The sequence below is a fragment of the Ovis aries genome, chromosome Y (genome assembly GCF_016772045.2).
Source record: "Ovis aries strain OAR_USU_Benz2616 breed Rambouillet chromosome Y, ARS-UI_Ramb_v3.0, whole genome shotgun sequence".
NCBI lineage: Eukaryota > Metazoa > Chordata > Mammalia > Artiodactyla > Bovidae > Ovis > Ovis aries.
In genome coordinates this window covers 16,129,249-16,201,337 of record NC_082741.1, presented here as the reverse complement: position 1 = coordinate 16,201,337, position 72,089 = coordinate 16,129,249, and the positions used below count along the sequence as shown (strand labels likewise).

Sequence of the window (72,089 nt, the reverse complement as noted above, 5' to 3'; positions counted from 1 at the left end):
GCTTCCAAACTCATTCTATGAGGCCACCATCACCCTAGTACCAAAACCTGACAAAGATACTACAAAAAAGAAAACTACAGGCCAATATCACTGATGAACATAGATGCAAAAATCCTCAACAAAATTCTAGCAATCAGAATCCAACAACACATTAAAAAGATCATACACCATGACCGAGTGGGCTTTATCCCAGGGATGCAAGGATTCTTCAATATCCGCAAATCAATCAGTGTAATTCACCACATTAACAAATTGAAAAATAAAAACCATATGATTATCTCAATAGATGCAGAGAAGGCCTTTGACAAAATTCAACATCCATTAATGATAAAAACTCTCCAGAAAGCAGGAATAGAAGGATCATACCTCAACATAATAAAAGCTATATATGACAAACCGGCAGCAAACATTATCCTCAATGGTGAAAAATTGAAAGCATTTCCCCTAAAGTCAGGAACAAGACAAGGCTTCCCACTTTCACTGGTACTATTCAACATAGTTTTGGAAGTTTTGGCCACAGCAATCAGAGCAGAAAAAGGAACAAAAGGAATCCAAATTGGAAAAGAAAAAGTAAAACTTTCACTGTTTGTAGATGACATGTTCCTCTACATAGAAAACCCTAAACACTCCACCAGAAAATTACTAGAGCTAATCAATGAATATAGTAAAGTTGCAGGATATAAAATCAACACACAGAAATCCCTTGCATTCCTATACACTAATAATGAGAAAGTAGAAAAAGAAATTAAGGAAACAATTCCATTCACCATTGCAACGAAATGAATAAAATACTTAGGAATATATCTACTTAAAGAAACTAAAGATCTATACATAGAAAACTATAAAACACTGGTGAAAGAAATCAAAGGGGACACTATTAGATGGAGAAATATACCATGTTCATGGATTGGAAGAATCAATATAGTGAAAATGAGTATACTATCAAAAGCAATTTACAAATTCAACGCAATCCCTATTAAGCTACCAGCCATATTTTTCACAGAACTAAAACAAATAATTTCAAGATTTGTATGGAAATACAAAACACCTCGAATAGCCAAAGCAATCTTGAGAAAGAAGAATGGAACTGGAGGAATCAACTTGCCTGACTTCAGGCTCTACTACAAAGCCACAGTCATCAAGACAGTATGGTACTGGCACAAAGACAGACATATAGATCAATGGAACAAAATAGAAATCCCAGAGATAAATCCACACACATATGGACAGCTTATCTTTGACAAAGGAGGCAATAATATACAATGGAGTAAAGACAATCTCCTTAGCAAGTGGTGCTGGGAAAACTGGTCAACCACTTGTAAAAGAATGAAACTAGGTCACTTTCTAACACCGCACACAAAAATTAACTCAAAATGGATTAAAGATCTAAATGTAAGACCAGAAACTATAAAACTACTAGAGGAGAATATAGGCAACACACTCTCCGACATAAATCACAGCAGGATCCTCTATGATCCACCTCCCAGAATACTGGAAATAAAAGCAAAAATAAACAGATGGGATGTAATTAAAATTAAAAGCTTTTGCACAACAAAGGAAAATATAAGCAACGTGAAAAGACAGCCTTCTGAATGGCAGAAAATAATAGCAAATGAAGAACTGACGAACGACTAGTCTCAAATATATACAAGCAACTTATGCAGCTCAATTCCAAAATTTAAACGACCCAATCAAAAAATGGGCCAAAGAACTAAATAGACATTTCTCCATAGCAGACATATGGATGGCTAACAAACACACAAAAAGATGCTCAACATCACTCATTATTAGAGAAATGCAAATCAAGACCACAATGAGGTACCACTTCACACCAGTCAGAATGGCTGCGATCCAAAAATCTGCAAGCAATAAATGCTGGAGAGGGTGTGGAGAAAAGGGAACCCTCCTACACTGTTGGTGGGAATGCAAACTAGTACAGCCACTTTGGAGAACAGTGTGGAGATTCTTTAAAAAATTGCAAATAGAGCTACTGTATGACCCAGCAATCCCACAGCTGGGTTTACACATCGAGGAAACCAGAATTGAAAGAGACACATGTACCCCAATGTTCATCGCAGCACTGTTTATAATAGGCAGGACATGGAAACAACCTAGATGTCCATCAGCAGATGAATGGATAAGAAAGCTGTGGTACATATACACAATGGAGTATTACTCAGCCATTGAAAAGAATTCATTTGAATCAGTTCTAATGAGATGGATGAAACTGGAGCCGATTATACAGAGGGAAGTAAGCCAGACAGAAAAACACCAATACAGTATACTAACACATATATATGGAATTTAGAAAGATGGCAATGACGACCCTGTATGCAAGACAGGAAAAAAGACACAGCTGTGTATAACGGACTTTTGGACTCAGAGGGAGAGGGAGAGGATGGGATGATTTGGGAGAATGGCATTGTAACATGTATACTATCATGTAAGAATCAAATCGCCAGTCTATGTCCGACGCAGGATACAGCATGCTTGGGGCTGGTGCACGGTGATGACCCAGAGAGACGTTATGGGGTGGCAGGTGGGTGGGGGGTTCATGTTTGGGAACACATGTACACCCGTGGTTGATTCATGTCAATGTATGGCAAAACCAATACAGTATTGTAAATTAAAATAAAGGGAAAAATTATTTTAAAAAATTAAAAAAATTAAAAAAAGCATAAAAATTTAGGACATAAACAGAAAATAAATTGAATTACAGGAGGAAAAAAAAAAGAAACACAAGGTAACTTCTAATTGCAAAATCAATCTTGAGTAAGAAGAACGGAAATTGAAGAATCCACCTGCTGATTTCAGAATATACAAAGACAGTAAGACATTAGCACAAGGACAGAAATCTAAATAAATGGAAGCTTTGAAGTTTCAGCTTTAGCATCAGTCCTCCCAATGAACACCCAGAACGGATCTTCTTTAGAATGGACTGGTTGGATCCCCTTGCAGTCCAACGGACTCTCAAGAGTCTTCTCCAACACCACAGTTCAGAAACATCAACTCTTTGGTGCTCAGCTTTCTTCACAGTCCAAACCTCACATCCATACATGGCCTCTGGGAAAAGCAGTGGTCTGACTAGATGGTCCTTTGTTGGCATAGTTATGTCTGTGCTTTTGAATATACTACTTTTCTTCTAAGGAGTAAATGTCTTTTATTTTCATGGCTGCAATCACCATATTCAGTGATTTTGGAGCCCCCCAAAATGAAGTCTGATTTGTTTCCACTGTTTCCCCTTCTATTTGCCATGAAGTGATGGGCCTGGAGGCCATGACCTTAGTTTTGTAAAGCTGAACTTAAGCCAAAATTTTCACTCTCCTCATCACTTTACTCAAGAAGCTCTTAAGTTGTTCTTCACTTCCTGCCATATGGGTGATGTCATCTTCATATCTGAGGATATTGATATTCCTTCCATCAATCTTGTTTCCAGCTTGTGTTTCTTACAGCCTAGCATTTCTCAAGATGCACCGTGTGTTTAAGTTAAATAAGCAGGGTGACAATATACAACCTTGATGTACTCCTTTTCCTAATTGGAACCAAACTGCTGCTCCAAGTCCAGCTCTAACTGTTACTTCCTGATCTACATACAAGTTTCCCAGGATTCAGGTCAGGTTGTCTGGTATTCTCATTTCTTTCCACAGTTTATGGTGATCCACACAGTCAAAGGCTTTGGCATAATCAATAAAGCAGAAATATTTTTTCTGGAACTCGCTGGCTTTTTACAATGATAACAGCAGATGTTGTGGTTCACACATCGTTCAACCCTGGCTTGGAGAATTTTCAGCATTGTTCACAAGCATGTGAGGTGAGTTCAGTTTTGTGGTAGTTTGAACATTCTTTGGCATTGCGTTTCTTTGGGATTGGAATGAAACCTGACTGTTTCCTGTCCTGTAACCACTGCTGAGTTTACCAACTTTCTGCCATATTGAGCACAACACTTTCACACCATCATGTTTTAGGATTTCGAATAGATCAACTGGAATTCCAACACCTCCACTGGCATTGTTCATAGTGATGTTTCCTAAGGCCCACTTGACTTCCTATTCCTGGATGTCTGACTCTAGGTGAGGCTAAGTGATAACACCATTGTGATTATCTAGGTCCTAAAGATGTTTTTGTATAGTTTTTCTTCGTATTCTTGCCACCTCTTCTTAATATCTCCTGCTTCTGTTAGGTCCATACCATTTCTGTTAATTATTGAGCTCATCTTGCCATGAAATATTCCCTTGGTATCTCTAAATTTTGAAGAGACTCTAGTCTTTCCCATTCTATCATTCTCCTCCATTTCTTTGCATTGATTGGTGAGGAAGATTTTCTTAACTCTCCTTGATATTCTCTGGAACTCTGCATTGAAACGGGTAAATCTTTCATTTTCTCCTTTGCTTTTGTCTTGTCTTCTTTTCACAGTTCATTGTAAGGCCTTCTCAGACATCTGTTTTGCTTTTTTTGTTTTGTTTTCTTTTTCTTGAGGATAGTCTTGATTCCTGTCCCTTGTACAATGTCACAAACCTCCGTCCATAGTTCATATGTCATGTATAACTTGTTAAATGCCAGGCTTGAAGAAACACAAGGATGAATCAAGATTGAAGGGAGCAATATCAACAGTGTCAGATACTTTGATGAAATCACTCATGGCAAAACGTGAAAAAGATGTAAAGAACCTCTTGATAAAAATGAAAGAGAAGTGTGAAAACTGTAGGTTAAAATTCAACATTCAGAACAGATCATGATATCTAGTCACACCACTACTTAGCAAATGGATGGAGAAACAATGGGAAAACCAAAACACTTTATTTTGGGGGGCTCCAACATAATTGCAGATTGTGACTACAGCCATGAAATTAAAAGGCACTTACTGCTTGGAAGGAATGTTATGACCAACCTAGATAGCATATTCAAAAGCAGAGACATTTCTTTGCCAGCAAAAGTCCACCTGGCCAAACTATGTTGTTCCCAGAGGTCATGCACAGATGTGATATTTGGACTGGAAAGACAGCTCAGTATGCAGGAATTGATGCTTTTAAAATGTGGTGTTAGTGAAGACTTTTGAGAGTCTCTTGGACTGCAAGGACGCTAAAGGAAATCAGTCCTGAATATACACTGGAAGCACTGATCCTGAAGCTGAAACTCCAATAATCTGGACCCTGATCTGAAGAGTGGATTCATTGAACAAGACCCTGATGCTGGGAATCATTGAAGCCAACAGGAGAAGAGGATGATCGAGGATGAGATGGTTAGATGGCATCACCAGCTCGATCGACATGAGTTTGTGGAGGTTCAGGTAATTGGTGATGGACAGGGAGCATGACATGCTGCAGAACATGGGGTCGCAAAAGTTAAACACGACTGAGAGACTGAACTGAATTGAACTCAAATGTAGAAGTACGTACATTTTTACGTGCAAATAGAATGATTCTTGTTTGCCTCCATGATCTATCACATTTTTTCTTTCACTTTATGAAAATCAGGAAGCTGTTTTTCTTATGTGACATTCGGACTCCTCTATACCTCATATATGAATCTAGGTCATGGATGTCTACCATTAATGTGAAGTTCTGGATATTTCATATAGGACAACCTTGACACTGCTTTTTGAAGTTATAGAAAACCTGTATGCAAATGGAATTATCTCTATTCCACAAATTAAAATCTGGGCACCCCTGTTTCTTAATGAAGTAAGGAGTTTGCTGTATTTCTAATAATATATACTGAAACAAAGATTGATTCCATGAAGTGGGGAATGGTTTGTTTTTACTGTATCAAGACCTAGGTGCTAAGTCTCCATCATGGAATCTGGACTTTTCTATACTTCATATTTCAGTTCAGATTGGACATTATTGTATAAGAAAATGGATATCTCTATATTTCATATGAAGCACTGGTTCTTCAGCTACAGAAAGATCTATGTTCCCTTTTTGCTTATGTTTTCCCATGCCTTGAACATTTGTGTGTCTAACCACATGAGCTTATTGCACACGTTTGTGTGTATTTCTGTGTGGATGTATGTTCAACCACAGCTGGCAGAGATGAATGTTACAGACTATGAGATATGGAGCAAGCAGAAGTCTCACCAGGCATCCACAGAGTGTGGGAGACTGGTTCTTGCATCTCTGAGGTGGTCCTGATCAAGACAGGAATGAGGAGAGGATGGCCAGTGACAACTCAGGACAGAGTGTTCACAAACTTGGATTTACATCAAGAGACATAAAGAAGCTCACAGTTTCTGCTGTGTTGGTGTGTGTGTGTGTGTGTGTGTGTGTGTGTGTGTGTGTGTGTGTGTGTGTTTACCAGGAAGACGATGTAGAAGGCCTGAGGACTCATCCAGTGTAAATCCAGTGGGGTGGGGCTTTTGAAGCATAGCCTGTGGACCCCTCAGTCTATGAGAATTGGGCTGGCCTGTGGAAATGGTGGATATGGCTATAACTGTATCCAAGTCTGTGTAGAGGTGAATGTCCTTCAGAAAAGAGTAGAGACTGGAAGGAGGAAGAATGGAAAGATAAGCTAGTGCACTGGAGAAGTTTCCCATATTAGAGGAAGGCTCTGGGATAGTGCTGCCTTGGATCAGCCCATCAGGAAGCACACTCTATCATCATGTGAAACAAATGACATGATAAGGTAGGGTCCTTCATTGTGAAAGCACAGGCATCCTAGAAGAGAAGAGGTTACCTTGGTTGTGTCCATGGGCTTCCACCCTACCTGACAGTGCAGAAAGGTGAAGAAAGTGCAGAAGTGGGATGTAGTTATTTCCCCCTTTTGCTGGTTTGCACCTGTGAGGAAGTGAAGATGGCAAAGTAGAAGGGTGTGAACTCATCTTTTCCTGTAATAGCTTCAAAATTACAGCTTGTTGCTAAATTACCATTGACAGGAGAATATTGGGTCCCACCAAAAAAAAAAAAAAAAAGAAAAAAACAAAAGGTCCAAGCAAAGGTAAAGTCCCAACAAGACTGCAGCAGGGGTGAATTTGCATTTAGAATCAATACCTACCAGCCACACTGAGTGCTCAATAAAATATTTTGTGCACCTATACTCAGGGACTGCCCCTAAACAGAGTCAGAACTGCCTTTGAGTGGTTGAGGGTCTCCTGCAGAGGCATGGGTCAGCAATGGTCTGACAAGGAAGAGATATCTGGCTGCTACAGCCCTTGTTCATTCAGTTTGTGTCCTAAGCCCTCTCAGAGGAGGTAACCTTTCAACCGACCAAGAAGTGGCCTAGCGCACAATCCACCAATTGCAGGATAATTTTTCTAAAGAAATTCTTGTACAGGTAAGGAAGTTTTAGAACAACTACAGCTTTTTCAACGTGGGATCGGGCAAAGGGACGGAAAACCCACAGGACTGAGAACGCACAGGAAATTTGACATTGGAGGCCAGCTGGATTTGATTATAGAACTTCCACTGGACTGAAGCAGACTATTGGAAGGCACAAACAAAGCCTTGTGTTCACCAGGAGCCAAGAGTAAGAGTAGTGTTCCCACAAGAAACTGAGCCAGTGTTGCTTGTGAGTGTCCAGTAGAGACATGGTCCAAGAATGGGAAGCATCAGGGTGATGGGCACTGAATACAAGAGTGCTTGCTCAAGTCCTTTTGAAGAAGGTCCAAATTACTTTCATTACCCATACCATAGTTAGGCCTCAGTTCAAACAACAGGGCTTGAATGCAGCCAAACCCATCAAGAGCAAATTGGATTAAAGATTTACTAAATATGGCCCCATATATCAGACTAGGACTCAGATTCAGGAAGATTCTACACATGGACATCACCAGATGGTCAAGACTAAAATCAGATTGATTATATTCTTTGCAGCTAAAGATGTAGAAGCTCTGCACTGTCAACAAAAAACAAGACCAGGAGCTGACTGTGGCTCAGATCATGAACACCTTATTATGAAATTCAGACTCAAATTGAAGAAAGTAGGGAAAACTGCTAGATCATTCAGGTATGACCTAAATCAAATCCCTTATGACCATACAGTGGAAGTGAGAAATAGATTTAAGGTCCTAGATTTGATAGATAGCCTGCCTGATGAACTATGGGATGAGATTCCTAACATTGTACAGGAGACAGGGATCAAGACCAACCCCACAGAAAAGAAATGCAAAAAAGCAAAATGGCTTTCTGGGGAGGCCTTACGAATAGCTGTGAAAAGAAGAGAGATGAAAAGGAAAGGAAAAAGGAAAGATATAAACATCTCAATGCAGATCCAGACAATAGCAAGAAGAGAAAAGAAAGCCTTCCTCTGTGATGAATGCAAAGAAATAGAGGAAAACAACAGAATGGAAAAGACTAGAAATCTCTTCAAGAAAATCAGAGATACCAAGGGAATATTTCATGCCAGGATGGTCTTGATAAAGGATAGCAATGGTATGGACCTAACAGAAGCAGAAGATATTAAGAGGAGGTGGCAAGAATACACAGAAGAACTGTTCAAAAAAGATTATCAGGACCCAGATAATCATGACGGTATGATCACTCATCTAGAGCCAGACATCCTGGAACGTGAAGTCAAGTGGGCTTTGGAAAGCATCACCATGAACAAAGCCAGTGGAGGTGATGGAATTCCAGGTGAGCTGTTTCAAATCCAGAAAGATGGTGTTGTGAAAGTGCTGCACTCAATATGTCAGCAAATTTGGAAAACTCAGCAGTGGCCACAGGACTGGAAAAGATCAGTTTTCATTCCAATTCCAAAGAAAGGCAATGCCAAAGAATGCTCAAACTACCTCACAAATGTACTCATCTCACATGCTAGTAAAGTAATGCTCAAAATTCTCCAAGACAGGCTTTAGCAATACGTGAACCATGACCTTCCTGACGTTCATGCTAGTTTTAGAAAAGGCAGAGGAACCAGAGATCAAATTGCCAACATCTGGTGGATCATGGAAAAAGCAACAGAGTTCCAGAAAAAAACATATCTTGATGTTTTATTGACTATGCCAAAGCCTTTGACCGTGTGGATCACAATAAACTGTGAAAAATTCTGAAAGAGATGGGAATAGCAGAGCACCTGACCTGCCTCCTGAGAAATCTATATGCAGGTCAGGAAGCAACAGTTAGAACTGGACATGGAACAACAGACTGGTTGCAAATAGGAAAAGAAGTATGTCAAGGCTGTATATTGTCACCCTACTTATTTAACTTCTATGCAGAGAACATCATGAGAAAAGCTGGACTGGAAGAAATACAACCTGGAATCAAGATTGCCAGGAGAAATATCAATAACCTCATTTATGCAGATGACACCACCCTTATGCAGAAAGTGAAGAGGACCTAAAAAGCCTCTTGATGAAAGTGAAAGTGGAGAGTGAAAAAGTTGGCCTAAAGGTCAACATTCAGAAAACGAAGATCATGGCATCCGGTCCCATCACTTCATGGGAAATAGATGGGGAAACACTGGAAACAGTGTCAGACTTTATGTTTCTGGGCTCCAAAATCACTGCAATGTTGACTGCAGCCATGAAATTAAAAGACGCTTACTCCATGGAAGAAAAGTTATGACCAACCTAGATAGTATATTCAAAAGCAGAGACATTGCTTTGCCGACTAAGGTCCGTCTTGTAAAGGCTTTGGTTTTTCCTATGGTCATGTATGAATTGAGAGTTGGACTGTGAAGAAGGCTGAGTGCCAAAGAATTGATGCTTTTGAAATGTGGTGTTGGAGAAGACTCTTGAGAGTCCCTTGGACTGCAAGGAGATCCAAAGAGTACATTCTGAAGGAGATCAGCCCTGGTATTTCTTTTGAAGGAATGATGCTGAAGCTGAAACTCCTGTACTTTGTCCGCCTCATGCGAAGTGTTGACTCATTAGAAAAGATCCTGATGCTGGGAGGGATTGAGGGCAGGAGGAGAATGGGACGACAGAAGATGAGATGGCTGGATGGCATCACTGACTCGATGGACATGATTCTGGGTGATCACGAATTTGTGATGGACAGGGAGGCCTGGCATGCTGCAATTCTTGGGGTGGCAAAGAGGCAGGCAAAATTGAGCGACTGAACAGAGCTGAACTGAACAGTCTGTCCCATCAGGAAGTTTCCATAAGCCTCTTTTCCTTATCTATTAGATAGCAGACAAAACGAAAACCACAATCACAGAAAACAAACCAAACTGACCAAATGACCACAGCCTTGCCTATCTCAATGACACTATGAGACGTGCCATGCAGGGCCATACAGGATGGATTGGATATGGTGGAGAATTCTCACAAAATGTGGTGCATCGGAAAAGGGAAATGGAAAACCTCTTTATTATTCTTGCTAACTTCATGAACAATATGAAAAACCAAAAAAATAGAACACTGAAAGGTGACCTCTCCAAGTCGGTTGACAGCCTATATGCTTCTGGAAGTCACTATAAAGGAAAAGATGGAGCCAAAGGGAAAACAACACCTAATTGTGGATATAACTATGGATACAACTAAAGTTTGATGCTGTAAAGAACGATATTTCATATGAACCTAGAATGGTTGGTTCATGAATGAAAGTAGATTGGAAGTAGTCAAACAGAAGATGACAAATTTAAACATCAGACTTTCAGGAATCAGTGAATTAAGATTCACTGGAATGGACGAATTTAATTCCGAAGACCATTCAATGCACAGTGAAACAGACAGGCATTGAGATAAAGCCTCATGTTCCTCTTAATTATTTCAGAATAGAAAATGTGACTATGAAAGTGAACATGCAAATTTAATATTGAAAAAAGAGAAATGTAGGAATATGTTGGCAACAGCAACATAAATTTTAGTCTACATTATCCTGAATGATCAGATTACTGCTTGATAGATCAGTTGTAAGTAGTAATTATATGAAAGTAATTAAGCGTATTTATATAAAATATGGCTGATGAGTTGACCTTGAAAGAGAGATAGCAGATGCATTAGTGATTGTTTACACTGGGAACCATGCCTCCCACTTGTGGTGTAGGGAAAATATCCTCATGGGCTGACATATCACTGTATCTAACGGTCAGGTCCAAGGCTGATCATCAATCAAAATCAGGTATCTGCAAAGGAGATGAGACATGGTACGGAGAAGTAGAAATAGTCATAGTAACAAAATCCTCCCTGTGGTCGTTTGCTTGATTGCAGCTGCTCTGTGAATGCTGGTGTAAAAAGATCAACAGATTTTAAGTATCAGCTTGATCTATCACAATTTGCTCTTTCAGTCTAGCTGACATTGATGATGAAGAAACAAATCACTATGATTTGGGACACTTGTATTAGCAAATATATGGCTGGAAGAAAGCTTTCATATGAAAGACACACTTAACATTGTGGACGCTGAAAATACACACTCTCCTCTAGTTTCAGGAAAACATCCAAGAGAGATGATCATTCACATCAATCCTTCCTGTAGCATGTGTCATCTTGTAATCACGAACTAGTGAAGGTACTGGAGAGACAATTTTAGTGCCAACTCTTCTATTCATTCTCATTAAAAGTTGGGGATAGCACCACTTAACATTTGAATTATGATAGAACTTCAACTAAAACCAAAGAAGAAAAGTATTAGTGACTTTTCAAACCAAGGTAAAATAGAGAAACAAAGCCAGACTCGAAATAGTGATCCTTTTAAAACATACAAAGATAATAACTTCAAATAATACAACCCACTAATAGATTTACATACTTACCTATTCAAATTTATTTCACTCCTCATGTAACAATATATTGTATATGTACACTAAATACCCCTTTAAGTGGCTTCAGGATTTCTCTCTGGTTCCAAATTGGTAGCGAAACTGAACACTTAAATTTATTACACTTAAAATGTCTTAGTATACAGCCGTCCTCAACTTGAAAAGAATAGAAAAATATTTCAGTAGCATATTATCTCAATTTTAAAGTCAGTTTTAGTTACCTATGTTAACACAGTTAAATGGTCACTATATTAAAAAAATATGTATTTCCTGTAATAATGGAAATTTATGGAATGCCTTACTCAAAACAGGGACAGTGTTTTCTCCTGTCAGACGGTCAGCTAGTGAAGCAATCTTTGAAAAAGGTGTTGCATTTTAAAGGTGATTGGAGTGTTGGAACCCTGGTGGTGTCAGTTTTGCTGAGGAGCCAGCAATCACGCGCAGAAAAGTTAAGGCCAATGGGATCATCTTCTAGCTTGTGCTTGCAGAAGCATGGTTGGTAGTTCTGGTTAGTCTTCTATTGCCGGATTTTAGGTCTTAGCATGTAGCAAGAGGGGAAAATTCAATACTGTCCCCTCCTCACTGTGTGACTGAGCCCTAAGGTCCAGCTTCTTTGTCACTTTGGGATTTTTCAAATGCTTTCGTTTCTACACACTTTGTCATCACAGATGCATCATTCGATCTCAACAGAGCAAAAAGCAGTTCCCTCCCAGGTTGGCTTTCTAACCCCATGTTTCATCTTCCAGGCCCTATGCAAACTAATTCACCTGCATTGCAGTTTAGGGGATGCAGGACCACACCGCAGATTCTCCGTTTGATTTTCACTCTGGACAAATTAAATCTTCTTAGCTTCTTCACCTTGCTTCCTTTCAGTCAAAAGTGACTTAAGTTTAGTGAGGTGACTTACCTGAATTCTCAATGTATTCCCAGCTTCTCCATCTCCCGTCCCAGGACACAGGCTTAGTTCTCCTCCTCTCGTCCTCCTTCTCCCATTTTCCCTCCATTCTTCCCAGTTATGTCTACTTTTCATATAGTCTTCTCTGTTGAGCAAGGTCTTCTGCTAATATTCATCTTATGCTCTGGAGGAATGTTGTCTTACAGAAGGATTATTTGTGATGCCTCCATGAAAGAGATGCAGTCAACATGCTCTTTTATTTTCTGCCAAATCGGAAGTTCTGATTTTCTTTCTAGACAAACCAGGTAACTCCTTTAGACATGCCGGTGAAACAACAAACATTACTTGACATGAATTAATCTGTTTGATGGAAGGTTACATATGTACTCACACAATTGGTACATCACTGACTTGAACATGCGAATACACACACTTATTTTTCCTGAAGTTTTTGCTAATGACAAATTGTCATCAGCTTGAGGTAACACAGTTCTTTTGCAGATAAGAGATGGCACAGGAATTGGGCTCAAAATCAGTTCCTGAAAATATCTAGCTATTCATCAAACTGTCCTGACATTTTCCCGGAGCACAGATTTCTTTTTTCTGTTCTGGAACCTTGACTGTCTTAAGAGGGTGTCAAAGGTCAGAGACTGGCATGGGCATAATTTAATTCTTATACAAGAAGATGGCAGTTGACCAGGGATGCAACACTATGTAGATGATAACTTGAAAAAGGAGACTGAGGAAAAAAAATACAAAAAAATATTTTTAAAAGAACAGGCAGGTATAGTTAGCTGTACTCATGTAATCTTAATAGGTAAACCTTAATTGGAGTTTGGATAATAGAAAAAGCAAGGGGGTTTCATCAAGTCATCTACATCTACTTAATTGTCTCTGTTACTGGCTTAACACTGTGTGTGAAAATGAGGTAATTCAGTCGTGTCTGACTCTTTGCAACCCCTATGGACTGTAGCCTACCATTTCCTTCTCCTGGGGATCTTCCAGACCCAGTACCAAACTGGTCTGCACCATGGTCTGAGATGCACAAAGCATCTCAGATGCTTTATCACCTGAGCCAGCAGGGAAGCCCTTTGACTGCGAAGGTAACAACAAATTGTGGAAAAGTCTTAAAGAGATCAGAATACTAGACCACCATACCTGTTTCCAAGGAAGCATGCAGGCAGATCAAGGACATGGAAGTTGGAATTGGAAAAGGAATAGTGAACTGGTACAAAACAGGCAAGGAAATACATCAAGGTGATATATTGTCATCCAGCTTATTTGACTTCTATGCAGAGTACTTCATGGAAAGTAACTTGCTGAAAGAAATTGAATCTGGAAACAAAATCACTTTGAGAAGTAAGAATAGCCTCAGGTATAAGATGACAACACACAAATGGCTGAAAAACACTAGGAACTAAAGAGTCTTCTGAAGAAGATGAAAGGGGAAATTTAAAAAGCTAGATTAAAACTCAATACAAAAAAAAAAAAAAAAAACCAAATACGAAAAATAACCTCATGGAATGTTGCCCCATCATTTTGAGATATTTCCATGGGATAGAGTTGAATTACTGATAGGTTTCACTTTCAGGACCTCCGGTATGACTATGTGATGTGATTGCAGCCATGAAAATAAAAGGCACTTGCCCCTTGGGTGAAAAGCTGTGACCAATCTAGAAACCGTATTACAAAGCTGAGAGATTATGGAACAAGATGTGAATAGTCAAAGTTGATTTTCAAGAGTAACGTATGGAGGAGTGAGCAGGAACACAAGAACTGACTGCCTAAATATGGATGCTTTACAACAGTAGGGCTAGAGAAGACGTGTGAAGGTTCCGTGGTGAGCATGGGGTTCAAACTTGTAAACCGTGAAGGGAATCATTTCTGACGATTCTCAGAAGGACTGATGCTGCACGTGAAGAGCCAATATATCAGCCTCCTGAAGCCAAGAGCGAAATCGCTGGGAGGAAACTGATGCCTGGAAACATTGGATACAGAAGAAGGGAACAACACAGGGCGAGATGGCTCCAAAGCATCACTGACTCAAAGGTCTTGGGTTTGAATAAAACTCTTGGGATATTTGAAGGGCAGGTGAGACCAGGGTTCTTGATGTATATGGACTCACAAGAGTCTGACAAGCCTGAGTGACTGAGCAACATCAAAAAATTAGAACCGGCATGCTTGGGAGATGGTTCAGATTGTATATTAAGTCTGTCACTGGATTTGGAATGGTAAGTGAGAATCAGGATAATTAAAAGGACACAGCTCTTGTCAGTTTCCTTGTTTTCTTCTCTCATATTGCACTTCCCACAATGTATGTTTAAGGCTTCCAAGAGAAGGAGAACACCTGCGGTGTCATTCTGACATTCTGAGATAGTAACCTTATCCCACCTGTCACTTGGATCTACAATCTTAGCCTTAGGCAGAAGCAGGCATTGTCTGTAAACCTCTGCTAGAGCTGCCCAACTTCTGATGTGTTAACAGGCATGGTATGTGACCTTCAGAATGAGGTGAGAGTTAAACAATCTTATAGCTTCTCAATTAACTTCTCTAATCATGGGAGAAGCATCTTTGAGTTGTTTCCCCTAGGTGCCCTTAGGAATGTTTACAAGGGGCTCCATTACTAAGCATGAAAGTGTGTAGGTGACTGAATCCATTTTGATTTTTCCGCTTGCCTTCTTTGTGAATAGGCCATTCCTCTTCTCTTAATGTCAGCTTTTGACTTCAGATAAAGGTTGAGGATTGTGGAAATGTGTGAATGTGTGTGAAAGTCCCATAAAACAGAGGACATGGAGTAGACAGTTTTCCTCTTTGAATCAGATCTCAAGACTTTTGGCTTTATCGATGCACTATGAGTGCATCGCAAATATTCATAAAATTATTATATGATGACTGCCACACAGAGTTGAAGCCAGAAGTCCTGTATTGCCATCATCTTAGCAGTGTGGTGGGACTTGGACATTTAAGGTATTATGTAAGACGTATGTGGGCCATGTTATAACCTCCTTCTATTTTAACTTTCTGTCTGATATTCTTGGGAAAGGGGAAAATAAGGTCTACTATGTGGGAACAGAATTACAGATTCCATCCTTAGATTCTTTGATTCCTAAGAGTGTTCTTTGTTATTGGTGAGTGTGCAGCCTCCCATAGGAAGGTAGTATCCTATTATAGGAAGACCTGGTTGGAACTCCAGGGACCTACTTAGCCTTCTCTGATACTGCCATATTAGCAGGTGGGTGTTTTGTAATTGCCAGACAAAATAGACATCTAAGGTCCCACTCAATTTTTGCTGGGTGATAGAGAGAGTTCCATAGTTTGTAACAAAGTTAGGGTGGAGTAGCTTGGTTATTATCGAAATGCTTTCAATCTGTTAATCTTACCCAGTTGTTTTGCACTTCGAAAAATGAAAGCAGACATTTGAATGGGCATTTCAATTTGTGCCCCTTTATAATTTTGAATTAGCCAATTCTTCAGCCAAAATCTCTAACATAATGGTCCAAAGGAGAACCTAGACATACACTCACATTCTTACAAACACATTCTTAATCTGATGCATGCACACACACACAAGGACAGCCTCAGTCTTATATGCTCAAAACACAATTATGAAAGGAAAATAAAGCCCGGGGACTCAGAGAAGAACACCTATGAACTGCATAGAGTTCTCTGTTATTTGTTCTTAGTCTTAAGGTTGGAAGATATTTTGTAGATGAATGATTTCACTCTAGTGACCTTTTAAATCAGAATGTTTTAAAATATCTAACTGCGTTCTGCATTGCATGGGATCTTAGAATAATTTGCATGTAAGACTCTTCTATGTGGATCACAGTAAACTGTGGAGAATTCTGAAAGAGATGAAAATACCGGATCACCTGACCTGCCTCTTTAGAAATCTGTATGTAGGTCAGGAAGCAACAGTTAGAACTGGACATGGAAAAACAGACTGGTTTCAAATAGGAAAAGGAGAATGTCAGGTTGTATACTATCACCCTGCTTATTTAACTTATATGCAGAGTACACCATGACAAATGCTGGACTGGAAGAAACACAAGTGGGAATCAAGATTGGTGGGAGAAATATCAGTAACGTCAGATATGCAGATGACACCACTCTTATGGTAGAAAATGAAGTGGAAATAAAAAGTCTCTTGATGAAAGTGAAGGAGGAGAGTGAAACAGTTGGCTTAAAGCTCAACATTCAGAAAACAAAGATCATGGCTTCCGGTCCCATCACTTCATGGGAAATAGATGGGGAAACAGTGGAATCAGTGTCAGACGTCATTTATTTATTTATTTATTGGACTCCGACATCACTGCAAATGGTGACTGCAGCCATGAAATTAAAAGACACTTAGTCCTTGGAAGAAAGGTTATGATCAACCTAGTCACATATTCAAAAGCAGAGACATTACTTTGCTGACTAACGTCTGTCTAGTCAAGGCTCTGGTTTTTCCTATGGTCATGTATGGATGGGAGAGTTGGACTGTGAAGAAGGCTGAGTGCTGAAGAATTGACGCTTTTGAACTGTGGTGTTGGAGAAGACTCTTGAGTGTCCCTTGGACTGAAAGGAGATCCAACCAGTCCAACTGGAAAGAGATCAACCTTGGAATTTCTTTGGAAGGAATGATGCAGAAGCTGAATCTCCGGTACTTTGGCCACCTCATGTGAAGAGTTGACTCTTTGGAAAAGACTTTGATGCTGGGAGGGATTGGGGCAAGGGGAGAAGGGGACGACCGAGGATAAGATGGCTGGATGGCATCACTACTCGATGGACATGAGTCTGAGTGAACTCCGGAAGTTAGTGATGGGCAGGGAGGCCTGGCGTGCTGCGATTCATGGGGTCTCAAATAGTCGGACACAACTGAGCGACTGAAGAGAACTGACACCGTATTAACATTTGTTCATTTCCTCTTTCTTCTTGTGAAATTAGATTTTTTTTTTCAGCTTTTGAAGAAGGCATTAGCTTCTTCCCAGATCTGCATAGCTTTCTTTTTGTGTACTTTAAGTATATATGGGCTCTTCTGCTCTCTCTGATGACTTTCTACATTGTGTTTTCGGTTTGGATCACCTCAGAATATGTTCTCATTTCCCTGTGAGTTATTCTTCACCTCATTGAGCCCTACAGAAAGCGCTGTTTAATTTTCCACACATTTTGTTCAATTCAGTTGCTCAGTCTTGTCTGACTCTTTGGGACCCCATGAATTGCCGCACATGAGGCCTCCCTGTCCATCACCAACTCCCGGAGATCACTCAAACTCATGTCCAGAGATCGGTGATGCCATCCAGACAACTCATCCTCTGTTGTCCCGTTTTCCACCTGCCCCCAATCCCTCCTAGCATCAGAGTCTTTTCCAATGAGTCAACTTTTCTCATGAGGTGGCCAAAGTACTGGAGTGTCAGCTTTAGCATCACTCCTTCCAAAGGACACCCAGGACTGATCTCCTTAGAATGGACTGGTTGGATTTCCTTGCAGTGTATGGGACTCTCAAGTCTTCTCCAATACCACAGTTCAAAAGCATCAATTATTCAGCGCTCAGCTTTCTTCACAGTCAAACTCCCACATCCGCACATGACTGCTTGAAAAACCATAGCCTTGACTAAACTGTCCTTTGTTGGCTAAGTAATGAGTCTGCTTTTGAATATGCTATCTAGGTTGGTCATAACGTTTCTTCCAAGGGGTAAGCGTGTTTTAATTTCATGACTGCAATCACCATCAGCAGTGATTTTGGAGACACACACCCACCCCCTGCCTCCAACAACAACAACAACAACAACAACAAAAATGAAATCTGACAAAGTTTCCACTGTTTTCCCTTCTATTTCCCATGAATGAAGTAATGGCAAAAGATGCCATGACCTAAGTTTTCTGAATGTTGCCCTTTAAGCCAAATGTTCAGGTATGACCTAAATCCAATCCTTTATGATTATACAGTGGAAGTAAGAAATGGACTTAAGGGGCCAGATTTGATAAATAGAGTGAATGATGAACTGTGGACGGAGGTTTGTGACATTGTACGTGAGACAAGGATCCAGACCATGCACATGGAAAAGAAATGCAAAATAGAAAAATAGTTGACTAGGGAAGCCTTAGAAATAGCTGTAAAAGAAGAGAAGTGAAAAGGAAAGGAGAAAAGAGATGATATAAGTATCTGAATGCAGTGTTCCAAAGGCTAGCAAGAAGAAATAAGAAAGACTTCCTCAGAGATCAACGCAAAGAAATAGAGGGAAGAAAAGAATGGGAAAGAACAGAGATCCTCTCAAGAAAATTAGAGTTACTGAGGGAACACACTATGCACAGATGGGTTCAATAAATGACAGAAATATTACGACCTAAGAGACACAGGGGACGTTAAGAAGAGGTGGCAATAATACACAGTAGAACTGTGCAGAAAAGATCTTCACAACCCAGATATTCACAATGGACTGATCGCTTACCTAGAGCTGGATATCCTGAAATGTGAAGTCAAGTGGGCCTTAGAAAGCATCGCTACAAAATAAGCTAGTGGAGTTTATGGAATTCTACTTGAGCTATTTCAAATCCTGAAAGATGATGCTGTGAAAGTGCTGCACTCAATATGCCAGCAAATTGGAAAACATAGCAGTGGCCCTGGGACTGGAAAAGGTCAGTTTTCATTCCAATCCCAAAGAAATACAATGGCAAAGAATGATTGAACTACCACACAGTTACACACATCTCACATTCTAGTCAAGTAATGCTCAAAGTTCTTCAAGCCAGGCTTCAGCAATACATGAACCATAAACTTCCAGATGTTCAAACTGGTTTTAGAAAAGGCAGACAAACCAGAGATCCAAATGCCAACAATCTTGGATCATTGAAAAAGCAAGAAGGTATCCGGGGGAAAAAAAAAATTAAAAAAAAAAAAACACCACACCTATTTCTGCATTATTGACTATGTCAAAACCTTTAAATATGTGGATCACTATAAACTGTGGAAGACTCTGAAAGAGATGGAAATACCAGACCACCTGACCTGCCTCTGGAGAAACTTATATGCAGGTCAGGAAGCAACAATTAGAGCTGGACATGGAAAAACAGCTCTTTCCAAATAGAAAGATGAGGACCTCAAGGCTGTATATTGTCACCCTGCTTATGTGACTTGTATGCAGAGTACATTATGAGAAACTCTGGTCTGGGGAAAGCACAAGCTGGAGTCCATATTTCCAGGAGAAATATCAATCACTTCAGATATGCACATGACACCACGCTTATGGCAGAAAATGAAGAGGAACTGTAAAGCCTCTTGATGAAAGTGAAAGAAAAAAGTGAAAATCTGAGATTAAAGCTTAGTCTTCTGCAACAAAGATCATGACATCTGGTCCCATCATTTCATAGGAAATAGATGGGGAAATAGTCAAACCAGTGACAGGCTTTAATTTTTGGGCTCCAAATTCACTGCAGATGGTGACTGCAGCCATGAAATTAAAAGATGTTTACTCCGTGGAGGGTAAGTTATGCCCAACTTAGATAGCATATTAAAAAGCAGAGACATTATTTTGAAAACAAAAGTCCATATAGTCAAGGCTTTAGTTTTTCCAGTGGTCATGTATAGACGTGAGAGTTGGACTGTGAGAAAAGCTCAGCGCCAAAGAATTGATGCTGTTGAACTGTTGTGTTGGAGAAGACTCTTGAGCATCTCTTAGACTGCAAGAAGATCCCACCAGTCCATCCTTAAGGAGATCAGTCCTGGGTGTTCTTTGGAAGGAATGATGCTAAACCTGAAACTCCAGTACTTTGGCCACCTCATATGAAGTGCTGTCTCATAAAAATTTCTGATGATGGAGGGATTTGGATCAGGAGGAGAAGGGAACGACAGAGGGTGAGAAGGCTGGATGGCATCATCGTCTCGATGAACATATGTTTGGGTGAACTCCGGGAGTTGGTGATGGACACGGAGGTCTGGCGTGGTGCGATTCATAGGACCACAAAGTGTTGGATACGACTCTGTGACTGAAGTAAAGTGAGCAAGTGAACTGTTTTTATTTGTTGAGCATGTCATTGATAATATATAAAATGAACAAGTTGTACACTAATACACTTTACTATATACTTTATATATATGTGTGTATATATATATACACACACTTGTAATATATATATATATATACACAAATGCTTGTACATATATGCTTGTATCATATATATATATATATATATATATATATGCTTGTACTATATATATACATATACACACACACACACACACACACATATATAAACCCGTTCAAGTGACATATCATATGTTAAGTCACTGCACTCCTGTCTGACATGCTGTATCACACAGACTGTCACCATCGTGTATTCTCAATCCATGGGATTCTCAAGGTGAAAAAATTGGAATGGGTTGCCATCCTTATTTCCAGGAGATCTTCTCAACCCGTGAATCGAACCTACATATCTATGATCTCTGCATTAGAAGCCAGGTTCCCTAGTACTAGTACTACCTGGGCAACCGTTAGTTTATATATAGCTACACATATACATGCATATGTATATGTCAAAAGTTTAGGTTTATAATTTTGATGTCTAGAGGTTGCAGTACATATTTTGCAGGAGGTATATAACTGAAGGTATGTACTTTTGTAGGATCTGATGATTTGCTAAAAGTGCTTTAACTTACATTCACCTCAGAAAATTATATGATTTCCTTTGTGACTTACACTTTGAAATATTGGTTCGTTAGGAATGTCTTGTTTAATTTTTCACACATTGACATATTGGCAAACACATATTCCATTTTTAAATTTGAGCTTCACATCTTGGTTTTCAGAGAACATACTTGGTATGATTTAAAATACTAAGGCTTGTCTTATGCCTTAATGTAAAGCATATTTTTGAGAACATTCCAGATAAAATTTCAGTAGAATTGAAATGTAAGTGTGTGTGTGTGATATACATGTGAGTAGAGATAAATATATACACACTATATGTATATATGCCTATTTGAACATATCAGTTGGGTGAACAGTTGTAAATATACATATATACATATATTTTACCATTCCTTGATCTTGAAGTGTTTCGGGTCATTTTCTTCAGATTTATAGCTTGCCATAAGTCTCCTGTCTCTTTGAGATTTGTACTAAGCCTGTATTAGGTATTTTCATATTGCTTTAGGTCCTCTGACTCTGATGCTGGGAGGGGTTGGGGCAGGAGGAGAAAGGGGTGACAGAAGATGAGATGGCTGAATGACATCACTGACTCGATGGATGTGAGTTAGAGTGAATTCCTGGAGTTGGTGATGGACACGGGGGCCTGGTGTGCTGCGAATCATGGGGTTGCAAAGAGTCAGACACGACTGAGCGACTGAACTGAACTGAACAGATGTCCTGTTGAGATAGAAGCCCACAGTCAACTTCTTTGAGAGTGTAAGAATCTTTCTTGAGATAGCAAGTTTTTCTGAGGTTGTAGAGAATAGAGCACACTGTGAAGCAAGAAATTTGCCAGCCTTATCATTAAGCATAGGATGCTGCAGTCATCAAGTCATAAGCCATTGTATCCACCCATAAATGTGAAACCTGGGGGAACTCTTGATGAAATCATGTTGCCCACTATCAAGTCTTTAGTTACTGCACCTGCCACCTGAAGCACTGACTTGAGACAGAAGATACTAGCCCTAGTTAAGGTGCTTATCAAAGGAATTATTTCAAGGAGCCCAGATTCTTGCATCTTCCAATAGGTAGAAAATATCTGAATCCATTCACTTTTAATGTCCAGTTTTTCTTTCGTTAAACATAATATTCAGACATTCTGCATACCTGATCGTTGTTCCAAAACTTCTGTAAAACCTGGATCTTCCTATCCTTCTTCAGAACAGTCTTTTCACAATACTCGAGAAGTTGCTCCTCATGATTAAGTTCTTATTAGAATGAAAGGCCTGATGAAGAAAACATAATTCTCCACGTTTGGACTATGCATTTTTCCCAGTCAGTAGCACACACTCTAGAACTGCAATATAAGGGATTCTTGTGCACCACCTCAGTGTTAACCTATTTTTACTAATTCCTACTTAGCATAGTACTGAAAGTCAAAGGTCAGCTATTATTAAAACTTGAGGGGATTCATGGTTTCATAAATTGGTGACACCAGTTTATGAAAACATACAACCATATGTGTTTACTTTACTTTTAGAAAGACGTTCTTTACTTTTAGAAACAATGACAAATTAATGAAGTGAAGGGACACCAGTGTAGAGTCTGAATTTATTCTGGCTAAAATAGCTCTGCAGTTAAGTTTGCCTTTTCTTTTTCTTTCTTTTTTTTTCTTTTCTTTTCTTTTTTTTTTTTTTTTTTTGCTTTTGCTTTGTCTATATGTTCTAAAGCCATCCTGGGTACACATTTTACTTGACACGCACTGTGATGCTTTACTTATCACTAGCACCAATTAGCCAAGGACTGATTTTCTTTCTTCACAATGTTGTGTTAGTGTCTGCTGCCCAGAAAAATAAATCAATTATTAGTGAATATAGCTGAGCCTCCCGTTGGAGCAGTCCTGCCATCTCCCTCTTGAGCCTCCTCTCCTACTCCAAAGCCAACTCCATTAGAGCACTCCACAGCAACAGCTCTCTACGACATACTTGGTATGTTACATATGTCCTTCCTGCACTGTGTCCACAAGTCTGTTTTCTATGAGTCCATCCCTTTCTACACTCAAAATGGGTTATTTAGCACCTGTTTTCTGGATTCCACTTGAATGCATTAATATGCACACATAAATATTTATTTCTTTATTTTGTTACCACAAACCTCAATTACTGTGTGTGTAATCTAATTCCGTGACCTGGGATCAAACCTGGGACTCCTGCTTAGGGATCATGGTGTCTTAGCCACTGGACTAACAGGGCAGGTTTTCTTTCTTTCTTTTCTTTTTTTTTTTTTTCCTACTGATGGTCATTTGGAATGGTAAGAGGTGATATGTTGTTGTAGTTTTGATCCGTGTGCCTTTGATAAGTTGAGGTAGTTTTTGCTGTGTTCAGTTTTTGGAGAGTTTCTATCACAAATACTTGTTGAATTATATCAAATTTTTTTCACCCACTACTGAGGTGATCATGTGGTTTTAATCCTTCACTATACATTGATGTGCAGCTTCTGAAGAGTGTTTCCATATCTGGAATAAACCCCACACTTAATAATGGTATTCAATCCTTTTAAGGTATTGGTGGATTTTTTTTTTTTTTTTTGCTCGTGTTTTGCTAAGGATGTTTACCTCTGTTCATCTATGTGATATTGGTCTGTAACTTTCTTTTTCTGTGTTATCTCGGTGTTGGTATCAGTGTGATGGTGACCTTGTAGAATAAGTTTGGGGTTTTCCTTCCTCTCTAGAATTTTGGTAGTGTTTCAGAAGTGCATGTGCTAGCAGTGCTCTGACTGGCTCATAAAATTTCCACGTGAAGCCATCTGGCTTTAAGTTTGTCAACTAGAATTTTTTCATTACAATTCAATATTAGTGCTTATAATTGCTCTGTTCATATTTTCTGTTTCTTCTTAGTTGAATTTCTGTGCGTTTGTCTATGGGTCAGATTCTAAAATTTATTGACTTATAGTTGTTTGCTGTTGGCTCTTATGATTCTTCATTATTTCTGTGGTATCAGTTATAATCTCATCTTTCATCATGTCACACTTAATTGATTCGATTGCCCTTTTTTTCTTGAAAAGTCTGGACCTTGATTTATCTATTTTGTTTCTCCTCTCTAAGAGACCCCTTTTAGTGATACTGATTTTGGCTTTTTTTTTTTTTCCCATCATTTCCTTTCTTTCATTTCTGCTCTGATTTTTATCGTTTCTTCCTCTCCTATTTATTTTGGGGAATTTTCTCTGCTTTTTCTTCCTTCCTTAAATGCTTTAGATCTTATGACCCAGCAATCCCACTGCTGGGCATACACACCGAGGAAACCAGAATTGAAAGAGACACATGTACCCCAATGTTCATCGCAGCACTGTTTATAATAGCCAGGACATGGAAACAACCTAGATGTCCATCAGCAGATGAATGGATAAGAAAGCTGTGGTACATATACACAATGGAGTATTACTCAGCTGTTAAAAGGAATTCATTTGAATCAGTTCTGATGAGATGGATGAAACTAGAGCCAATTATACAGAGTGAAGTAAGCCAGAAAGAAAAACACCAATACAGTATACTAACACATATATATGGAATTTAGGAAGATGGCAATGACGACCCTGTATGCAAGACAGGGAAAGAGACACAGATGTGTATAACGGACTTTTGGACTCAGAGGGAGAGGGAGAGGGTGGGATGATTTGGGAGATTGACATTCTAACATGTATACTATCATGTGAATTGAATCGCCAGTCTATGTCTGACGCAGGATGCAGCATGCTTGGGGCTGGTGCATGGGGATGACCCAGAAAGATGTTATGGGGAGGGAGGTGGGAGGGGGGTTCATGTTTGGGAATGCATGTAAGAATTAAAGATTTTAAAATTTAAAAAATAAAAAACTAAAAAAAAATTAAAAAAATAAAATGTAAAAAAAAAAAGATTTTGTTGATTACTTTAGATGTGTAGTTTTTATCAACTTCACTGTTCTACTGCTTTAGTATGCTCCATAACTTTCAGATAATCGTGTTTTTAATATCATTTATTTCTAAGATTTTTCATTCATTATCTCTCAGATTTCATGAATGATCTCATGGCCATGTAAAGTTGTATTTATTAGTCTACATAGACTCATGTTTTTCAAGTCCTCTTCCACAAAATGTGGTATATAAATCATAGCATTGTGGTTATGTATATATGATTGATGCAATTACCACTATCTTAAATTTACCAAGGCTTGATTTGAGATCCACTTTGTGATATATCCTGAAGATATTTTATTTTCACTTTAGAAAAAAATGTATATTCTGCTGTGTTTCAGTGAAATGTCCTATAAGGATCAATTAACTTTGTCAGGTCTCTTGTGCCTTTGAACACTTGTGTTTCATTTTAAACTACATTTCTAAATTGGAGGATAATTTCTTTCCAATGTTGTGTTGTCTTCTGCTGTACAGCAGAATGTATTAGCATATAGGAGACCAAAGTCCTTTTCTGTATTGTTCATTGTCTGTTGTTACTTTTTCATTTTTCTAGACCCTTCAGAAATGGTTCTCGTCTTTCTGCATTCCATTTCTAGAATGTCTTATCACCTTTACTACCACAATATCCAAGCCACTTTCAGGGAGCCTGCCCATTTTTTCTTTCATTATGTTTTGAGTTTTTACCACATTCTTTAGCCCACAACATATTTCTCTGTCTTCACATTTCCCTACTTACCATGTTCATGGTTATTTCTTCACAAACTGCTGCATTATATTTATTATGCCTCACCTTCACTCCAAGTTGATAAAGCTGATTGAGTGGCTAGTGTTGGCTTTGGGGTTGGAGAGATTGACAACAATGTTCTTGAGTATGCAGCTGAGTCTTCCCTCTCTAATGGTGGAACCATATCTGTTCATGTCATTTGTAGGTGTCTATGGGATTAGTCTGACATTAGGCAGTCTATCTGCTGATGAGTATCTGTGTTTTTCTGTCTTGCTTGTTGTGTGGTGTGACACATCAGCCATGGGTTGTGCAGGCAGTTGGGTGTAGTGCATCAGAGATTAAGAAAGAGGCCTTCATGGAGACTGTCATCAGTTGATATTCATGGTAGATGGGAATTCCCAGGTGTCCCATGATCCTGGCCTAAGTGTGAAAGGTGGTAGTGGAATGAAAATATGCCCAGATTCTTGGCCTCCGGAGGAGAGGAATCCAATCTGGGACAAGAGACAAGGCTGGATCGCTCAGAGCTTTGTATAATAAAGTTTTATTAAAATAAAAAGAGATAGAGAAAACTTCTGACATAGTCAGCAGAGGGTGCAGAAAGAAAACCCCCCTGTTAGTCTTCAGCTGGATGTTATATACTCACTAGCAGTCTGTTAATGAAAGAAAGGAATGTTTTAAAACTCGGAGTGGTACCAGGCCCCCTCACCCGTAAGATATATTTTGGGACAATCTTGGCATCAGACGACTCGTCCCGGGCCATACAATTATTAACTTGAATCTTGTAGAAGGACATATTACCATACAAATTTTTTTCTTTACATAGATGAGGGAAATAATACCTGAGTATAACATACTGTTTTGTCAAGTAGGTTCTGAGGCATTAGGTGGCACTGACTTGACGACAGAGTTTGGGGTAAAAGCATAGTAGAATAGCATAGTTTAAGACAAGCATTTCCATAAGAAAAATGCATTGGTTATCTCAAGGTTTGAGAATAGTTAACTTCAGATGAAACCAAGTGTCATTATGGCAACACAATATTTTAAGAGAAACCACCTTTTAAATTTGTATAGAGAAGGGAAAAAGGCACAAAGATTGCTTGTTTGTTTCCTCCTGCCACTTAAGAGAAGTAAAAATGTCTGACACTTGCAGGCTATTTCCTTCATTTGGAGACCCCTGGCCTTCCTGCCTGCTAACCTCTCAGGTGCTGACACCCGAAACGATCAGGCCCAACTTATGCCCAGAAAACTACAATGTCATAGTAAATATTGAGGAGATTAAAATATTAACATAGACACATGACAAATAGATAAATAAATGGAAGGCACCACAAGCAATAAACATTACAGAGAAGACAAGAGATTCATAAAGAGAACCAATCAAGTAAATCTCAATCAAGTAAAAAACAACACCAGAGCAGAGTGCCAACTGAAGAATAAAGAAAGCAAGTCTGACAAGAAGATCAGAACCGCCCCTACAGAATAACAAGAAACCACAGTTAATATAGAATACATACCTGTGTTAAAAATTGAAGTGATGCAACAGCAAGAAAAGGCACAGAAAATAGAAAAGCAAAGTAAATTAGAAATAGCAATAAAAAAATAAAAACATGGTTGAAATAAACTTCAAAGATCAAATCAATGTGTAGTGGCAAAGAAGCCTACAACTGAGAAAAATGATGCACAAAAAAACACAATTGAATGCATCAAAAGAATAACACGTTTCCTACTGCTGCATCTGAACGTGTCCTAGTCCTCAACACGGGACAGAGTGCTGGAGTCCAACTCCAGCAGCCAGGGATTCATCCTGAAGAGGTGAAAGGTGTTGCCGAATGAGATAGCCCCTCAGTTATTTATGGGCTGCCTCTTTATCCAAGTTTAAGATTATCTTTTATACTTTTACAGAACGATTAGGACAGAGGTTTGCCATTTTCAGTTTCCCGTCTCCCAGATTTATAATCTCCGTAAATCATTCAGTGTAGTCCCTCAGTCGTGTCCGACTCTTTGCTACCCCATGAATCGCAGCATTCCAGGCCTCCCTGTCCATCACCAGCTCCCAGAGTTCATTCAGATTCACATCCAATCCAGACAGTGATGCCATCCAGCCATCTCATCCTCTGTCGTCCCCTCTTCCTCCTGCCCCCAATCCCTCCCAGCGTCAAAGTCTTTTCCAATGAGTCAGCTCTTCGCATGAGGTGGCCAAAGTACTGGAGTTTGTGCTTCGGCATCATTCCTTCCAAAGAAATTCCAGGGCTGATCTCCTTCAAAATGGACTGGTTGGATCTCCTTGCAGTCCAAGGGACACTCAAGCATCTTCTCCAACACCACAGTTCAAAAACATAATTATTAGGTGCTCACCGTTCTTTACAGTCCAACTCTCACATCCACACATGACTACTGGAAAAACCATAGCCTTGACTAGACGGACCTTAGTCGGCAAAGTAATGTCTCTGCTTTTGAATATGCTATCTAGGTTGGTCATAACTTTTCTTCCAAGGAGTAAGTGTCTTCTAATTTCATGGCGGCAATCACCATCTGCAGTGATTTTGGAGCCCCGCAAAATAAAGTCTGACACTGTCTCCACTGTTTCCTCATCAATTCCCCATGAAGTGATGGGACCGGATGCCATAATCTTCATTTTCTGAATGTTGAGCTTTAAGCCAACTTTTTCTCTCCTCTTTCACTTTCATTGAGAGGCTTTTTAGTTCCTCTTCACTTTCTGCCATAAGGGTGGTGTCATCTGCATATCTGAGGTTATTGATATTTCTCCCAGCAGTCTTGATTCTAGCTTGTATTTCTTCCAGTCCAGCATTTCTCATGATGTACTATGCATAGAAGTTAGATAAGCAGGGTGACAAAATACAACCTTGACGTACTCCTTTTCCTATTTGGAACCAGTCTGTTGTCCCACGTCTAGTTCTAACTGTTGCTTCCTGACCTGCATACAGATTTCTCAAGAGACAGGTCAGGTGGTCAGCTATTCCCATCTCCTTCAGAATTTTCCACAAGTTATTGTGATCCACACAGTCAAAGGCTTTGGCATAGTCAATAAATCAGAAAGAGATGTTTCTCTGGAACTCTCTTGCTTTTCCCATGATCAGCAGATGTTGGCAATTTGATCTCTGGTTCCTCTGCCTTTTCTAAAACTAGAATGAACATCAAAAAATTCATGGTTCACGTATTGCTGAAGCCTGGCTTGGAGAATTTTGAGCATTACTTTACTAGCATGTGAGTTGAGTGCATTTGTGCGGTAGTTTGAGCATTCTTTGGCATTGCTTTTCTTTGGAATTGGAATGAAAACTGATCTTTTCCAGTCCTGTGGCCACTGCTGAGTTTTCCAAATTTGCTGACATATTGAGTGCAGCATTCTTACAGCATCATCTTTCAGGATTTGAAACAGCTCAACTGGAATGCCATTACCTCCACTAGCTCTGTTTGTAGTGATGCTTTCTAAGGCCCACATGACTTCACGTCACAGGATGTCTGGCTCTAGACGAGGGATCACACCATCGTGATTATCCGGGTCGTGAAGATCTTTTTCGTACAGTTCTTCTGCATATTCTTGCCACCACTTCTTAATGTCTTCTGCTTCTGTTAGATCCATACAATTTCTGTCCTTTATCGATTCCATATTGGCATGAAATGTTCCCTTGGTTTCTCTGATTTTCTTGAAAAGATCTCTAGTCTTTCCCACTCTGTTCTTTTCCTCTATTTTTTTTTTTTTCCATTGATTGCTGAAGAAGGCTTCCTTATCTCTCCTTGCTAGTCTTTGGAACTCTGCATTCAGATGCTTATATCTTTCCTTTTCTCCTTTGCTTTTCATCTCTCTTCTTTCCACCGCTATTTGTAAGGCCTCCCCAGACAGCCATTTTGCTTTTTTTGCATTTCTTTCTGATGGCGTCTTGATCCTTTTCTCCTCTGCAATGCCACGAATCTCATTCCACAGTTCATCAGGCACTCTATCTGTCAGATCTAGGCCCTTAAATCTATTTCTCACTTCCACTGTATAATCTTAAGGGATTTGATTAGGTCATACCTGAATGGTCTAGCGGTTTTCCCTACTTTCTTCAATTTAAGTCTGAATTTGGTAATAAGGAGTTCATGATCTGAGCCACAGTCAGCTCCTGGTCTTGTTTTTGTTGACTGTATAGAGCTTCCTCATTTTTGGCTCTAGAGAATACAATCAATCTGGTTTCGGTGTTTACCATCTGGTGATGTCCAGGTGTAGAGTCTTCTCTTGTGTTGTTGGAAGAGGGTGTTTGCTATGACCAGTGCATTTTCTTCCCAAAACTCTATTAGTATTTGCCCTGCTTCATTCTGCATTCCAAGGCCATGTGGTCACCAAAGGAGTCTGCCCTTAGACGCTTGTGGCACACTGGGATCTGCCGTGATGATCACAGGAGGTGGTATAGCTACTTGAAATGCTGGAACCATGGTGGCACCATTTTGAATAGGAGCCAGCAGCCATAGGCAGAAAAGATTTGGCCTTAATGGGATCCTCTTCTAGCCTGTGTTTTCAGGAGCATGAGTGGTACTTCTGCTGGTCTTTCTCTATTGCCTTGAAGTAGGGGTTAACAGGTGGGAAGGTGAGGGTCTACCAAGATATCTCTACCTCCTGTATGTGATAATGCAGTAAGGTCCTCCCTCTTTGGCAGTTTGGGAATTCTCAAAAGACATTTCCTGCAACACAACTACTCATACGTGGACCATCAGGCCATCTCCACACAGTCAATAGCAGTCCTCTCCCAGAATTGCTCTCTAAATCCCGCCTTCCGGCTTCTGGACCCCATACACACTGGCTGAGCTGCATTGCAGTTTGAGCCATACAGGGCCATGACACACATTGTCTGTGTGGCTCTTGCTCTATCCAAATTATATTTCATCATCTGTTTTATCGTGTTTCCTTTCAGTCCAAGGTAATTTACCCTTTAGTGAAGGAGCTTGCCTCATTCTGGAAATCTCTTCCCTGCTTCTCCATCTCCCACCACAAGGCACAGGCTTTGTCTTATTTCTTCTTATCCTCCTTCTCCCTTCTTAGTTCCTTTCTACATAGGTGTATTTGGAACCCACATGGGACACTCAGGTGACCAAGGTCTTCTGCTAGTATTTATCTGATGCTGTGGGAGAACTATTGTGCATATAGTAGTATTATTTGTGGTCCATTCATTGAGAGAGTTGCATTTCACATCTGCCTACAATTCTGCCTTCTTGGAACTTCTCAGTTTTTCCTGGCAATCTCTATTATTCTTCTTTCGTTGACAGTAAAACAGGAAACATTAGTTGCCATGAGTCAATCTGTTTGATGGGACATTGCTTACATGCACACGTAACTGGTTCTACTTTAACTTTCAACATGCAATCAACCATATTGTGTTGTTGTTGTTTTTCTTTCCCCCCTTGGAAATTTCTATTAATGAGTAATTGTCATCAGTATGAAGAAATGCAGAACTTTCCAGGTAAAATATAATAGCATAATTGGGTTCAAAAAGTCAGCACTTGAATATGTCTAGCTAGTTTTTGACGTTCCTGACATTTTCCCAGAGCACAGATCTCTGATTTTGGATCTTGAAGTGTAACTCCATTGAGTGGCTATCAAAGGTCAGAGACTGCCATGGGCATAATTTAATTCATGTAGAAAAAGATGGCAAGTTCCTGGGAAATTACCAGTTGGCACTTGACTACTTGAAAAAGAGAGAAAACAGCAACAGCCACAATGACCAAAAAATAAAATAACAAAACCAACAAACACAGGAATGTGTAGTTAATTATTTACTCATAAGAGGTACACATGAGTTGATATTTGTATCATAGAATAAGCAAGGAGATAGCATACGATCATCTATATCTGCTTAACTGTCTCTGCTAATGACTTGGACACTGCAAATCACACACAAACCAAAAATAATAATAATGATAATAATAATTTTGTAAAATTTTTAGAGATAAGAATGAGAGAATACCTTATATGTTTCCTGGGAAACATGTATGGAAGTAAAGGTGCAGCAGTTAGAATTGGACACAGGGCAATGAACTGATTCAAAACTGGGAAAGGAAGAAGTCAAAGCTTTGTATTGTTGTCCTACTTATTTAACTTCTGTGCAGAGAATACGATGAAAAAATAAAAATCTAGATGAAGCTCAAGTTAGAAACAAAATTTATGTGGGAGATATGAATAGCCTTAGTAATCCCAATGACAACACCGTAATGACAGAAAGAAAAATAGTAAGTAAGGCGCCTCTTGATGAAAGCATTATCTGTTTCAAGTACAGACATGTAAAATGAGAGTGTCCTACATAAAAGATGAAATTCTGTTTCACATGTGAAACTCTAGACGCAGATTTCAGGATCTGAAACATAAAATTCTCTATTATTCACATATGCAAATCTGGAGAAAGTATTTCCAACTTAAAATACAGAATTCTCTGTACATCATATGTGAAATTATGGACACAAAATTTTCTGCAGAAAAATGTGGAAATTTTTACATTAGAGTTATGAAAATCTGGATGCAGATTCTTTGACAGGAAATAAAAAATTATCTATGTCACATATCCCAACATGGTCACATGAAACATGGAATTTTTTCATATTTGTAATTTGAAAACATTTGTGAAGTCTTTCCTGCATGAAATAATGAATACTGTCTAACATTTGAAAAAACCTGTGTTAATTTTCCTACAAGAAATAAAGAATTTGCCTGCAGATTTCATGCATGAGCTCTGAAATTCTCTATATTTCCATCAAACAAGTTTGAATTACAGTCTTCAGATATGAGATTTGAAATTCTCTCTCTTTCACATCTGACAATCTGGGGAGAAATGTTCTCATATGAAATATGAATTCTCAAATTTTCACACGTGAAACACTTTCCATATTCATTCACAAGAAAGATAATTTTACATGATTTAGAAATTAAAGCCTGAACTAAATGGCAAACATCAAACAGCTATATTTCATGTATTTCCCAAATAACATATAGAGTTTTCTGCATTTCTTTGATGAAAACCTGGGTGAAGATTTCTCTAGAGGAAATAGGGAATTAATATATTTTACATATTTGAAATAAAAACCCTTATGATTATACGGTGGAAGTGATAAATAGATACAGGGGATTCTATCTGATAGATGATCGCCTGGAGACCTATGGATGGAGGTTTCTGATATTGTATAGGAAGCAGTGATCAAGAAAATCTGCAAGAAAAGAAATGCAAAATAGTAAAGCGGCTGTAACAGCTGGCACACTCAGCATGGCCAAGAGGAGCTACCCCACGTCCGAAGTCAGGGCAGCGGCCAAGAGTGCCAGGCTGGGACTGCCCAGGAACGGCCGAGAGGAGCCACCCTGGTCCAAGGACAGGGTCGGGAGCCGGGAGGAGCCACCTGGCTTCCAAGGCCAGGAGCGGCAGCTGGGAGGAGACACCCCATGGCCGAGGCCAGGGGCGGCGGCCGGGAAGGACAACCCACATCCAAGGAGCGGTGGCTGCACTGGCGCAGGTGGGCCTAGAGGAGTTATACCACGTGGAAGGTCAGGAAGGGTGGCGGTGGTGTGATACCCTTCGTCCAAGGTAAGGAGCAGTGGCTGCACTTTGCTGGAACAGCCGTGAAGAGATACCCCATGCCCAAGGTAAGGGAACCCCAAATAAGATGGTAGGTGTTGCAAGAGGGCATCAGAGGGCAGAGACAATGAAACCATACTCACAGAAACCTAGTCAATCTAATCACACTAGGACCACAGCATTGTCTAACTCAATGAAACCAAGCCATGCCCACAGGGCAACCCAAGGTGGGAGGGTCATGGTGGAGAGGTCTGACACAATGTCGTCCACTTTGAAAGGAATGGCAAACCATTTCAGTATTCTTGCCTTGAGAACCCCAGGAACAGTATGAAAAGGCAAAATAATAGGATACTGAAAGGGGAACACCCCAGGTCAGTATGTGTCCAATACGCTACTGGAGATCAGTGGAGAAATAACTCCAAAAGGAAAGAAGGGAAGGAGCCAAAGCAAAAACAATACCCCGCTGCGGATGTGACTGGTGATGGAAACAATGTCCAATGCTATAAAGAGCAATATTGCATAGGAACCTGGAATATCAGGTCCATGAATCAAGGCAAATTGGAAGTGATCAAACAAGAGATGGCAAGAGTGAACGTCGACATTCTAGGAATCAGCGAAGTAAAATGGACTGGAATGGATGAGTTTAACTCAGATGACCATTATATCTACTACTACTGGCAGGAATCCCTCAGAAGAAATGGAGTAGCCATCATGGTCAACAGAAGAGTCCAAAATGCAGTATTTGGATGCAATCTCAAAAATGACAGAATGATCTCTGTTCGCTTCCAAGGCAAACCATTCAATATCAACCTAATCCAAGTCTATGCCCCAACCAGCAATGCTGAAGAAGCTGAAGTTGAACGGTTCTATGAAGACCTACAAGACCTTGTAGAACTAAGCCCCAAGAAATATGTCCTTTTCATTATAGGGGACTGGAATGCAAAAGTAGGAAGTCAAGAAACACCTAGATTAACAAGCAAATTTGGCCTTAGAATGTGGAATGAATCAGGGCAAAGACTAACAGAGTTTTGCCAAGAAAATCCACTGGTCATAGCAAACACCCTCTTCCAACGACACAACAGAAGACTCTATACGTGGATATCACCAGATGGTCAACACCGAAATCAGATTGATTATATTCTTTGTTGTTACAGATGGAGAACCTCTATACAGTCAGAAAAACAAGACCAGGACCTGACTGTGGCTCAGATCATGAACTGCTTATTACCAAATTCAGACTTAACTTGAAGAAAGTAGGGAAAACTGCTGCACCATTCGGGTATGACCTAAATAAAATCCCTTATAATTATACAGTGGAAGTGAGAAATCGATTTAAGGGCCTAGATCTGTAGATAGACTGCCTGATGAACTATGGAATGGGGTTTGTGACATTGTACAGGGATCAAGACCATCCCCATGGAAAAGAAATGCAAAAAAGCAAATTGGCTATGTGGCGAAGCCTTTCAAATAGCTGAGAAAAGAAGAGAGGCGAAAAGAAAAGGAGAAAAGGAAAGAAATAAGCATCTGAATGCAGAGTTCCAAAGAATAGCAAGGAGAGATAAGATAGCCTTCTTCAGTGATCAATGCAAAGAAATAGAGGAAAAGAACAGAATAGGAAAGACTAGAGATCTCTTCAAGAAAATCAGAGATACCAAGGGAACATTTTATGCAAAGATGGGATCGATAAAGGACAGAAATAGTCTGGACCTAACAGAAGCAGAAGATATTAAGAAGATGTTGCAAGAATACACAGAAGAACTATACAAAAAAGATCTTAATGACCCGGATAATCACGATGGTGTGATCCCTCGTCTAGAGCCAGACATCCTGGAATGTGAAGTCAAGTGGACCTTAGAAAGCATCACTATGAACAAAGCTAGTGGAGGTGATAGAATTCCAGTGGAGCTATTTCTAATCCTGAAAGATGATGCTTGAAAGTGCTGTGCTCAATATGCCAGCAAATTTGGAAAACTCAGCAGTGGTCACGAGACTGGAAAAAGTCAATTTTCATTCCAATCCCAAAGAAAGGCAAGGCCAAAGAATGCTCAATCTACTGCACAATTGCACTCATCTCACACGATAGTAAATTAATGCTCAAAATTTTCCAAGCCAGGCTTCAGCAATATGTGAACTGTGAACGTCCTGATGTTCAAGCTGGTTTTAGAAAAGGCAGAGGAACCAGAGATCAAATTGCCAACATCCACTGGATCATGGGAAAAGCAAGAGAGTTCCAGAAAAAAAAAAAAAATCCTTTCTGTTTTATTGACTATGATGAAGCCTTTGACTGTGTGGATCACAATAAACTGGAAAATTCTGAAAGAGATGGGAATAGCAGACAATCTGACCTGCTTCTTCAGAAATCTGTATGCAGGTCAGGAAGCAACAGTTAGAACTGGACATGGAAGAACAGACGGGTATCAAATAGGAAAGAAAGTGCACTCTCCATTTTCATTTCTAATGTCATTGATTTGATTTTTCTCTCTTTGTTTCTTAATGAGTCTGGCTAATGGTTTGTCAATTTTCCTTATCCTTTCAAAGAACCAGCTTTTGGCTTTGTTGATTTTTGCTATGGTCTCTTTTGTTTCTTTGGCATTTATTTCTGCCCTAATTTTTAAGATTTCTTTCCTTCTACTAACTCTCAGATTCTCCAATTATTTCTTTTCTAGTTGCATTAGGTATAGATTTAGGTTATTTATTTGACTTTTTTTCTTGTTTCTTGAGTACGCCTGTATTGCTATGAACTTTCCTCTTAGCACTGCTTTTATAGTGTCCCACAGGTTTTGGTTTGTTCTGTTTTCATTTTCATTAGTTTCTATGCATACTTTGATTTATTTTTTTATTTCTTCTGTGATTTGTTTATTATTCAGCAGTGTATTGTTCAGCCTCCATATGTTGGAATTTTTAATAGTTTTTCTCCTGTAATTGAGATCTAATCTTAATGCATTATGATCACAAAAGATGCTTGGAAGGATTTTGATTTTTTTTTTAATTAATCAGGTTTAGATTTATGGCCCAGAATGTGATCTATCCTGGAGAAGTTTCCACGAGCACCTGAGAAAAAGGTGAAATTCATTGTTTTGGGGTGAAATGTCCTATAGATATCAATTAGGTCTAACTGGTCTAATGTACCATTTAAAGTTTGCGTTTCTTTGCTAATTTTCTGTTTAGTTGATCTGTCCATAGGTGTGAGTGGCGTATTAAAGTCTCCTGCTATCATTGTGTTATTGTTAACTTCCCCTTTCATACTTGTTAGCACTGTTACATATTGCGGTGCTCCTACATTGGATGCATATATAATTATAATTGTTATATCTTCCTCTTGGATTAATCCTTTGATCATTATGTAGTGGCCTTCTTTGTCTCTTTTCACAGGCTTTGTTTTAGTCTATTTTATCAGAAAATGGAGTGATCACAACAGAAAACACAGAAATCCAAAGATCGTAAGAGACTACTATCAGCAATGATATGCCAATAAAATGGACAATGTAGACGAAATGGACAAATTTTTAGAAACGTACAACTTTCCAAAACTGTACCAGGAAGAAAGAGAACATCTTAACAGACCCATCACAAGCACGGAAATTGAAACTATAATCAGAAATCTTCCAGCAAACAAAAGCCCAGGTCCAGACGGCTTCACAGCTGTATACTTCCAAAAGTTTCGAGAAGAGCTAACACCTCTCCTCCTCAAACTCTTCCAGAAAATTGCAGAGGAAGGTCAGCTTCCAAACTCATTCTATGAGGCCACCATCACACTAATACAAAATTTGACAAAAAAAAAAAAAAAAAAAAAAAAGAAAAGAAAAGAAAACTACAGGCCAATATCACCGATGAAAATAGATGCAAAAATCCTCAACAAAATTCTAGCAATCAGAATCCAGCAACACATTAAAAACATCATACACCACGACCAAGTAGGCTTTATCCCAGGGATTCAAGGATTCTTCAATATCCGCAAATCAATCAATGTAATTCATCCCAGTAACAAATAGAAAAATAAAAGCCATAGGATTATTTCAATAGATGCAGAGAAGGCCTTTGACAAAATTCAACATCCATTTATGATAAAAACTCTCCAGAAAGCAGGAATAGAGGAAACATAACTCAACATAATAAAAGCTATATATGACAAGCCCACAGCAAGCATTATCCTCATTGGTGAAAAATTGAAAGCATTTTCCCCTAAAGTCAGGAACAAGACAAGGCTGCCCACTTTCACCACTACTATTCAACATAGTTCTGGAAATTTTGGCCACAGCAATCAGAGTAGAAAAAGAAATAAAAGGAATCCAAACTGGAAACGAAGTAAAACTCTCACTGTTTGCAGATGACATGATCCTCTACATAGAAAACCCTAAAGATTCCACCAGAAAATTACTAGAGCTAATCACTGAATATAGTAAAGTTGCAGGATATAAAATCAACATGCAGAGTCTCTTGCATTCCAAGACACTAAAAACAAGAAAGTAGAAAAAGAAATTAAGGAAACAATTCCATTCACCATTGCAACAAAAAGAATAAAACACTTAGGAATATATCTACCTAAAGAAACTAAAGACATTATATATATATATACACTATAAAACACTGATGAAAGAAATCAAAGAGGACACTAATAGATGGAGAAATATACCATCTTCATGGATCGGAAGAATCAATATAGTGAAAAAGAGTATATTACCCAAAGCAATGTACAAATTCAATGCAATCGCTATCAAGCTACCAGCCATATTTTTCACAGAACTAGAACAAATAATTCCAAGGTTTGCATCGAATACAAAAACCTCGAATAGCCAAAGCAATCTTGAGAAAGAAGAATGGAACTGGAGGAATCAACTTGCCTGACTTCAGACTCTACTACAAAGTCACAGTCATCAAGATAGTATGGTCCTGGTACAAAGACAGAAATAAAGATCAACGGAACAAAATAGAAAGCCCAGAGATAAATCCATACACATTTGGACACCTTATCTTTGACAAATGAGGCAAGAATATTCAATGGAGTAAAGACAATCTCTTCAACAAGTGGTGCTGGAAAAACTGGTTAACCACTTGTAAAAGAATGAAACTAGATCACTTTCTAATACCACACACAAAAATAAACTCAAAATGGATCAAAGATCTAAACCTAAGACCAGAAACTATAAAACCCCTAGAGGAGAACAGAGGCAAAACACTCTCCGGCATAAATTGCAGCAGGATCCTCTATGATCCATCTCCCAGAATACTGGAAATAAAAGCAAAAATAAACAAGTGGGATCTAGCTAAAATTAAAAGCTTCTGCACAACAAAGGAAATTATATGCAAGGTGAAAAGACAGATTCTGAATGGGAAAAGATAATAGCAAATGAAGCAACTGACAAACAACTAATCTCAAAAATATACAATCAACTTATGCAGCTCCATTCCAGGAAAATAAACGACCCAATCAAAAGATGGGACAAAGAACTAAATAGACATTTCTCCAAAGAAGACATATGGATGGCTGACAAACACATGAAAAGATGCTCAACATCACTCATTATTAGCGAAATGCAAATCAAAATGACAATGAGGTACCACTTCACACCAGCATGTCTGCGATCCAAAAATCTGCAAGCAATAAATGCTGGAGAGGGTGTGGAGAAAAGGGAACCCTCCTACACTGTTGGGGGGAACGCAAACTAGTACAGCCACCATGGAGAAGAGTGTGGAGATTCCTTAAAAAATGGCAAATAGAGTTGCCTTATGACCTAGCAATCCCATTGCTGGGCATACACACCGAGGAAACCAGAATTAAAAGAGACACATGTACCCCAATGTTCATCGCAGCACTGTTTATAATAGCCAGGACATGGAAACAACCTAGATGTCCATCAGCAGATGAATGGATAAGAAAGCTGTGATACATATACACAATGGAGTATTACTCAGCCATTAAAAACAATACATTTGAATCAGTTCTGATGAGATGGATGAAACTGGAGCCTATTATACAGAGTGAAGTAAGCCAGAAAGAAAAACACCAATACAGTATACTGATACATATCTATGGGATTTAGAAAGATGGTAATGAGGACCCTGTGTGTGAGAGAGCAAAAAAGACACAGATGTGTAGAGCAGACATTTGGACTCTGAGGGCGAGGGAGAGGGTGGGATGATTTGGGAGAATGGCATTGTAACATGTATACTAACATGTAAGAATAGAATCGCCAGTCTATGTCTGATGCAGGATACAGCATGTTTGGGGCTGGTGCACAGGGATGACCCAGAGAGATGTTATTGGGAGGGAGGTGGAACGGGGGTTCTTGTTTGGGAACACATGTACACCCGGGGTGGATTCATGTCAATGTATGGCAAAACCAACACAGTATTGTAAAGTAAAATAAAGTAAAAATAAGAATTAAAAAAAAAAAAAAAGAAGAAGAAGAAGAAAATAAGTGCATCAAGGCTGTATATTTTCACCGTGCTTATTTAACCTCTATGCAGAGTACATCACGAGAAATGCTTTACAGGAGGAAACACAGGCTGGCATCAAGACTGCTGGGAGAAATATCAAGAACCTCAGATATGCAGATGACTCCACCCTTATGGCAGAAAGTGAAAAGGGACTAAAAAGCCTCTTGATGAAAGTGAAAGAGGAGAGTGAAAAAGTTGGCTTAAAGCTCAACTTTCAGAAAACGAAGATCATGGCATCTGGTCCCATCACTACATGGGAAACAGAGGAGAAATAGTGGAAACAGTGTCAGACTTTACTTTTTGGGGGGCTCCAAAATCACTGCAGATGGTGACTGCAGCCATGAAATTAAAAGACACTTACTCCTTGGTAGAAAAGTTATGGCCAACCTAGATAGTATATTCAAAAGCAGAGACATTACTTTGCTGACTAAGGTCCGTCTAGTCAAGGTTATGGTTTTTCCTGAAGTCATTGTATGTATGTGAGAGTTGGACTGTGAAGAAGGCTGAGTGCCAAATAACTGATGCCTTTGAACTGTGGTGTTGGAAAAAAAAAAAAAAAACCTTGAAATTTCCTTGGACTGAAAGAAGATCCAACCAGTCCATTCTGAAGGAAATCAGCCCTGGGATTCCCTTGGAAGGAATGATGCTCAAGCTGAAGCTCCAGTACTTTGGCCACCTCACACAAAGAGTTGACTCATTGGAAAATACTGTGATGCTGGGAGGGATTGTGGGCAAGAGGAGAAGGGGATGACAGTGGATGAGATGGCTCGATGGCATCACTTACTCGATGGACGTTAGTCTGAGTGAACTCCAGGAGTTGGTGATGGACAGGGAGGCCTGGCATGCTGCAATTTGGTGGTCACAATGCGTCGGACATGACTGAGCGACTGAACTGAACTGAACAGAAAGTTACCTGGCCTCAAAGAGAGCTGAGAAGAGTAGTGAAGCTAAACGAAAAGAGAAAAAGAAAAACGATACACATTTGGATGCAGAGTTCTAAGGAATAGTAAAAAGAGATAACATCTTTCACAGTTATCAAAGCCAATAAATAAAGGAAATAAATAGAATTGTATCCTTACTGATCTCGTCAAGAAAATCAGAGATTCCAAGGGAAAATTTCATACACAGGTGGACACAATAAAGGACAGAAATGGTATGGACATAACAGAAGTAGAAGCTGTTAAGAGGAGGTGGGAAGAATAAACAGATGAACTATGCCCAAAGGATCTTCATGACCCAGTGAAGGACGATGGTATGATCATTCACCTAGCGCTGGACGTCCTGTAATACAAAGTCTAGGGGACTTAGGAAGCATACTTACCAACAAAGCTCGAGGAGGTGATGGAATTCAGTTGAGATATTTCAAATTCTGAAAGAAGATGCTCCGAGTGTGCTGCCCTCTATATGCCAGCAAATTTGGGAGACTCAGCTGCGGCCAGAGGACTGCAAATGGTCAGTTTTCTTTCCAACCGCAAAGAAAGGCAATCCAAAGAATGTTCACACAAGTGCTTAATTGCATACATCTCACACAGTCGCGGAGAAGGCAATGGAAACCCACCCCAGTACTCTTGCCTGGAAAATCCCATGGATGGAGGAGTCTGGTAGGCTTCAGTCCATGGGGTCGTGAAGAGTCAGACACGACTGAGTGACTTCCCTTTTTCTTTTCACTTTCATGCCCTGGAGAAGGAAATGGCAACCCACTCCAGTGTTCTTGCCTGGAGAATCCCAGGGACGGCAGAGCCTGGTGGGCTGCTGTCTACGGGTCGCACAGAGTCGGACATGACTGACGCGACTTAGCAGCAGCAGCAACAGCACAGAGTCGCAAAGAACTGCTCAAAATTCCCCAAGCCACGTTTCAACAGAATGTGAACCATGAGTTTCCAGATGTTCAAGCTGGATTTACAAAGGGCAGGGGAATCCGAGATTAAATTGTCAACACCTATTGGGTCCTCCAAAAAGTAAGAGAACTCCAGGAAAGCATCTACTCCTATTTGCCTATGCAAAGGACTTTGATTGACGCAGCAAAATAACACAAGAGAAAAATGACATGAAAACGTGAAATATTCTTCAAAACACGGGAATACATGCCTCCCGAGAAGTCGTACATCCATGTAAATATAATAAATATTTATCAACTGGGAAAATTTTCTCAGTAAATAGCAAAGGCGAATTATGATAGTAGTGCAGGTTATAGAATGTTGTTGAGTAATGTGTAGAGCATTTGATTGGTTATTACGTTTCTTCATTGATAATTCAGTAAGCACTTAAAATGTGTGATTGGCAGGATCTATGTTTCAGCTGATGTAAAAGATACATTGAGGACCTGATATCTGTGCTCTCCTTCATGGGAGGGCAAACATAAGTTCCTTCCAATCTGAAGAAAGTGTTGAGACAAAGTTGTGAGAAGGGGCTTAGCATGATTGAAAATAATTTGCGTGATTGTAGCTTCAGAAGCACAGTATAAGAGAAAGATACTGAAATTACTAAGGAAAACAGATATCATGTTGTTCAAGAACTTTTGAACCATGCTGATGTGCTGCAGTCACCACCAGGAATTTATTCTGTCTCTGTGGCGACAGATAAGCAACGTCTAAAAATGCATTTGGAATTATAGGGTGGAATCTTGGTGTCAGGAAATAAAGAGGGTCCTTAAGGACAGCAGACGAAAATGACCGGACATCTAAGGGCATCACAGACCTGTTATTGCTCAATCTCGGGTGGCTGAACGCCACTTGTCCCTCTAAGAAGTTGGGGGACGCCGACCGCTCGGGGGTCGCGTAACTAGTTAGCATGCCAGAATACCACTTGTAAAGTAGTATAGAATACTACTAAGAATACCACTTGTAAAGTACATATCTTGTGCTGACCATGGGCCAGTCACTGATTATGTCATGTTATCTTTGTTATCACACTGATGGCATAATTGTGATCAAGATTTTGAACATGCTGCAATATCTATATTTTCAAGGACAGAATGAATTTCTATAATGAAAGCAATCTGCTGTCTAACCTTTTAAGACTCTACCAGTAACTAATAGAATGTAATGTGTGAATGCACCAAAGTTCATACTGTGTATTTTCATTTTTCTAACTTTATTTGCATCTCTTCCTTCACCCATACCATCCTAATTTAGCACCCCTTCATTTCATCAGGGATGATTTCAGAAATCACTTTACACCCATTACCTCTTTTCCCTTTGTTCTCATTTTCTTGCTTACAAATATTATATCAGGTGTCATTTACCTAGGATGCATAACGAATGTTTTCTTGAACTGACGTGTTTATAAAACCATGCATTAAAATAGCCAACCATTGAACTAAAGCCTCATTTTACTCTTCCTTGTTTGAAAATTAAAAAATGAAACTATGAAGATGAACATGGAAATTTATTGTTCAAATACAAGAATTGTAGACATCTGTTGACATCTCCGAATATAAATTTCAATCTCCTTTAGGCTCCATAATCTGACACGTATTTGATAGGTCAGTTTTAATTAGGATGGTTTTCACATATTGATGATTGTTGATGAGTTTACTCGGAAGAGAGGAGGCAGCTGTATAAGCGATTGTTGGTACTGAGAACCATGAGTTGCCTCTCTCTTGCAGGTTAAGAAAAGGACTGTCACGGGCTGACATATCGCTATGCCTGTCTGGAAATTTAGAAGGTTCCACCATCAGTCCAGAATAACTGCTCTGTAATGGAGATTCGATGTGGTTCCGAGAAGTAGATGCAGTTGTAGCAGCAAAGTCCTCAACGTGGCCATTTACTTGAGTGCAGCTGCTCTTTGAGTGCCAATTAAAACTGCTCAACTTTTGTAAAACTTCAGGTTGATCTACCACAATCTGGTCTGTGTGTCTAACTGATATTGCTGATGGGGTAGGTAAGGCACATGGAGATAGGGCACTTGTATTAGCGACTACCTGGCTGGTATGAGGCTTTTGTATGAAAGGCACACTTAAACTTGTGGAGGCTGGAAATGCACTCTCTCCACTCATTTCTGGAAGAAATTCAGAGTTATGATCATCTTTTTTGACACTTGCTTTAGCATGCTTCTTGTTGCCTTGAACTAATGAAGATATTGGAGACACATTGTTAATTCCAACTCTTCTTTGCATTCTTACTAAAAGTTGGGGATGGCCTCTTTTGAAATTTGGATTATAGTAGGTCTGTAACTAAAATCAAAGAATTAAATTATTTAGTTTCTTTATAAACCAAGGTAAAACTGACAAACAAAGCTAAGTTATAAAAACGTATTCCTTTAATGGAACCAAATAAATAACATCAAATCAAATACCCCTGTTGGTAGTTTTAACAGGTAACATGTTAGAAAGAATATGCTCAACTAAAAGTATGTTGTATATATACAGTAAATACCACTTTAGCTTCAGAACTTCTGTCTGGGAGGGGGGTTCATGTTTGGGAACACATGTAAGAATTAAAGATTTTAAAATTAAAAAAATAAAAAACTAAAAAAAAAAAAAGGAATGTTTGTTAACATCCAATATTTTAACCTCCAGCTGTTTTCAACTTAAAAAATATAAAACTTTTTCAACAACTTGTTATCTCAAGTTTAAATTCTGTTTTAGCTACATATATGAACATGCTTTCTAGGTCACATGGTTTAATCTGACATGTTGGCAATAAGTGAAAATTTTGGAATACCTTACTCAAAAGAGAGATGTTGTTTTCTTCTTCCAGAAAGACAGGTAGTGAAGCCGATCTTTGAACAGTTTGCCGCTTTTTATGAAATCCATAAAGGTTAAGCTGTCGAATTAAACTTTTCATACTCTTGGTTTCAAATATTCTGAAAGGATCCTTTCTTTCCAAGACTTCTTTCTTAAAGAGTTCTTCATTGATCACTATACATGTGCCTGTGTCATCCCACCAAATAGATACAAACTGATCACTTTCAACTATATTCCAAAGTTTTTGTGGAAATGTGAGTGAAAGAAAATCATTTGTGTCATCTGTTTCAGAGACAGGATATGTGTAGTGTGGCCTTTTGATCACCAGTTCCTCAGACAAAGCCTGAAAAGCATATTCTTCAATCATAGATCTCAAAACTGAGTCCCCAGTTGTATAATCATACAAAGAAGGTCTAATGGAGGCTTCTGAACCAGTGGGTTCATCTTTGGGAGACCCATCTTGAATTTCTGAAGAAATATGTGCCATCTCAGAGAAACATTTCTTCAGATAATTTTCTCATTTGTCTGGTTCAGCTTCAAATTATGTCTGCCTGTCCTGCAGAGAGAAACTCTCGAGACCATCACAGAGGTCCTCCCAGTCAAAAAGCTGTGACATCGCAAAATCACTCGTCTCCTAGCAATCGAAGGTTAGTTGTGACATCACAAAGTCACTGGTCTCCTAGCAATTGAAGGGTAATGTTCAACCACTGTTTACTTCAGCATCAACTTAAAATACAGACTGTTTACAGAAACAGTAACCAAAACCATGAAGGACGCAAAATCTCTTTACTAAAGAGTTTTTGTTGTTGTTGTTGTTGTTGTTGTTTTTGTTTTTTGGTTGCTTTGTTTGGGATAGCCTTGCTCTTTCTGGCAGTTTGTGGTTCCTCTTTATTGTGGAGGTTCCTCCCTGTGGGTGGGGTTGGACAAGTGGCTTGTCAAGTTTCCTTGTTAGGGAAGTTTGCGTCAGTGTTCTGGTGGGTGGAGCTGCATCTCTTCTCTCTGGAGTGCAGTGAAGTGTCCAGTAGTGAGTTTTGAGATGTCTATGGGTTTGCTGTTTGGGCAGCCTGTATATTGAAGCTCCGGGCTATGTTCCTGTGTAGCTGGAGTATTTGCGTGGTATGTCTTGCTCTGGAACTTACTGGCTCTTGGGTGGTGCTTGGTTTCAATGTAGGTATGGAGGTTTTTGGATGATTTCTTAAAAAATCACAAATTTATTTATTTTAATTGGAGGATAATTACTTTTCATTATTGTATTTGTTTTGCCATGCATTAACATATATCTGCCACAGGTATACACGTGTTCCCCTTCCTGAACCCCTTCCCTCCTCCCAACCCCTGCCATCCCTCTGGGTCATTCCAGTGCACCAGCCCCAAGCATCCAGTATCATGCATTGAACCTGAGCTGGCGACTCATTTCATATATGATATTATACATGTTTCAATGCCATGCTCCCAAGTCATCCCACCCTCTCACTCTCCCACAGGGTCCAAAAGAATGTTCTAGACACCTGTGTCTCTTTTGCTGTCTTGCATACAGGGTTATTGAAAAATCACATCAATAAATCTAGTTTATTTCTGAAATACAAGTGATTTTTCATCCTTCTATACACATATTCTTAATATTCAGTAGTGTTACCCTAGCAGACTTGGTCTACTTGCTTCTGTGCAAAAAAAAAAAAATTTATGAACTGACTGGGTTTCAGTGGAGGGGGGGGGGTAAGTGCTTATTGTAGGACTGAGCAAGATGTCTTAGCAGTTGGTGCTTCAAAGATGCAAATCTCCAAATACTTTCAGGGGAAATATTTTAATGCCTGAGCGAGGGTGGAACATGGGGTCTGTGATCAATATTGGGACATTCTACTAATGGCCTATTACTGAGGATATTGGGAGTCCACATCATCGACCATCTAGTTCCAACTAGGTACTTAAATTTCTGCCTGGTTTGGGCTTTAGCATCTCCAAAACTGTTCACAGGATATTGTTCAGAATGTTATTGATGGCCCTTGCTGCTGCTGCTGCTGCTGCTAATTCGCTTCAGTTGTGTCCGATTCTGTGCGACCCCAGAAATGGCAGGCCACCAGGCTCCCCCGTCCCTGGGATTTTCCAGGCAAGAACACTGGGGTGAGTTGTCATTTCCTTCTCCACGATGGCCCTTGAGGAGGGATTAAAGACTCTTGAATTTGCTTAATGGCTGCATCATAATTATTCTCTATTGCTTGATTATTTTCCTTAGTTTCTGTCCTTTCTAGGTTCTCTGATTAAAATTACTTTTGAACATGAGGAGGTCAAAAATTTCCTACCTCTCTCTCTCTCTCTCTCTCTCGATTTCCATGTTTTACAATCTTAAGAAGGGACTGCTTAGTACAAGAAAGGAAAAACAGTCTTGGACTTAGAGCTTGATCATAAATGTGACAGAAAATCTCAGTGCAGGTTCAGTTTCTTTTTCAGGTTTCCCAGCTCTTGGAGTGATTGAGTCAGCAACAACTTTGGCTCTTTCCTGTTGAGATGGAGCATGGAGTTGGAAACAATTCTAAAATCTAAGCTTGGTATCAATAGTTTATGTTATGAAAACATATCTCTCTATTATATCGAACCTGGTCTGGCTATTCATTTGACAAATAATATTACATATGTTTCAATGCCATTATCCCAAATCATCCCACTCTCACCCTCTCTCATAGAATCCAAAAGACTGTTCTATACATCTGTGTCTATTTTGCTATCTCACGTACAGGTTTATCATGACCATCTTTCTAAATTCTACATATAGGCGCTAGTTTACTCTACTGGTATTTTTCTTTCTGGCTAACTTCACTATGTATAATAGGCTTCAGTTTCATCCACCTCACTAGAACTGATTGAAACGTATTCTTTTTATTGGCTGAGTAATACTCCATTGTGTACATGTACCACAGCTTTCTTATCCATTAGTCTGCTGATGGACATCCATCATGCATCCATGTCCTGACTATTACAAATAATGCTGTGATGGATATTGGGGTACACTTGCCTCTTTCAATTCTGATTTCCTTGGTGTGTATGCCCAGCAGCGGGATTTCTGGGTCGTATGACAGTTCTTTTTACAGTTTTTTGTTTGTGTGTGTGTGTGTGTTTGTTTGTTTTTTTAAGAAATCTCCACAGTGTTCTCCATAGTGGCTGTACTAGTTTGCAATCCCACTAACAGTGTAAGAGGGTTCCCTTTTCTCCACACCCTCCCCAGCATTTATTGCTAGTAGACTTTTGGATAGCAGTCATTCTGACTGGCATGGAATGGTACCTCTTTATAGTTTTGATTTGCATTTTTCTGATAATGAGTGATGTTGAGCTGCTTTTTCATATGTTTGTTAGCATTCTGTATGTCATCTTTGGAGAAATGTTTGTTTAGTCCTTTTGCCTTTTTTATCATGGGGTCGTTTATTTTCCTGGAATTGAGGTTCAGGAGTTGCTTTTATATTTTTGAGATTAATTCTTTGTCAGTTGCTTCAGTTCAGTTCAGTTCAGTTCAGTTCAGTTCAGTCGTGTGTGACTTTTTGAGACCCCATAAATTGCAGCACACCAGGACTCCCTGTCCATCACCAACTCCTGGAGTTCAAACAAACTCATGTCCATCAAGTCAGTGATGCCATCCAGCCATCTCATCCTCTGTCGTCCCCTTCTCCTGCCTCCAATCCCTCCAAGCTTCAGAGTTTTTCCAATGAGTCAACTCTTCACATGAGGTGGCCAAAGTACTGGGGTTTCAGCTTTAGCATCATCCTTTCCAAAGAACACCCAGGAATGATCTTCTTTAGAATGGACGGGTTGGACTTCCTTGCAGTCCAAGGGAATTTCAGGAGTCTTTTCCAACACTACAGTTCCAAAACATCAATTCTGCAGTGCTCAGCTTTCTTCACAGTCCAACTCTCATATCCATTCATGACTAGTGGAAAAACCATAGTCTTGACTAGACGGAACTTTGTTGGCAAAATAATGTCTCTGCTTTTGAATATGCTATCTAGGATGGTCATAACTTTCCTTTCATAGGGTAAGCGCCTTTTAATTTCCTGGCCGCAATCAATATCTGCAGTGATTTTGGAGCCCCCCGAAAATAAAATCTGACACTGTTTCCACTGTTTCCCCATCTATTTCCCATGAAATCATGGGACCAGATGCCATGATCTTAGTTTTCTGAATTTTGAGCTTTCAGCCAACATTTTCACTCTCCTCTTTCAGTTTCATCAAGAAGCTTTTTAGTTCCATATCACTTTCTGCCATAAGAGTGGTGTCATCTGCATATGTGAGGTGATTGATATTTCTCCTGGCAGTCTTCATTCCAGCTCGTGCTTCTTCCAGCCCAGCGTTTCTTATCATGTACTCTGCACATAAATTAAACAAGCAGAGTCACAATATACAGCCTTGATGGACTCATTTTCCTATTTGGAACCAGTCTGCAGTTCCATGTCCCGTTCTAACCGTTGCTTCTTGGCCTACATATAGGTTTCTCAAGAGTTCAGGTAGTCCGGTATTCCCATCTCTTTCAGAATTTTCCACAGTTTATTGTGATCCACACAGTCAAAGACTTTGGCATAGTCAATAAAGCAGAAATAGATGTTATTCTGGAACTCTCCTGCTTTGTCAATGATCCAGCTGATGTTGGCATTTTGATCCCTGGTTCCTCTGCCTTTTGTAAAACCTGCTTGAACATCTGAAAGTTCATGGTTCATGTATTACTGAAGCCTGGCTTGGAGAATTTTGAGCATTACTTAACTAGCGTGTGAGATGGATGCAATTGTGCGGTGATTTGAGCATTCTTTAACACTGCCTTTCTTTGGGATTGGAATGAAAACTGACCTTTTCCAGTCCTTTAGCCACTGCTGAGGTTTCCAAACTTGCTGGCATATTGAGTGAAGTACTTTCACAGCATCACTAAAAGGGGACAAAAGCCATAAACAGACATTTCTTTAAAGAAGACATACAGATGGCTAACAAACACAGGAAATATGCTTAAAATCATTCATCATTAGGGAAACAAAAATTAAAAATTAATGTGTAGTCATATCACACTGTTCAGAGTGGCCATCACCAGAAATTCTACAAGCACGACATCCTGGAGAGAGTGTGGAGAAAAGTTAACCCTAATACACTGTTAGTGGTACCACAAACTGGTACAACCTGTATGCAGAACAGATTGGAGATTCCTTGAGAAACTTGGACTAGAACTGTCATATGACTGAACAACCCCACTTCTTGGCATATAGCCAGAGGGAATTACAATCAAGAGCCACATGTACCCCAGTGTTTATTTCAATTCTCTTTACAAAAGCTATGACATGGAAGTAATCTAGATGCACATCTTCAGATGAAAATATAAGCAAGTTTTGCTATATATCCAAATGGAATATTACTTAGCTAGAGAAAAAACATATATTTGTGTCACTTTTAATGAGGCAGTTCAACCTGCAGCCTATTATTCAGAGTTAAAAAAGAAAGTTAGAAAGAGAGAGGGAAATATTGTTTATTAATGCATATAAATGGGATATAGGAAGACAGTAACAATGATCCTGCATGAAGGCGAGTAAAAAAGATCCACATATAAAGAACATACTCTTACGTCGGAGGGAAAGATGGCGGAGGAATAGGACGGGAAGATCACGTTCTCCCTCACAAATTCCTCAAAAGAACATTTCAACACCGAGCAAACTCCACAAAACAACTTCTGTAGGCTGGCAGAGGACATCAGGCAACCAGAAAAGCAGACCATTGTCTTCAAAAACAGGTAGGAAAAAATATAAGAAACGAAAAAGGAGACAAAGGAGGCGGGGAGGGAGCTCCGTCCCGGGAAGGGAAGCCCGTCCCGGGAAGGGAATTTTAAGAAGAGAGGTTTCCAAACACCAGGAAACACTCTCCCTGCCGAGTCTGTGGCGAGCCTTGGAAACACAGAGGGCAACATAACAGGGAGGAAAAATAGATAAATAATTAAAACCAAGAGATTACAAGCCCACCAGTAACTCCCCCAGCGGAAAAGCAGCACAGACGCCTGCATCCGCCATTGGGAAGTGGGGGCTGGGCAGGGACGCGCGGGAGGCGCGGGCTGCAGAGCTTTGTAAGAATCGGGCAGGAACGCCCCACGCTCCACCAGAACGATCTAACTTGGGCTAGCAAACCAGACTGTGGGATAGCTACCACGCGAAAAGCTCGAACATAAGACACCGCCAGGACCCAGCACAGAACAAAGGACGGAACGGAAAAAGCCGGCTACAGACTATTCCCCGCCGGGGACAGGCAGCCAGAGCCGTAAGGACTGGAAAGGGGCAATTGCAGACCCGGAGAGACTTTACGTACCTAACTGCAAGCAGGCTCCTTTGCTAAGACTTCTGGGGGTGCTGGACAGTCACAGTCTGCCTCACGGGGTGCGCCAGCGGTCCACCCAGAGAGCTGAGCAGCAGCGGCGGAAAAGGTGGCAAGCCGCAGCGATTGCGCTTGCCAAACTCCTGAGCTACTCGGACCTGGGAAGGGCACAAAGCGCAGTCCCAGCCGCATTTGTGCCTCTGAGGGCTGCCGGAGGGCCGAACCTGAGCGGCTTGGACCGGGGAAGTGCACGCAGCCTAGGGCCGGCCCCAGACGGTTCCCGGCTGAGCATCGTAGAGCCGGAGCGGTTTGTGCGCCACGAGGAAGGACAGGTCAAGCTGGGCAGAGATACGGTGTACACACGACAGTGCTATTTGTTTGCAGCATCCCCCCTCCCCACAGCGCGACTGAACTAGTGAGCCTAAAAACCAGCAAACAGAAGAAGTTAAACAGAGGGAACCACCTTGGAAGTGATCCCACACGGCCCATAACATCAAGGAAGAGCCAGATATATTTTTAATTTTTTAATATTTTTAAAATTATTCTTTTTTTTGCCTTTTTCTTTTTTTTCTTTTTTTTCGAGCTTTTTTTTAAATTGTTAAGTCTTCTATTTCTCCTCTAATTTTTATTTCTATAACCTAGTATTACTATTTTTTTTTTTTTACTATTTTTTTTTTATTTTTTTATTTTTTAGTTTTTTATTTTTTAAATTTTACAATCTTTAATTCTTACATGCATTCCCAAACATGAACCCCCCTCCCACCTCCCTCCCCATAACATCTTTCTGGGTCATCCCCATGCACCAGCCCCAAGCATGCTGCATCCTGCGTCAGACATAGACTGGCGATTCAGAGGGAGAGGGAGAGGGTGGGATGATTTGGGAGAATGCCATTCTAACATGTATACTATCATGTGAATTGAATCGCCAGTCTATTTTTTTTTTAAAAATACTTTTTTTTTTTTTTTTTTTTAAGGCAAACACCATATATACTCTTTGGATGGTTGTTGGTGTTTTGTTTTGTTTTGTTTTCTTTGTTTGTTTTTTAAAAATTCTTTTTTTTTTCTTTCTTCCTTTTTCCTTCTGCTTTTCTTTAATATTGTATCTTTGAAAATCCAACCTCTACTCCAGATTTTTAATCTTTGTTGTCAATTTTGTACATTTAAAAACCCAAACTTCACTACCCAAGTTTACCTGAGAGCGAGATTACTGGCTTGTCCACTCTCTCCTCCTCTGGCCTCTCCTTTTTCTCCACCAGGTGGCCTCTGTCTCTTTTCTCCCCCATCTCTTCTCTATCCAACTCTGTGAATCTCTGTGTGTTCCAGACGGTAGAGAACACCTAAGGAACTGGTTACTGGCAGGATTTGTCTCTCTCCTACTCATTCCTCTCTCTTATCCTCCTGGCCACCTCTGTCTACTTCCTCCCTCTCCTCTTCCCCGTATAACTCTGTAAATACCTCTGAGCGGTCCAGACTATAGAGCGCACATAAGGAAGTGACTACTGGCTAGCTTGCTCTCTCCTCTCTTGATCTCACCGCATCTCATTCCAGTTACCTCTAACTACCCCCTCCATCTTCTCTTCTCCTTGTAACTCAGTGAACCTCTCTGAGTGTCCCTCAAGGTGGAGAAACTTTTCATCTTTAACCTAGATGTTTTATCATCGGTGCTGTATAGATGGAGAAGTCTAGAGGCTACTGTGAAAATAAAACTGAAAACCAGAAGCAGGAAGCTTAAACCCAAAGCCTGAAAACATTAGAGAACTCTTGAATTCAGGGAACATTAAGCAATAGGAGCTCATCAAATGCCTTCATACCTACACTGAAACCAAGCTCCACCCAAGGGCCAACAAGTTCCAAAACAAGACATACCACGCAAATTCTCCAGCAACACAGGAACACTCCCCTGAGCCTCAATATACAGGCAGCTCAAAATTATCCGCAAACCTTTATGTCTCATAACCCATTACGGGTCACTCCACTGCACTCCAGAGAGAAGAAACCCAGCTCCACCCACAAAAACTCCAACACAAGCCTCCCTAACCAGGAAACCTTGACAAGCCACTGATAGAATCCCACCCAAAGTGAGGAAGCTCCATAATAAAGAGAACTCCACAAATTATCAGAATATAAAAAGGCCACCCCAAACGCAGCAATATAACCAAGATGAAGAGACAGAGGAATACTCAGCAGGTAAAGGAACAGGAGAGTTGCCCACCAAACCAAAGAAAAGAGGAAGAAGTAGGGAATCTAGCGGAGAAGGAATTCCGAATATTGATAGTGAAAATGATCCAAAATATTGAAATCAAAATGGAAACACAGATAAATAGCCTAGAGACAAGGATTGAGAAGATGCAAGAAAGGTTTAACAAGGACCTAGAAGAAATAAAAAAGAGTCAAAATATAATGAATAACACAATAAATGAGATCAGAAACACTCTGGAGGCAACAAATAGTAGAATAACGGAGGCAGAAGATAGGATTAGTGAAATAGAAGATAGAATGGTAGAAATAAATGAATCAGAGAGGAAACAAGAAAAACGAATTAAAAGAAACGAGGACAATCTCAGAGACCTCCAGGACAATATGAAATGCTCCAACATTCGAATTATAGGATTCCCAGAAGAAGAAGACAGCAAGAAAGATCATGAGAAAATCCTTAAGGAGATAATAGTTGAAAACTTCCCTAAAATGGGGAAGGAAATAATCACCCAAGTCCAAGAAACACAGAGAGTCCCAAATAGGATAAACCCAAGGCGAAACACCCCAAGACACATATTAATCAAATTAACAAAGATCAAACACAAAGAACAAATATTAAAAGCAGCAAGGGAAAAACAACAAATAACACACAAGGGGATTCCAATAAGGATAACAGCTGATCTGTCAATAGAAACTCTTCAGGCCAGGAGGGAATGGCAAGACATACTTAAAGTGATTAAAGACAATAACCTACAGCCCAGATTACTGTACCCAGCAAGGATCTCATTCAAATATGAAGGAGAAATCAAAAGCTTTACAGACAAGCAAAAGCTGAGAGAATTCAGCACCACCAAACCGGCTCTCCAAAAAATTCTAAAGGATATCCTCTAGACAGGAAACACGAAAAGGGTGTATAAACCCGAACCCAAAACAATAAAGTAAATGGCAACGGGATCATACTTATCAATAATTACCTTAAAAGTAAATTGGTTGAACGCCCCAACCAAAAGATAAAGACTGGCCGAATGGATACAAAAACAAGACCCCTCTATATGCTGCTTACAAGAGACCCACCTCAAAACAAGGGACACATACAGACTGAAAGTGAAGGGCTGGAAAAAGATATACCACGCGAATAGAGACCAAAAGAAAGCAGGAGTGGCAATACTCATATCCGATAAAATAGACTTTAAAACAAAGGCTGTGAAAAGAGACAAAGAAGGCCACTACATAATGATCAAAGGAACAATCCAAGAAGAAGATATAACAATTATAAATATATATGCACCCAATATAGGAGCACCACAATATGTAAGACAAATGCTAACAAGTATGAAAGGGGAAATCAACAATAACACAATAATAGTGGGAGACTTTAATACCCCACTCACACCTATGGACAGATCAACTAAACAGAAAATTAACAAAGAGACGCAAACTTTAAATGGTACATTAGACCAGTTAGACCTAATTGATATCTATAGGACATTTCACCCCAAAACAACGAATTTCACCTTTTTTTCAAGTGCTCATGGAATCTTCTCCAGGATAGATCACATCCTGGGCCATAAATCTTAACTTGATAAATTCAAAAAAAAAAATCGAAATCATTCCAAGCATCTTTTCTGACCATAATGCATTAAGATTAGATCTCAATTACAGGAGAAAAACTATTAAAAATTCCAACATATGGAGGTTGAACAACACACTTCTGAATAACCAACAAATCACAGAAGAAATTAAAAAAGAAATCAAAATATGCATAGAAACTAATGAAAATGAAAACACAACAACCCAAAACCTGTGGGACACTATAAAAGCAGTGCTAAGAGGAAAGTTCATAGCAATACAGGCATACCTCAAGAAACAAGAAAAAAGTCAAATAAACAACCTAACTCTACAACTAAAGCAACTAGAAAAGGAAGAGTTGGAGAACCCCAGAGTTAGTAGAAGGAAAGAAATCTTAAAAATTAGGGCAGAAATAAATGCAAAAGAAACAAAAGAGACCATAGCAAAAATCAACAAAGCCAAAAGCTGGTTCTTTGAAAGGATAAATAAAATTGACAAACTATTAGCCAGACTCATCAAGAAGCAAAGAGAGAAAAATCAAATCAATAAAATTAGAAATGAAATTGGAGAGATCACAACAGACAACACAGAAATACAAAGGATCATAAGAGACTACTATCAGCAGTTGTATGCCAATAAAATGGACAACGTGGAAGAAATGGACAAATTCTTAGAAAAGTACAATTTTCCAAAACTGAACCAGGAAGAAATAGAAAATCTTAACAGACCCATCACAAGCACGGAAATTGAACTGTAATCAGAAATCTTCCAGCAAACAAAAGCCCAGGTCCAGATGGCTTCACAGCTGAATTCTACCAAAAATTTCGAGAAGAGCTAACACCTATCCTACTCAAACTCTTCCAGAAAATTGCAGAGGAAGGTAAACTTCCAAACTCATTCTATGAGGCCACCATCACCCTAATACCAAAACCTGACAAAGATGTCACAAAAAAAGAAAACTACAGGCCAATATCTCTGATGAACATAGATGCAAAAATCCTCAACAAAATTCTAGCAATCAGAATCCAACAACACATTAAAAAGATCATACACCATGACCAAGTGGGCTTTATCCCAGGGATGCAAGGATTCTTCAATATCCGCAAATCAATCAATGTAATTCACCACATTAACAAATTGAAAAATAAAAACCATATGATTATCTCAATAGATGCAGAGAAGGCCTTTGACAAAATTCAACATCCATTTATGATAAAAACTCTCCAGAAAGCAGGAATAGAAGGAACATATCTCAACATAATAAAAGCTATCTATGACAAACCCACAGCAAACATTATCCTCAATGGTGAAAAATTGAAAACATTTCCCCTAAAGTCAGGAACAAGACAAGGGTGTCCACTTTCACCGCTACTATTCAACATAGTTCTGGACGTTTTGGCCACAGCAATCAGAGCAGAAAAAGAAATAAAAGGAATCCAAATTGGAAAAGAAGAAGTAAAACTCTCACTGTTTGCAGATGACATGATCCTCTACATGGAAAACCCTAAAGACTCCACCAGAAAATTACTAGAGCTCATCAATGAATATAGTAAAGTTGCAGCATATAAAATCCACACACAGAAATCCCTTGCATTCCTATACACGAATAATGAGAAAGTAGAAAAAGTAATTAAGGAAACAATTCCATTCACCATTGCAACGAAAAGAATAAAATACTTAGGAATATATCTACCTAAAGAAACTAAAGACCTATATATAAAAACTATAAAATACTGATGAAAGAAATCAAAGAGGACACTAATAGATGGAGAAATATACCATGTTCATGGATTGGAAGAATCAATATAGTGAAAATGAGTATACTACCCAAAGCAATTTACAAATTCAATGCAATCCCTATCAAGCTACCAGCCACATTTTTCACAGAACTAGAACAAATCATTTCAAGATTTGTATGGAAATACAAAACACCTCGAATAGCCAAAGCAATCTTGAGAAAGAAGAATGGAACTGGAGGAATCAACTTGCCTGACTTCAGGCTCTACTACAAAGCCACAGTCATCAAGACAGTATGGTACTGGCACAAAGACAGACATATAGATCAATGGAACAAAATAGAAAGCCCAGAGATAAATCCACACACATATGGACACCTTATCTTTGACAAAGGAGGCAAGAATATACAATGGAGTAAAGACAATCTCTTTAACAAGTGGTGCTGGGAAAACTGGTCAACCACTTGTAAAAGAATGAAACTAGATCACTTTCTAACACCGCACACAAAAATAAACTCAAAATGGATTAAAGATCTAAATGTAAGATCAGAAACTATAAAACTCCTAGAGGAGAACATAGGCAAAACACTCTCCAACATAAATCACAGCAGGATCCTCTATGATCCACCTCCCAGAATGCTGGAAATAAAAGCAAAAATAAACAGATGGGATGTAATTAAAATTAAAAGCTTCTGCGCAACAAAGGAAAATATAAGCAAGGTGAAAAGACAGCCTTCTGAATGGGAGAAAATAATAGCAAATGAAGCAACTGACAAACAACTAATCTCAAAAATATACAAGCAGCTTCTGCAGCTCAACTCCAGAAAAATAAACGACCCAATCAAAAAATGGGCCAAAGAACTAAATCGACATTTCTCCAAAGAAGACATACGGATGGCTAACAAACACATGAAAAGATGCTCAACATCACTCATTATTAGAGAAATGCAAATCAAAACCACAATGAGGTACCACTTCACACCAGTCAGAATGGCTGCGATCCAAAAATCTGCAAGCAATAAATGCTGGAGAGGGTGTGGAGAAAAGGGAACCCTTCTACACTGTTGGTGGGAATGCAAACTAGTACAGCCACTATGGAGAACAGTGTGGAGATTCCTTAAAAAATTGCAAATAGAACTACCTTATGACCCAGCAACCCCACAGCTGGGTTTACACACCGAGGAAACCAGAATTGAAAGAGACACATGTACCCCAATGTTCATCGCAGCACTGTTTATAATAGCCAGGACATGGAAACAACCTAGATGTCCATCAGCAGATGAATGGATAAGAAAGCTGTGGTACATATACACAATGGAGTATTACTCAGCCGTTAAAAAGAATTCATTTGAATCAGTTCTGATGAGATGGATGAAACTGGAGCCGATTATACAGAGTGAAGTAAGCCAGAAAGAAAAACACCAATACAGTATACCAACACATATATATGGAATTTAGGAAGATGGCAATGACGACCCTGTATGCAAGACAGGGAAAGAGACACAGATGTGTATAACGGACTTTTGGACTCAGAGGGAGAGGGAGAGGGTGGGATGATTTAGGAGAATGACATTCTAACTAGTATACTATCATATGAATTGAATCGCCAGTCTATGTCTGACGCAGGATGCAGCATGCTTGGGGCTGGTGCATGGGGATGACCCAGAGAGATGTTATGGGGAGGGAGGTGGGAGGGGGGTTCATGTTTGGGAAAAAAAAAAAAAAAACATACTCTTAGACTCAATGGGAGAGTTCAAGGATGGGATGATTTGAGACAATAGCATTGAATCAGGTACATTACCATATGTAAAAGAGATGACAGGTGCAAGTTCATTGCAGAAAACATGCATCCAGTTCTTGTGCTGTGGAAGAACCCAGAAGCATGGGGTAACAAGGGAGGTTTGATTTGTGTTCAGGATAGGGGGACACACGTATCCATGTGCCTGATTCATGTTGATGTTTATGTCAAAAACCAACACAGTAATACACAGTAGTTCTATTCCAATTAAAATAAATCATTTTTAAAAGAAATATGAAGAAATTAAAAAAAATGCATTCATAAATAGCAGGGACATGCTCCAGAATGCAACCTCAACAATTGTTTCATATCTATTCAAGAAAGTGGGCTTAGGAGGGGCAGAACATGTGTGCTGGTATGAAAGCTGAAAGTCAAAGCAGATAAGCTTGAGGTCGCAACTATGTAGTTGCAGCATGACCTTGGTATCATAGTCTAAGCAGTGTAAGATGCATGTGGCAGAATGCAAGCATAGTAGATCAGCATGATTACTCTAGAGCATAGACTCGGTAGGAGTTAAATGCATGCACTTAAGCATCCTTTCAGGAGTGACGGTACATATGTTTCAGAGTGAAGATAAATAGGTGAGGCAAAAGTGCTCTAAAATGGTGGACAAATACTTGTAAGAAGGAAGGTTCAGAGTGGAAGCTCAGTATTTGCTATAGACTTAGACTTAAATTTAAGAAAATAGGGAAGACCACTAGACGATTCGGGTATGACCTAAATCAGATCCCTTATGATGGTACAGTGGACATGAGGAAATATTTAAGGGATTAGGTATAATAGAGTGTTTGAAGATCTTCATATAGAGATTCATGAAATTGTACAGGAGGCAGTGATCAAGACCATCCCCAAGAAAATGAATGCCAAAAGGCAAAATATTTATCTGAGGAGGCCTTACAAACAATTAAGAAAGGAAGAGAAGCAAAAGGCAAAGGAGAAAAGGGAAGATATACCCATATGAATACAGTGTACCAAAGAATAGCAAAGAGAAATAAGAAAGACTTCCTTGGTGACGAATGCAAAAAATAGAGGAAGACAATAGACTGGGAAAGACTAGAGATCTCTTCAAGAAAATTAGAGATACCAAGGGAATATTTCATGCAAAGATGGACAAAAAAAAGGACAGAAATTGTATGGACTGAACAGAAGCAAAAGATATTCAGAAGAGGTGGCAAAAATCTATACAGAAAAGATTGGAGAACTATACAGAAAAGATCTTCATGATCCAGATAATCATGATGATGTAATCACTCACCAGGAGCCAAACATCCTGGAATGTAAAGTCAAGTAGGTCCTAGGAAGCATCAACAGAAACAAAGCTAGTGGAGATACGAAACTCCAGTTGAGTGATTTCAAATCCTAATAGATAGTGCTGTGAAAGTGTGGAACTCAGTATGCAAGCAAATTTGGAAAACTCAGCAGTGGCTACAAGACTGGAAAAGATCAGCTGTTCCAGTATATGTATTTTAGAGCTTGTTCTCTGTAGCAGTGAAATGTGTTCCACACAGAGTTAGACAGGACTGAAACAATCCTGTGCAAATAGTTGCAAGATATTTTTTTTTTTTTTAACCTGTGGCAGCTTTTTTCCAATGAGAGTTAACTGTGAAGGTGGAGCAGCCGCTTGGCTTTGAGGGACCCAGGTGGTGTCAAGTGGGCAGGGTGCAGGGACACAGACTTATACCACAGGAGTTATGGCCCTTACAGAGTCTTTTTTTTTTTTTTTTTTTTTTTTTTAGCCCTTGTATCTGGCGATAAGAAGGCCTCTTTGGCCAGTGTTCTCCCTAGTTCCACCTATTCAGCCATTTAGAAGGCTTCCTTGCCTGGGATCCTTCTCTGTTGTTCACTGTGTCAGCAGATAGAGAGACCTCCCTGGCTGGGGTCCTACTCTGTAGATCAGTGCATCTGACACATAAAGGAGCATCCTGAGTGGGGTTCTACACTAGTATGGTGCATCAGGCACTCAAAGGAGCACCCTGAGAGGTGTCCTGCTCTGCATTTCAGTGTGTTCAGCATTTGATGGGTCAGCCTCATTATTTTAGTAACTGCTGATGCTAGCATGTGGGGAGAGAGAGGCTATGGTGATTGCTCCACCCCCTACATGTGACTCGGTGATATTGCCTTGCTTTCATGGCTGCTTGGTTTTCCTGCACAGGTATACCCTACCACAGTGTCCTCCTTCACACCCCCCTCTCTCCATCTCTCCCTCGCCTATGAATTACCCCAGAATCCCTAAACTCCGGCTCCCAGCCGCTGTGCCTTTCAGGGGACACATGTCCTTGTCTGGGGTATGTAAGGCTGCAGCAAGGACTCTCTGATTCTCATTGCATCTAGGTTTCCATAGATCAGCTGTTTCACTCTCTGCTTTAAATGTTTATTCTATGATTCAGACAATTGACCCAATGTGGGATTGGACCTCTGCTTCAGTTCCTTCACCGACTCAGCGATGATTCAGTCCTACTAAACTCCCATTTTTTTCCCCCCAGTTCTTTCATCCTACTGAGTTTTGCGTGGTTCTATATATTCTTTGCCACTTGTCAGATACTCCTGTCTACTTTCTGGTAATGTTCTGATTACTCTCCTGTGTCTGAAGGTGTATGCCTGATGTATCCATGGAGATATGTACTCCACATCCACTTACAGCTCCACCATCTTGTTCTCTTGTCTCACGAGGGTTTTAGAGCACAGAATCTGCAGTGGTAGTAGGTATGCTATAAAATGTGAGTTCAGATATACTCTTGAGGGCAAGCTCAGTGATTTTGGCACAGCTGATCTAAAGCATGCCTTTAGTGTTGGCCAGACACATATTTCAAATGTTAAGAAAATAATTTATGGTGTGTCAATTCTAGAGTACAAGATCAGTGATTGTGTAACATTTCCTATAGAATGCAAATTCAATTGTGGAAAGAGGTATGCTCTGTAAGGCAACTGAGCAGTTTTATTTTTTTTTTAATTTTTATTTATTTTTTTTTAACTGAGCAGTTTTAGACATCTTGTGGTAGAGTACATGCTCAATAATGGCAGGAACTGTGCTCTAGTGTGCATTCAGCAGTGGCTGGATGCATGTTGCCAGTGCCAATGGGATGGCTTCAGACAGCCTGCTCCAAAGCGCAAGCACACTAGTGGCAGAAATTGTGCTCCGGATTGCAAGCTAAGCTGTTTCAGTACTTCCAGGCTAGAGCTGAGACGCAGTAGTGATGCATGCAGGCTCCAAAGTGCCATCCTACTATTTGTGTCACACCCGCTCTAGAGCACAGTCTAAGTAGTGGTGGGGAGAATCCTCAAAAGCTCAATCTCAGGAGATGAAGCATGTGTTCTCTAAAGTAAAGATTCAGTATTTGAAGCATGCCTGCTCTAGATCATGAGTCTGTATTAACAGGGGTATGCCAAAAGTGTGTTTCACTGTTGAGAGGCATGCTGAAGAGTTAAGCTCAGCAGATGCAGCATGCCTGCTCTACATGTGCTTCGGAGTGTTGTCTCAGGAGTTGCAGGGCCCTTGCTCAAGAGTGCAGACTGCAGAGGGACATGTTCTCTTGAAAGCTGGGTTTTTATTTTTGGCTGCGTATCCAGATACCAGATTCAGAAAATGTGATACACCTGCTCTGCCGCACAAGCTCAGTAGTGGGATGACAAGCCCTCAACAGTGCAAGCACAAGGGTTGTGGCATGTGTGTATTGTGACGCATGATCAATTGAGGCAGGACATATGAAGTATACACCAGGTCTGCAGTGGTTGCACATCATCCATAGATATACAGATACACTACTCACAGCTTGCACAGTCTAGAGTGCTGGGTGACTAGCAGCATAATGGCTGGTATAAAATGTCACTGGGGTAAATTGTTGCACACACCTTCTAGAGCAATACCTCAAGGAAGTGACTTTATTCTTCAGAATTCAAGGTCACTAGTGGTCACACAGTTGATCTAGAATGATGGTTCACTCATGGGTAGGATATGTGTTTTACAATGCAGACTCCATTTTCCTGGAGTAGGTCCTCCAGAGAGCAACCTCAGTACTTGGAACACCTGCTCTAGAGCACAGGAAGAAGAGTGGGGAAAATATGCAACAGAGGCCAAGCCAAGTCATTGGCAATTTTCGGCTGCAGAGTGTAGGCTCACAGGTTTAAGCACGCAGGCCATGAATCTAGATTAGTATTAGTGGAACTCATGCTCTATAAGGCAGGCTCAGCAATGGTAAAACAGTGTACCAGGGTACAGAATCAGTAGATGAAGCATGAGTGTTTGGGGGCCTGGGCTTACAAGTGGCAAGACACATGCTTCTAAGTGTGAAATTAGTAATGGCCACACACATGCTCTAGACCACATGCTCACTAGCTGTGCCATGCCTGCTTAGTGTAAGGACTCAGAAGTGACAAGTGTGCTGTGGTGCTAGGATTTATACTGCTGGGATGCATGATTCAGTGTGCAGTTGTGTAGTTCAGGCATTCTTACTCTACAGCACAGTCTCAGTAGTGTCAGAACACTGGCTCTTGAAGGCACATGCAGTCATGATGGGAGATATGCTTCTGAGTAAACCTCAGTAGTGCAAAACCCATGATGAAATGTGCTCACTCTGTATTCATGAGATCTGTACTCCCAGCTGCACGTTCAGTTGCTGTGGCATGTGTGCAACTAGAGCATGTTCTCAGCAGAGCCCGGATGCCTGCACTTGAGCTCATGCTGAGGAGAGGCGTACCATGTCCTCCAGTGTTTAAACTCACTCTGTCTACAGGAGTGCTGGCTCAGTTGTGTCCAGAAGTAAACTTCAGAGTGCAAGTTCAGTAATTGCTTAGGCACACCTGAATTACAGTGCAGGCTGAGTGGTGGCCTGACTTAGCTATAAAGCAACAAGCTAATGATTGTGAAATTTATGCTTTAGAGTGAAAGTTCAGCCGGTGATGAACTCTTGTTTGGAAAGGCAATTTCAGTAGTGCAGGGATGCAGATTCCAGAGTGTAATATACCAAAAGTGTATGTGTACTTACAACAGGCATGTTTTAGGGACAGGCTCACCAGTGGAAGGCCATATCCTAAAGAACCCGGGTTTAGGAGTGATGGGATGTATGCTCTACTGCGCAGTCTCAGTGATAGCAATGCACTTGTTCCAAATCTTGTTAATAGTCTCAATAGTGGCAGAAAGGGTGGTCCAGATTGGAAACTAAGTAGTTCCAGCGAGTGTTCTCTAGATGGCGGCCTCAGTAATAACAGGCGCATATTCCAGAGGGCAAGCTCAGTGTTTGTAGCGTGTGTGGTTTGAAACCGGAGAAGGAAATGGCAACCCACCCCAATTTTCTTGTCTGGAGAATCCCGTGGACAGAGGAACCTGGTGGGCTGCTGCCCATAGGTTCGCATAGAGTTGCACAAGGCTAAAGAGACTTAGCATGCATAGGAAAAGGATGTGGCAACCCACTCCAGTATTCTTGCCCAGAGAATCCCAAGGATAGGGGAGCCTGGTGGGCAGCTGTCTATGCGGTCACACAGAGTCAGACACGACTGAAGTGACTTAGCATCAGCAGCAGTGGAGATTTGAAATCAGGGGTCAGTAGTTGTGAAAAGCTTCTTGCATTTTCAGTCGTTATGGCATGCCAGGTCCAGAGCGCAGGTGCACTTGGTTGTGATACTTATGCTCTAGAGTTGTAATGTATGATCCAGAGTGCAAGCTAATTAGTTCACATGCTCTAATTCAATTCTCCGTGAAAGCAGAATGCAAACTCGTGATTTCAACCTCAGTAGTTGCTGCATGGATAATCAGAAGTAGTGGTTCATACACTCCTAGTGCCAGATCATGGGTGGCAGCATAATTGCCACAGAGTGGGGCACAACAGTAGTAAGCAGCATACTTCAGAGTGCAGACTAAGTAGCTGCTAGATGCATACTACAGAGGGTGAGCTCAGTAGCTTCACTGCGTGCATGCTTCACTGTGAGCTCAATAGTACTTGATGGTGTTATATTGACAGTATACATACTTCAGAGCACTTGCTAAAGTAGTGCTCTAAAGTAGTGGCAGAATGCATACCTTTGTTTTTATTTATTTATTTATTTATTTATTTATTTATTTTAGTTTTTTATTTTTTAAATTTTAAAATCTTTAATTCTTACATGCGTTCCCCAACATGAACCCCCCTCCCACCTCCCTCCCTACAACATCTCTCTAGAATGCATACCTTTGAATATAAACTCACTGGACTAGTCCTTGGAAAAGGCAATGGTACCCCACTCCACCTCTCTTCCCTGGAGAATCCCATGGACGGAGGAGCCTGGTGGGCCGCAATCCATGGGGTCGCTAAGAGTCGGACACTACTGAGCGACTTCGCTTTCACTTTTTGCTTTCATGCATTGGGGAAAGAAATGGCAACCCACTCCAGTGTTCTTGCCTGGAGTATCCCAGGGACGGGGGGCCCCATGGGCTGCCACCTATGGGATCGCACAGAGTCATACACAACAGAAGCAACTTAGCAGCAGCAGTCTGGTCCTCAGATGGGAGTGACATATGAGAAGGAGTTCAGTTTTTCCTCAGTAAATATCTCAAAAGATTGTCAGGATATGGAGTAACTTTCACTAAACAAGTTCTATATGCTGGCGGAGGACACCAGATACCCTGCAAGGCTAATCAATTAGCTCATAATGAGGTAGGAGAAGAGATAAACAAGAATAGGGACACAAAAGTTTAGGGACAGAGACTGATTCTAGAAACAGACATGCAACAAAGGACTGGTTCTGAATTGTAACCCTGCTTGTTTAAATTGGATGCAGAGTATATCATGTGAAATGCCAGACTGGATGAAGCACAAGTCTGAATCAAGATTGCTGGGAGAAATGGCAATAACCTCAAATACACAGATGACAAAACCCATATAACAGAAAGTGAAGAGGGACTAAAGAGCCTCTTGATGACAGTGAAACAGGAGAGTGAAAAGGCTGGCTTAAAACCTAGCATTCAAAAACAAAGATCATGGCATCTGGTCCCATGATTTCCTGGCAAGCAGATGGGGAAACAATGGAAACTGTGAGTGACTATTTTCTTGTGTCTAAAATCACTGTAGATGGTGGCTGCAGCATAAAATTAAAGGATACTTGCTTCTTGGAAGACAAGCCATGACCAACCTAGACAGCATATTTAAAAGCTGGAACATTACTTTGCCAGCAAAAGCCTTTCTAGTCCAGGCTATAATTTTTCCAGTAGTCATGTATAGATGTGAGAGTTGGACTATACAGAAAGCTGAGCCCTGAAATCTTGATGATTTTGAAGTGTGGTGTTGGAGAAGACTCTTGAGAGTCCTTTGGACAGCAAGAGAATGAAATCAGTCAGTGAGAAATTCAGTCCTGAATATTTGTTGGAAAGACTGATGCTAGAGCTGAAGCTACAATACTTTGGCTACCTGACACAATGAACTGACTCTTGCCAGTGACCCCAGTGTTGGGAAAGATTGAAAGCAGGAGGAGAAGCAGATGACAGAGGATGAGATTGAGTCCATCACCAACTCAGTGGAGATGAGTTTGAGCAAACTATGGAAGTTGGTGATGGACAGAGGAGCCTGGTGTGCCACAGGCCTTGGGGTTACAAATAGTTGGACACAACTGAGCCACTGAACTGAACTTGTGTTGCGGATAGAGAGCCAAATCATAGGCAGATTGATAAGAAGTCTGGGCTCCCTCAAGTGAAGAAAGGTGTCTGGATTCTTGAGGAGGAGATGGGATTCTGGAATTCTCAAGGAGGAGAAAAGGGCACAGATGTTTGTTTGCTTCTTTGTTTTTTCTCTATATTCCTGAGTCTTAGTCACAGAAAGTGTTTTTTTTTTTTTTCTTTAAACCTGTAACTTATGATTACACAGCAAACAACTCAGTTTAAACTTTGTAATTGGGATTATATAGCAACAATATATCATGCTTGAGGACAGTTTCTCTTTCCTGAAAAACTTATGACTAATCCTAATATTTTAGAAGGTGTATTATGGGAGTGGGTCTGGTAGAGTCTTTCTATTGTTAAATTCTAATCATGTTATCCTAAAATATAACTTATGGGAGTAGGTCTGGCAAAATTTTCACAAACTTGAGACATTATTTTGATTTACTATAATAACTAAATTAAAATGTATGTAACTCCCTTGCTGACACTAGCAAGGGCGACATTCTCCCGCCCCCTTCTGATGTCCGTGTCACAAGCTTTCTCTGTACCTTTTCTTACTTTAATAAAACTCTGCTACGCAAGAGCTCTTGAGGGATCAAGCTTGGTCCCTGGTCCTAAAGATAAATCTTCTTCAGAGATCATGAATCCAGCACTATTCATCTTAAGCTATTAGAGAAGGATCAGTTTCTATACCACAGGAAACCTGCTCAGAGGTTCATGCAGTGGGCCACTTTGGAATCTTAGAGGATAGTATAAACACCCACTCCCCACACCCAAACAAAAATCATCTCAGAATTCAAGCAAAAAAGGCAACTATCAGTGGAGATTACCTCACAGTCTTGTGTCCATCCACAATGAGTGGGGGCTATGTACAGAGGCGCCCTTTGCATCTTCAGTCTTTAGAATAAAGATGGCGTTTGAATGCCCTGAGGACACTCTTAGAGGACTAATGTGATATTGCAGCCTGAACCACAGAATGCCAGAGAGACAGAAATAAAAAAGAAAAGAAAAAAGAAAAGCCTTCCATGGGGAGGCTCTAAGACCACACTGCGACCCCTGACCTGCTCACACAACAGACTGTGTGCCCTAGTATTTACCAAAGGAGAGCAAGCCAGCTTCCATTAGGGCCCTCCCAGCAGGCAAAGATTCAGAATGTCGACAACCAGAGGCAGAAGGCCATAAGCTTTTAGGCCCAGGAGACTGCAACTCCTGCCAAGCTGTGAGCAGACTCTATCCATGAGCAGCCTTTAACCATGGCTTCCTGGGATCTGGGACAGTGTATAGCTGCCAAGAGTGTCATAACCTGAGATTAACCCCTCTGAGGAGATGCACAGCTCACCATGGACTGTATCCTTGTAGAGTATCTGAGATTCTGACCAGATTGAACCTGAGCAGTGCACAAAAAGATGGCCCACCTGGGATATGACACCACAGTGATCCCGAGAGCCTGAGTGGCCCTCTGGAAGAGTGTACTCTGGAACATCCTGGAACCTGAGCATCTTGGACCTGGGAAGTGCGTGAGACAAAGAGCCCACCTGGGACTATGCTTTAGCAGAACACCAGGCCACTTGGTCCTAGGAAGAGCAGGAGATGTATGGTTCAACTGGGACTGGGCTTTCAGAGAACACTCAGGAATCTGAGCAGCTTAGGCCTGGGAAGTGCAGGAGACAAAGAACACACCTGGGACTGGGCCTTCATAGAACACTTGGGAATCTGAGCAGCTTGGGCCTGGGAAGTGCATGAGATACATGGCCCATCTGTGACTGTGCCCTCATGGAGCAGAGCTTGAGTGGTTGGATCTGAGAAGTTCACATCACCTTGGACTTTGGCAGACCCTGTGCTTTCCACTCACTACAAGGGTTCCCCACAAACCCCAGGGGTATTTGTCTGCAGTGTTCCTGCCTCTCCACAGCACAACAGAGAGAGTGACCCTGATAAGAGTCTACTGTCACTTCTTCCTATCAGAGCTTAGATAAGACATTGGAGAGATTTGCAAGCAGAGGAGGCCAGCTTAAGTAAGTATAATACAGGAGAACCACTCGTGAAGTGGCAGGTGCAATATATGAAAGTCAAGCTGTAAAACTGCATTTAAGGACAATTTCAGAGTTTAAGGAAAAGTGCAAGCTAGAACAAGGGGTTACCTGACACTGAAGTGACCACACAATTTTTTTTTTCTAATTTTTGTGTTTGAACATATTTTTGTTTACTTTATATTGTACATTTGGGAGTCTAAATTCTATTCTAGCTTTTTAATTTTTGCTCTCTGATATTTGTTATTAGCGTGCAGAATTAAGAGTCTATTTTTTCATATGCATTTTCACTCAGGAATTTGATTACAGGCCTGATTGCTCTAGTTCTTTTTTACTTTCTTTTCTCCTCCTCATCATCTGTATCTAGCTCTCCTCTCTTCTTTTCTATATAGAATGCTGTGACTTTCTTTGTTCAGGATGTGGAGTTATTTCACCACTAACATGGGTTTTTGTCTTCTGTGCAATGTTGAAAGAGTAGTCTTGTGGTTACAGAAAGAGTGGGACCAAAAACAAGAGGCAGTAGTTCAGCTCCAGATCTTTGGATCATCATAGAACCCCTGGCCCCAGGGCCTAGGAATAGACAAGGTCCCATCCAAAAAGATACATACCTACACTGAAAGCAAGCTCCATCCAAGAGCAGCAAGCTCCATTGCAAGACAACCCATGCTAATCTTCCAGCAAAACAAGAACACACTCAAGAAAACAAGCAACTTATGCAGCTCAATTCCAGAAAAATAAACGACCCAATCAAAAAATGGGCCAAAGAACTAAATAGACATTTCTCCAAAGAAGACATACGGATGGCTAACAAACACATGAAAAGATGCTCAACATCACTCATTATTAGAGAAATGCAAATCAAAACCACAATGAGGTACCACTTCACACCAGTCAGAATGGCTGCGATCCAAAAATCTGCAAGCAATAAATGCTGGAGAGGGTGTGGAGAAAAGGGAACCCTCCTACACTGTTGGTGGGAATGCAAACTAGTACAGCCACTATGGAGAACGGTGTGGAGATTCCTTAAAAAATTGCAAATAGAACTACCTTATGACCCAGCAATCCCACTTCTGGGCATACACACCGAGGAAACCAGAATTGAAAGAGACACATGTACCCCAATGTTCATCGCAGCACTGTTTATAATAGCCAGGACATGGAAACAACCTAGATGTCCATCAGCAGATGAATGGATAAGAAAGCTGTGGTACATATACACAATGGAGTATTACTCAGCCGTTAAAAAGAATTCATTTGAATCAGTTCTGATGAGATGGATGAAACTGGAGCCGATTATACAGAGTGAAGTCAGCCAGAAAGAAAAACACCAATACAGTATACTAACACATATATATGGAATTTAGGAAGAGGGCAATGACGACCCTGTATGCAAGACAGGGAAAGAGACACAGATGTGTATAACGGACTTTTGGACTCAGAGGGAGAGGGAGAGGGTGGGATGATTTGGGAGAATGACATTCTAACATGTATACTATCATGTGAATTGAATCGCTAGTCTATGTCTGACGCAGGATGCAGCATGCTTGGGGCTGGTGCATGGGGATGACCCAGAAAGTTGTTATGGGGAGGGAGGTGGGAGGGGGGTTCATGTTTGGGAATGCATGTAAGAATTAAAGATTTTAAAATTTAAAAAATAAAAAACTAAAATTAAAAAAAAAAAAAAAGAAAATCAAAAGACAGCCTTCTCAGTTCAGTTACTCAGTTGTGTCTGACTCTTTGCAACCCCATGGACTGCAGCACACCAGGCCTCCCTGTCAATCACCAACTCCCAAAGTTTACTCAATTCATGACCACTGAGTCAGTGATGCCATCCAAACATCTCATCCTCTCTCATACCTTTCTCCTCTGGACCTTAATCTTTCCCAGCATCAGAGTTTTTTTCAAATGAGTCAGCTCTTTGCCTCAGGTGGCCAAAGTACTGGAGTTTCAGCTTCAGCATCAGTCCTTCCAATAAATATTCAGGACTGGTCTCCTTCAGGATGGACTTGTTGGATCTCCTTGCAGTACAAGGGACTCTCAAGAAACTTCTCCAACACTACAGTTCAAAAGCATCAATTATTCGATGCTCAACTTTCTTTATAGCCCAACTCTCACATCCATACATGACTGCTAGAAAAAACATAGCTTTGACTAGACAGACCTTTGTCGGAAAAGTGATGCCTCTTTTTTTCTTTTAATATGCTGTCTACTTCGGTCATAACTTTCCTTTCAAGGAGTAAGCGTCTTTGAATTTCATGGCTGCAATCACCATCTGCAGGGATTCTGAAGCCCCTCAAAAGAAAGTCAAACACTGATTGCCCATCTATTTCCCATAAAGTGATGGGATCATATGCCATGATCTTAGTTTTCAGAATGTTGAGATTAAGCCAAATTTTTCACTCTCTTCTTTCAATTTCATTAATGGCTCTTTAGTTTTTCCCTTTCTGTCATAAGGGTTCTGTCACCTGCATATCTGAGTTTATTTCTCCTGGCAAACCTGATTCCAGCTTTTGGTTCATCCTACACAGCGTTTCTCACGATGCACTCTGCATAGAAGTTAAATAAGTGGAGTGACAATATACGGCCTTGACGTACTCCATTTCTTCTGTGGAAACAGTTTTTCCATGTCTCGTTCAAACTGATGCTTTCTGACCTGCAAAGAGGCTTCTCAAGAGGCAGGTCAGCTGCTCTGGTATTCCCTTTTCTTTTAGAATTTCCCAACCTTTGTTGTAATACAATAGTCAATGTCTTTGGAATAGTCAATAAGGCAGAGGTAGATCTTTTTCTGGAACTCTCTGGCTTTACTGAGGACCCAGCGGATGTTGGCCATTTGATCTCTGGTTCCTCTGACATTTTGAAAACCAGCTTGAACATCTGGAAGTTTACGGTTCATGTATTGCTGAAGCATGTCTTGGAGAATTTTTAGCATTACTTTACTAGCCTGTGAGATGAGTGCAATTGAGCTGTAGTTTGAGGATTCTTTGGCATTGTCTTTCTTTGGGATTGGAATGAAAACTGATCTTTTCCAGTCCCGAGCCACTGCTGAGTTTTCTCAAATTTTCTGGCATATCAAATGCAGCACTTCCGTAGCATAATCTTTTAGAATCTGAAATAGCTCAACTGGAATTCTGTCACTTCCACTAACTTTGTTCATAGTGATGCTTCTTAAGGCCCACTTGACTTCACTTCCCAAGATGTCTGGGTCTAGGTGAGTGACCACATCATCATGATTATTTGGGCTGTGAAGATCTTTGATGTAGAGTTCTTCTGTGTATTCTTTGCCACCTCTTCTTAACATCTACTGCTTCTGTTAGGTCCATACCATTTCTGTCCTTTCTGTGCCCATCTTTGCATGAAATGTCCCCTTGGTATCTCAGATTTTCTTGAAGAGACCTCTAGTCTTTCCCATTCTGTTGCTTTGCTCTATTTCTTTGCACTGATGACCGAGGAAGGCTTTCTTATCTCTCCTTGCTATTCTTTGGAACTCTGTAATCAAATGGGCCTATGTTTCCTTCTCTCCTTTGCCTTTCACATCTCTTCACTTCACAGCTATTTGTGAAGGCAGTCATTTTGCCTTTTTGCATTTCTTTTTCTAGGAGATGGTCTTGATCCCGGTCTCCTGTACAATGTCATGGACCTCCATCCATAGTTCATCAGGCATTCTGTCAGATCAAGTCCCTTAAATTTATTTCTCACTTACACTGCATAATCATAAGGGATTTTATATAGGTTATTCGTGAATGGTCTAGTGGTTTCCCCTACTTTCTTTAATTTAAGTCTGAATTTGGAAATAATGATTTCATGATCTGAGCCACAGTCAGCTCCTGGTCTTGTTTTATGCTGTCTAGGAGGAGTAAGCATCTTTTAAGTTCATGGTTGTAGTCAATATCTGCAGGGATTTTGGAGCCCCCCAAAATAAAGTACACCACCATTTCCACTGTTTCCCCATCTATTTGCCATGAAGTGATGGGACAGGGTGCCCTCTCAGTTTTCCTAATGTAGAGCTTTAAGCCTCCTTCTTTACTTTCCTGTTTCACTTTTATCAAGAGACTCTTCACTTCCTCTTCACTTTCTGCAATAAGGGTGGTGTCACCTGCATATCTGAAGTTATTGACATTTCTCCTGGCAATCTTGATTCCAGTGTGTGTTTCTTCCAGCCTAGCATTTCTCTGCATAGAACTTTAATAAGCAGGGTGACAATATACAGCCTTGACATACTCCTTTTCCTATTTGGAACCGGTCTGTTATTCAATGTCCAGTTCTAACTGTTGCTTCCTGACCAGCATACAGGCTTCTCAAGAGGCAGGTCCAGTGGCCTGGTATT

The 72,089-nt window shown here is 40.2% G+C and overlaps 1 protein-coding gene across 1 annotated transcript; it reads right to left on the bottom strand.

The window, feature by feature from the left end:
* Positions 1 to 43,243: 43,243 nt before the first annotated feature.
* Positions 43,244 to 44,975, bottom strand: LOC132658993 (heat shock transcription factor, Y-linked-like). The gene is made up of 2 exons (XM_060408510.1): positions 44,466 to 44,975; positions 43,244 to 43,975 (listed from the first exon to the last, which is right to left on the bottom strand). The coding sequence occupies exons 1-2, from the start codon at positions 44,973 to 44,975 to the stop codon at positions 43,244 to 43,246; spliced, it is 1,242 nt and encodes a 413-aa protein (XP_060264493.1).
* Positions 44,976 to 72,089: the final 27,114 nt, after the last annotated feature.

Bases quoted from the DNA above. Each gene is read 5' to 3' on its own strand.
- LOC132658993 (XM_060408510.1), bottom strand. From the start codon at position 44,975: ATGGCACATATTTCTTCAGAAATTCAAGATGGGTCTCCCAAAGATGAA. The intron at 43,976-44,465 runs GTATTCCAAAAT...CTTTGATTTTAG, and splicing joins ACATCTCTCTTTTGAGTAAG to TTACAGACCTACTATAATCC.